This window comes from Lampris incognitus, chromosome 13 (genome assembly GCF_029633865.1).
Source record: "Lampris incognitus isolate fLamInc1 chromosome 13, fLamInc1.hap2, whole genome shotgun sequence".
Classification (NCBI taxonomy): Eukaryota; Metazoa; Chordata; class Actinopteri; order Lampriformes; family Lampridae; genus Lampris; species Lampris incognitus.
The window spans coordinates 44,102,585-44,174,225 of record NC_079223.1 but is presented as its reverse complement, the minus strand read 5'-3'; the positions used below and the strand labels follow the sequence as shown (position 1 = coordinate 44,174,225).

The 71,641-nt window shown below is 44.9% G+C and overlaps 4 protein-coding genes across 5 annotated transcripts in view; 1 reads left to right on the top strand and 3 right to left on the bottom strand.

The window, feature by feature from the left end:
- Positions 1–2,540: 2,540 nt before the first annotated feature.
- LOC130122546 (oocyte zinc finger protein XlCOF6-like) lies at positions 2,541–4,388 on the bottom strand. The gene has a single exon (XM_056291478.1). The coding sequence runs from the start codon at positions 4,386–4,388 to the stop codon at positions 2,541–2,543; it is 1,848 nt and encodes a 615-aa protein (XP_056147453.1).
- An 18,741-nt stretch (positions 4,389–23,129) lies between these two features.
- On the bottom strand, positions 23,130–49,334 carry slf2 (SMC5-SMC6 complex localization factor 2). Of its 2 annotated transcripts, XR_008811274.1 has the most exons (20): positions 48,674–49,334; positions 45,142–45,633; positions 37,914–37,965; positions 31,428–32,662; positions 30,604–30,698; positions 30,404–30,496; positions 30,135–30,302; positions 29,756–29,861; positions 29,583–29,670; positions 29,334–29,475; positions 29,087–29,174; positions 28,771–28,947; positions 28,467–28,561; positions 28,221–28,308; positions 27,892–28,017; positions 27,620–27,697; positions 27,396–27,482; positions 24,791–24,859; positions 24,146–24,692; positions 23,130–24,067 (listed from the first exon to the last, which is right to left on the bottom strand). XR_008811274.1 is itself a non-coding variant. In XM_056291997.1 (19 exons), exons 2-19 carry the CDS (start codon positions 45,352–45,354, stop codon positions 24,261–24,263), a joined length of 3,432 nt encoding a protein of 1,143 aa, XP_056147972.1. In that variant the 5' UTR covers positions 45,355–45,633; positions 48,674–49,334; the 3' UTR covers positions 23,130–24,260. The 2 variants fall into 2 exon arrangements, 1 of the variants encoding a protein (XP_056147972.1); XM_056291997.1 differs by having other exon boundaries at positions 23,130–24,692.
- Positions 49,335–50,629: 1,295 nt separating this feature from the next.
- Positions 50,630–61,600, bottom strand: LOC130122620 (phosphoglycerate mutase 1-like). The gene is made up of 4 exons (XM_056291563.1): positions 61,328–61,600; positions 58,326–58,600; positions 56,104–56,284; positions 50,630–51,941 (listed from the first exon to the last, which is right to left on the bottom strand). Exons 1-4 carry the CDS (start codon positions 61,464–61,466, stop codon positions 51,772–51,774), a joined length of 765 nt encoding a protein of 254 aa, XP_056147538.1. The 5' UTR covers positions 61,467–61,600; the 3' UTR covers positions 50,630–51,771.
- A 9,739-nt stretch (positions 61,601–71,339) lies between these two features.
- The window catches only part of LOC130122838 (phosphatidylinositol 4-kinase type 2-alpha-like), a 14,028-nt gene continuing 13,726 nt past the window's right edge, over positions 71,340–71,641 (top strand). Inside the window, exon 1 of the mRNA XM_056291877.1 lies at positions 71,340–71,641. This exon is cut by the window's right edge and continues 212 nt beyond it. Coding sequence (XP_056147852.1) covers positions 71,500–71,641 — 142 coding nt within the window. The 5' untranslated portion in view covers positions 71,340–71,499.

Below are 71,641 nucleotides of genomic sequence, written 5' to 3'. Positions count from 1 at the left end.
TTTTCCTGTATAAGTGTTCTGAAATAGGCATCTATATGCTTACATTTGGGTATTGCAGTCCTTATGCCCTTGCACGCCTTCTGCCCTAATCTCCCACATGCGGTCTTGTGAACACCGAGTGACCCACGGCCCTAAATCCTTCCACTGAATGTAACATGTTTTTGCTAGACAAATGTGGTGTTGAGCTTTACTCCCGATGGAGCTGGGCTATGGCCAGGGTTGGCACAAGCATCAGTGTACACATATCATCATCCCAATACATCCAATCACTAGCCATAAGATCACTGTCTTTCCCTTACCTGAACCAAACTTTCTCAGACTCATCAACTCCTTCACTTACATTGGCAGTGACACGCAAATCAGATTCTTGCATGAACATGTGCTGTGGTGACATGTGAGTGTGTGCTATTTTTAGCAAATAGCAGGTTATTGATCTTGGCCCTGAAGGCAGAAGATCCCATCGATATATGTAAAGTGATTTGCCACGCTCTAATTGTACATACTGACCTGGGATGTTTGATACTCTAGTGACTTGAATTCCTTCCTCTGTAACAAGGCAAACACACACATAACATTTCTGGCTAGCAGAATTAACAGGGCAACATTGGGAAAAGAAGAAAGGGAGTTTTGTCCCCCCTGCCACCGTCTTACGTGACAACTGGCAATGGTGTGGTATATAATTCTCTTACTGCAATACCTGATGCTCCTACAGTGTTAATAGATCTACCACTCAAGGGGGTGGGGATTACCAAAATATGGAGGGACAATGATTTCCATTTCCATTGTATTTTTGTTTTGTTTTGTCCACCCAATGTTCCTTTCAATAAAATATTATTGAAAAAAAAATTCAGATACATGTTTTTCACCCAACAGCTTCTTTACATACATATATTTGATATATATCTAATATAATATAATCCTATACTTATTCTTTGTCACCTGTGCTGTGCTGGTGTCTTTTTGTATTCATTGGCAATCAGCTTTATCTTGGGGTAGAATGGAACAGAATAGATCAGAGTTGTGATATATGGTCATTCTAATAAGTTCTCTCAATCTTCCTTACCTGTAGAGGGCACTCTCTCGGCTCCGGGGATGTGACCTAGAAGATAAGTAAAAAACAGGAGTTCAGTAAAAACGTTATAGTCACTTTAACCTAGCTTCTCCATGAGTTATTCAATTATCACAAGAATGACATAAATTAACATTATAATTATTTAGGTCTAAAGATTTTTCACATCCGAGTGACGCAACCACTGAGACACCAAAACGGAAAAAAGACACTGAAAACTTGACGCATCTTGACGGTTTTGGTTTGATTACTCAACAAAAAAACAGCGCAAATAAATTATTATATCCAGCTAAGATCCTTTTTAGTAGTCAGGCTATACAAAAACCTCCTGCTTGCATTTACAGCATATAGGCTATTACTGCAGGTTTGAGTACGTTAAGTTTACAGTGAGGGCTGATTCAATAATCCGACCCTTAAATTTAGTTTCTCTAAAAAGCCATTCGGTTAAGATGAATGAAAAAATGATTCAATGAATTGAATTTGTTTTTCTTAGAATCACCTTAACACTCCAAATAAATTTCAGCTTTAAACATGGAAATGTGATTGTCCAATGAGAACTGGAGATCCTATCTGAGTCCTTGCAGAGCAAACCCAAACCCTGAGTTCTCTACTACATTTGCAGCCCCACAAGACTGATGATGGAAGGAGAAAAAAGGCGAGACCATCGTGCAAGTCAACACAATTAGAATTTAGATTAGACCTCCTTGGGAGAGAGCATTTCATAATGAGGCTGAACTTGGCTTCTTATTCAAAAGCTTCTTACTCTTATGTTCCTTTCCACCTTAAAGGTGACATCATGCAGCCTACAGGGAGCTCTGTTTAGTCATTTTTCAAAAGACTATTCTGTAAGGAATACAGTAAACATCTTCAGTCAAAAGAAAAAATGAAATAGAATGACTGTCCAGTTTGCATTTTTGTATGGAACGTAAATGTGGAAAATCTATATTTAGAAACTGAGATTAACAAAACATGGCATGTTAGACTATACATAATTAAATGATCAAATAACGTGATTGCACTTTCTGCTGACTTACCATGGTTCTACCTAATACCAAAATCCTGAATCCTGTAGCATTTCTTTATTAGTGCCCTCTGATCATAGCATGTGTGATTATATGGTCATAATGCAATGTGAATACACTTTTTGCTTGATTACTACGGTTCTTTCTCCTTAAAATCAAAAGTATCAACAATCTGACACTATGGTGTCACACACTGTATAAGTCTGTATCACCATAACTCCAGTGAAATGGAGCTGTGAGGCATGGCTACAGTCCGTTTGTTGGTAAAAAAAAAAAATCCCTTCACTATAAAAGCGTTGATCGTATTATTGCAGAGTCGTTTTGAACCATATTGACAAAATTATCATAAAGGGCACCATGTCTTCTTTGTGGAGTTGCATGCTTATAATCGTTCAATTTAAACCCCTGACATATGTTGCGAAAAAAACATGATCGTGAATAATCAATAGTCAGTTAACTTCTTTTTGCAGAAACATGTGAGTCCTCTCACCTGTGTGGATCATGACATGCTGTTTCAGACGCCATTTTGAGGTGAACCCATTTCCACAGTTGCACCTGAATGGCTTCTCCCCTGTATGAATCCTTACGTGCCTTTGTAAATTTGCCTTCCGAGTAAACATTTTCTTGCACACGGTGCATCTGAATGGCTTCTCCCCTGTATGAATCATTGCATGCATTTGAAAATTTGACTTCAGTGTAAACATTTTCCCGCACGTGCTGCATCTGAATGGCTTCTCCCCTGTATGAGTCCTTAGGTGAATTTGCAATTTTGACTTATGGGTAAACATTTTTCCGCACGTGGTACATCTGAATGGCTGCTCCCCTGTATGAGTCCTTACATGCATTTGTAAATTTGACTTCTGGGTAAACATTTTCCCGCACGTGGTGCATCTGAATGGCTTCTCCCCTGTATGAGTCCTCATGTGCATTTGCAAATATGACTTGTGGGAAAACATTTTCTCGCACCTGATGCATCTGAATGGCTTCTCCCCTGTATGAGTCCTTACATGCCTTTGTAAACTTGAATTCTGGGTAAACATTTTTCCACACGTGCTGCATCTGAATGGCTTCTCTCCTGTATGAGTCCTTATGTGCATTTGCAAATATGAGTTCTGGGTAAACGTTTTCCCACAAGTGGTGCATCTGAATGGCTTCTCCCCAGTATGAGTCCTTAAATGCCTTTGTGAATTTGACTTGAGGGTAAACATTTTCCCACACGTGGTGCATCTGAATGGCTTCTCCCCTGTATGAGTCCTTGCGTGCATTTGTAAATTTGTCTTGTAGGTAAACATTTTCCCGCACGTGGTGCATCTGAATGGCTTCTCCCCTGTATGAGTCCTTGCGTGCATTTGTAAGCTCGACTTCTGGGTAAACATTTTCCCGCATGTGGTGCATCTGAATGGTTTCTCCCCTGTATGAATCCTCACATGCATTCGCAAATATGACTTCTGGGTAAACACTTTTCCGCACGTGGTGCATCTGAATGAGTTCAGCCATGTATGAGTCCTTATGTGCCTTTGAAAACTTGACTTGTGGGGAAACATTTTCCCGCAAGTGGTGCATCTGAATGGCTCCTCTGCTGTATGAGTCCTTATGTGCCTTTGAAAACTTGACTCATAGGTAAACATTTTCCCGCACATGGTGCATCTGAATGGCTTTTCCCCTACATGTGTCTTTGTATGCCTCTCCATGTTATACTTCCAGGTAAAATCTCTCCCACAAGTGGTACATTTGAAAGGCTTTTCCCCTGTGTGAAATGTCAAGTGAATTTTGAAAATTTCAAAATTATAAAGCACTTTCCCACAAATCTTGCACTCGTACGGTTTTTTTTTAGGTTTCAGCTTTGCTTTACGAGTTGAACCTGCTTCCTCACAGTTCTGGCGACTGCAATTAGGGTCAGCTTCACTATCAGTGACATGACAGCAGTTAGAGGGGGTATGGTGATCACTTGTTGGTTCTGATATTAAAAAGTTGTCTTCTTTGGCATCCAGTTGTATCAGTTCAAATGAGGTGACAGCTGGGGGATTTGTGTTTTCCTCTTTCTGGGTTTGGTAGAGTTGCAAGGGCAGAGGATGATCTGTATCATCGTCATTTCCATCACAAAGAGGGGTAAATATAGACTCAGAGGTATCAGCTACCTCCTGCAATGTAAGTTGGTCTTCATGTGGAGTGATCCAGAGTTCCTGTTGTTCTTCCTTGGCTAGACTGGGGCTCTTCTCCTGCTCACGATGCTGCTGATCAGATAACTGTACAAAGTCTGGATAGAGGGAAAACAAAATAAATGCTGTTATTTGCATCTACAAGGGTAGGTTAAATTTGATTCAGGATACCTATTCAAGTTTGGCCATAGTGGCACATCCTGTTTATATATCTTAGGTAAACCTAGACTAGGTGTAGCTTCCCCCTATTGACAGAATTTTTTCCACAGATTATACCCAGAGGAAGCTACACCTAATCTGTATCGTTTACCTAAGATACATAAACAGGGTTTATCATTACGGCCAATTGTTTGTATGATTAACTCCGTGACCTATAAAATCTCTTAAGTTTATTGCTTCTACTCTTAACTCGTTGGCAGGCAGTAATGAAGATCACATTCAGAACACGATGGATTTTGTGGCTAAAGTGAGAGACATCATTATTGACAGGGATGAAACAATGCTCTCTTATGATGCTAAGTCTCTCTTCACGTGTGTTCCTGTTGGTTATTGTTAGTCCATATGAAATTATAAAATGACCCCACCCTTAGCAATAGGACCACCTTTAACACTGACCACGTGTGTTTGCTCCTGAAGCTGTCTTTAGTCCATGTACTTCACATACAGGGGGCAGTACTATAGGTACAGGCATGGGTGTGCTATGGTCTCACCTTAGTGGCCAACTTGTACATGGATTAAATGGAAAGGACGGCTCTGATGTCCTATCCAGGAACACCACATAGCCATTGGTTCAGGTTTATGGATGACACATGGGTTAAAGTTAAATCTCAGGATGTGCCACATTTCATCAACCACATTAACTCTGTGGATAACCACACCAAGTTAATCAGGGAGGATGTGAAAAACAACAGGTTAGCCTTCTTAGACTGTGAAATTGCAATTGGTGATGGCCGACATTTGATTGTTGATTTTTACCATAAACCAGCATATACTGATCAGTCAATCAAATCAATTTTATTTGTATAGCCCAATATCACAAATAACAAATTTGCCTCAGTGGGCTTAACAGCAACACAACATCCTGTCCTTAGACCCTCTCATCGGATAAGGAACAACTCCCTAAAAAAACAACCCCTTTAACAGGGAGAAAAAATAGGAAGAAACCTCAGGGAGAGCAACAGAGGAGGGATCTCTCTCCCAAGACGGACAGCGTGCAATGGATGTTGTGTTCACGCAATTTACATAATACAACATTGAAAGAGGATAACAGAATTATAATGAACATAAAATGTATGAAGAACGTGATGCACAGGATGCCAAGCAGTGTCCACATGTCAACGGAGCAGTCCAGGACCCAAGCCACGCGACCAGCATCATCATGTAATAAAAGAAAAAACTTATGTGAGGAGTGGAAGGGCAGGCAGCATCCAAATGGCGACCACCATCACCACAGAGACCTGGGAGGAGAACCGACTGCACATGCATGCAAGAGAGACTCACATGACACCATTCAAACACAGAAAAAGAGAAAGGAGAAGACATCATTCAGAGAGAGAGAGAAAAGACATGTTAGAGAAGAGAACAGTTTGCAATAGTCATTAGCCATAATCAATTAAGTCATCAATTCGTCATAATCTATACTCTGTAATCTATACTCGATAATCTCGTTGGCAGAACAGTGGTTGGTAAATTCATTGAGACAGAAAACCAACCCGCCATCCAGTACAGGTTGTGAAGCACTCAAATTAAAGGCAACTAATTGTAAACTAAGGCAAAAAGATGAGTTTTAAGTTTGGATTTAAAGGACCCAACAGACTCTGATTGTCTGATGGCAGCAGGCAGGTTATTCCACAGAAATTGAGCCTGATAGGAAAAGGCCCTGCCACCAGCTGACTTCTTTTTAACTTTGGGTACACACAGGAGCCCTGTATTTTGAGAACGAAGTGCTCGAGATGGCATGTAAGGTTTAAGGAGATCAGACAGGTAAGATGGGGCAAGCCCATTTAGGATTTTATAAGTCAGCAGAAGCACCTTGTATTCTGATCTAACATGGATAGGAAGCCAATGAAGGGAGGCAAGAATTGGTGTAATATGGTCAAATTTCCTAGTTTTAGTTAGGATTCTAGCAGCAGCATTCTGAACCATCTGAAGACTTTTAGTACTAGAATGTGGCAGACCTGAGAACAGAACATTACAGTAATCAAGTCTGGATGAAACAAATGCATCTATTAGAGTCTCTGCGTCAGCCATGGAGAGAAAAGACCGAAATTTACCCATGTTACGTAAGTGAAAAAAGGCAGTCTTGGTGATTTCTTTAATGTGCTTATCAAAGGAAAGGCTGGCATCAAACGTAACACCAAGATTTTTGGCTGCCACACTTTGTGAAACCACAGAGTTGTTGATTGTTAGCGTTACTTGATCAAATTGGTGTCTGTGTCTAGCAGGGCCAATGACTAGCATCTCGGTTTTATCTGAATTTAAAAGCAGAAAGTTAAGTGACATCCAGTTTTTCACAGTAGCCAAGCAGGCCTCTAAGTTAGTGATTTGATTATGATCATCAGCCATTATAGGCACATACAACTGAGTATCATCAGCATAGCAATGGAAATGTATTCCATAACTGCCTATAATTTGGCCAAGAGGTGTAATGTAAAGAGAGAAAAGTAGAGGGCCAAGTACTGAGCCCTGAGGCAAACCATATTTAATGTCAGAAAATGTTGATATAATATTTTATAGCAGACACAATGTGTTCTTCCAGATAAGTAGGACTTAAGCCAAGAGAGAGCTAAGACAGAGACACCAAAATTACTATTTAATCTATCTAAAAGTATACAGTGATCAATGGTGTCAAAGGCTGCACTGAGGTCCTGTAGTAGAAGCACAGAAGTGGAATCAGAGTCGATAGCCAGTAGAAGATCATTTACCACTCTGGCCAGAGCAGTTTCACTGGAGTGACAGGGCCTGAAAGCCGACTGAAAAGGTTCATATAGATCGTTTTCTTTTATGTGGGTCAAAAGTTGTTGATACACAACTCTCTCTAGTACTTTAGAGAAGAATGGAAGATTAGAGACTGGCCGATAGTTATTAAGAGACCCTGGATCAAGGTGCGGGTTTTTAAGTAGAGGTTTAACCACAGCTGTCTTAAAACTGCTGGGAACAATGCCAGTAGTAAGAGATAAATTAATGATGTCTAGCATTGTAGGTCCAAGAAAAGGCCAGAGGTCTTTAAAAAGTTTTGCTGGTAAGGGATCAAGTAGGCAAGCAGTTGGTTTAGAAGCTGACACAAACTTAGTCAAAGTATCAAGTGAGATAGTCTCAAAAGCTGTAATAACTGGAACTGTCAGTGACTCATTGTGTAGATATGAATTTAGTATGACAGGATCTGCAGTAGTAGATGGAGTTGATGAACTAATTTTGTTTAAGCTCTCATCAACCTTATTGCAGAAAAAATCTAGAAATTCATGGGCTGTGAATGGTGAGCAGCTAATAGATGACTGCTTTTTAGTAAGTTTAGATACAGTGTCAAAGAGAAATCTGGGGTTATGTTTATTAATATTTATTAAGTGAGAGAGATACGATGTTTTTGCAGTAGATAAAGCACGCTTGTATTTCAATAAACACTCGTGCCACGATAGGTAAAAAGCTTCCAATGTTGATTTTTGCCATTTACGTTCCAGTCTCCTGCAGGTCCGCTTAAGAGCACATGTTTCATCATTAAACCAGGGTGTAGGCCTCTTTAGTCGCCTAGCTCTGGTAGTGAGAGGTGCAACTGAATCGAGGAGACTAGAGAGGGCCACATTTAAGTCACTAGTGAAATTTTCAACAGAGTCATTTACCACAGTGAAAGGAGCCAAGACTCCAGGCAGCTGCTGGCACAATGCAGCTACAGTGGAGGGACCGATATGGCGAGTGGCAATTACATCTGTGCTGACATTAACTGGACAGGCCAATAATGCTTCAAATTTGATGAGAAAATGATCAGACACAGCAGATGTGATTAGTAAGACATTCAGATCAGAAACAGCTATTCCTTTAGATAAAACCAAATCAAGGGTGTTACCACTGCAATGAGTCGACTCTTGAACAAACTGAGTGAACCCAAAAGTATCAACTAGTGCTAGAAAGGCTTTACTTAGAGGATCAGCAGCCTTATTCAGATGAATATTGAAGTCACCTAGAATTAGAATCTCATCAGAGTGAGTAACAAGGCCTGAGACAAATTCTTCAAATTCTTCAAGAAATAACGAGTAACAGCCAGGAGGCCGGTAGAGTATCACAATTTGGACTGAGCTGAGTCTATTCATGGCTGAGGGAGATGGACCAAAAATAAGAGACTCAAAAGACTGGAATTTAGATTCAAGTCTAGAAGTTAGATTGAAAATAGATTTATATATTAAGGCAACACCCCCGCCTTGTTTATTTGCCCGAGCTACATGGGCATAAGTAAAGTCAGGTGGGGAAGCTTCATTTAAGGGAAGGAAAACATTTGGTTTCAGCCATGTTTCACATAACCCAATCATATCAAAACTATATTCAAGAATCAAATCATTTATTAGTAAGGCTTTGGTAGACAGTGATCTGATATTTATGAAACCAAATGTAAGCGTCTTGTGGAAGTGATCAGTGGTAGGCAGAGCCTTAGCGCTACCAATAGGTGAAAGATTAATTGGAATTAGACACCTTGTTGAGAGTTTTGGCCACCAACGCTTTCGACAATATGTGGTCACATTCTTGATAACATTAGCTGTTTGGTTTTGTAGATTATTAGGTACTTTGTCGCACATCTCACCACTACCAGTGGTAGGAATAATTACTAGTTTATTGTGATTCACACATTTAGGAGAGGAGAGCTTGGGAGCAACACAGCAGGGTAGGGAGACAGTCTCAATGTTATAGACCAAGCTATCAGGCTGATAATCTACACTATGAGAAATTCCCCGACTAACATTAATTAAACTATTTGACTCCACATCTGCACTAGATTTAAACCTAGCAGGCTCTCTAATCACCTGCAACCTGCTGAATGATAAGTCCCTAGTGTATAACTAAACGTAAACAACTATCTATATTGCTAGACAAAAGAGCGGTGCCGTCCCCAGTAGGGTGAATGCCGTCCGCTTTCAGCAGGTAAGGGCGGCCCCAGAAAGAAGGCCAGTTATCAATGAAGCCGAGTCCCTGCTCATTACAGTAATGCGCCAGCCAGCGGTTCATTGAGGTGAGCCTACAGTACATCTCATCATTACCCCTCACAGGTAAGGGACCAGAGACAATTAATCGATGCCGACACATCTTTCTGGCAAACTCAAGCATTCTGACTAGGCTGGCTTTTGTGATCTCTGATTGCTTCATCCTTGCATTATTGGTGCCGACATGAATAACAATGAAGCTGAAAGTAGTGGTGCTGTGTGCCTGGGTTCCCTGACTCTCCCTCCGTGATGCCAGCTAGGGAAGGGTCTAGTCAGAAAGGCACGAACTGAGGAAGCCTCTTGGATGAGAGGCAAAATGTCTTCACGGATATATACCAAGTCCAGTTGCACTTGATTCAACTCCTTTGGATAACCATGACCTGGATGAATGAGAACATTCACAGACATATCCAGATGAACTGATTCAACTTTCTTTGATAAGGGCTAGTTGTTCTGCAGAGTGGATGAGCATTCAACTACCAATATTATCAGGACCAGTTCTGGTTTTACAATGCTTTAAAGTATTCATGGCAGTGTGGACATTAAAAGGAGTGGCCCGATGACTGGGTTTCAATAAGAGTTGTTTTTTTTTAAAACAGCTGTTTCATTGCTAAAGTCATGCATGTCAAATCTGGAGGAAAAACTGTTAAGCTCTTGTGCCAGAACTTGATCTGAAGTGAACCCTTCTAGTGTCTCTCTTCTTATTGTCAGTTCGCCCAACCATAGTTGACCATGGTTGAGGAAAAAAAAACATATAATGGCCTCTTTTTGTTAAAAAGTGGTTTACTGAACAAACTAGGATTTGGTCTGTCAATACTGCTACAACTGGCTGCAACCTACTAATAAAAGAGTAAAATTTACTTAAAAGTAAATCAAAATAAATGTTCTCTCAAATAAATAATATAATATAAAAAATAAATATACATTAAGGTGCAGCATTTAGAAAATTAACTGTGCTTGAACTTCAATATACTTGTATTTGCGTTACCAGCTTTCAGCTTCACATTAGGACTGTGCAACATAAATATTCCCTCAAAAAAACAAGCACGGGTCCGCGGTGGTGTAGCGGTCTAAGCATCAGCTTTGTGTCGATGCAGTTGCCCACTGGGGACCGGGGTTCGCGCCTCGGTCTCGTCAGATCCGACTATGGCCGGACTCGATGAAGCAGCAATAATTGGCAACGCTGTCTTCGGGAGGGGGGCGGAGTCGGCTTGTGTTCGTCACATGAACGCGTCTCTGTCTGTGTGTGTGGGAAAAAGCAGTGGTTCTGCCTGGATTCGGCTTGTCACGGAGGTGGCGAGGCGTCTCCTTCAAGACTGCCGGCCGGAGAGATGCAGTTGGCGAAAGCATACAGTATGAGGGTGGGTGTTTGAACTAAAATAGGGAGCGATTGGCCACTAAATTGGGAGAAAAAGGGAAAAATCAGAAATAAATTTAAAATAAATAAATAAACAAGCACGAAACCAACCTCACCCACGGCGCACCTGATGGAGATAGTGACTGAAGTTTCTGCACAGACTGAAAAAGTAGCTCAGAGGCGCTATTCTCGTTAGCCTTTTGGTAGGTGCGACCCTCTAAAAAAAAGAAGAATGTTGATCCAGAGACATGTGCAGCACTTGGTTCTCTCCTATTTAACTTTATATGGGAAAACAAAACTGAGTATGTTAAAAGAAAAACATGTATTAGAGCTACTCTGAGTGGCCTTTAATGCATTAGACTTTCAAACAATCGATCAGATTTTCAAGGTCATTTGGATTAAGCAATGTTTACCTAAAAATAATTGTCATTGGTTTTATATTCCCAATTGATGTGTGGTGGCCTAAGATTTCTGTTATCTTGTAATTACAAGTTTTAATGGAAAAATACAAGCTTATACAGGTTCTGCTGTAACCTTTATACTGAGACAAACAGAGCTACTTGTTTCTAGTTAGACGTCACATACTCTAGTTAGATGTCACGTAGTGGTTCCTTTAAGAAACACAGGAAGTTAGCCTCCCACATGACTTTAGTCAGGAAATGATGATGCATTCCAAAAGGTTGATGCTAGATCCAACGGGTGCAGGCACGGAAGTAGCTGTGATTGGCTGTTGCATCTGCCAATAGACAGCATGGAACCTCGAAGCGCACTGACTAGAAACAAACTGTGCGCACTGAAACATTTAGCTAGCTAGCTTACAACTGACCTTAACATAGCCAGATCGTACTGTAATGATAGCTAATGTTAACGCTAGCTAACAATGGAAATTCAGAAAGAGTTTAAACCCTAACCAACAACCAATCATGTCTATTTCCGTGCCTACACCCCGTTGGATCTATCGTCAACCATTGCAAAAGTACGGCTATTTTTTTTAGGTTAACTTTTTCCATCAGCAAACGTCTGCACACGTCTTATGCCATTCCTAGCATCGTGGTATTTAATTCGATCTTTTATCATTATCTACAATTGTAATGCATTATTTGGTATAAAATAAATGTTTTGTGTATTTTGATGTAAAAAGGCTACCAAGCTATTTTCGGTCGAGTCCATGTACAACAAATGCTTTGTTTATAGTCACAAGGAGTTATAGTAAAACACATTGATTGACACTGTATTAAAATAAGACTGTTACAGGTCGTTTGATTGATAATTTATTAAATATGCAACGTAAACATGTAAGTGTTGAAAGGGGTAATTTAACTCATAATAGAAGTGTGTTTGCAATGTATTTAGGGGGTATTTACAGTAAGCATAGTTTTGTTTTGTTTTGTTTTTATCTGCTGTTCTCAGTTTCACCCTTTTGCAAATTAATAAACCTGCGGAAAACGGATTCTGTCTCCAGAGTTGAGATGAACGGAAGGTGTTTAACTTACTGCCAAATTGTCAGTATACAACAAGGGTGGCATAGAGACAATGGCTGCTTTCTCCGTGTTTATGGCAGAGGAGGGAGTAGCTTGCACCTGCAGATGGGGCGCTGCTCCCTTTGTCTGGTGTCAGCAGAAAACCACATTCCATCCTGAAATGCAAGCTGTTTGTCTGACCCTATAAAAAATCATGTATCTAATGCTCTGGGCTCTTTCTTGCCTTGGCGAGACTGAGACCACGTACATGCAATTTTCTGTGAATTAAACTTACTCAGAGAGACAAGACTGACTATTTTCTTTTTATCACAAAGTTTGCCACCACAAAGTGTAATAAATTGCCTCTCAAGCTCGCCAATTTTCCCAAACAAGCTCTTGAAGCTGGGATGACTGCTTTCAAGCACAGTTGTTCTCCACATTCATGCATAATATGGAACAATTACCATGTATTGTCTAGAAATAAGTCCAGATATATAAAAGAGTGGATGGCTAAGGGTGTAGTCTTTGTATTAGATGTACTCACTGAGAGAGGCAACCTCTACAGATATGGAGAGTTTGTTCAGATGAAGAATATGAACATTTCTTGAAAAGGATATAACGACGTTATAAAAAGTATATCAAAAAAGTTACTGTTTCTCATCAAAAGTGCATTATTATATGACCCTTCGAATGAAGAAATTCCCAAACTCTTAATTGGTGGGAAAGACCTGTCAGATCATAACGTAATAATCGCCACATCAGAAAAATACTGACCTCAGATCAGTTATTTTCCCAAATCGACTCCTTTATGGAAACTTAATTTTTCCAGAAATCTTAGCAGAGAAAGTTTGGTCAGACCCTAATAAATTCCTCATTCCAAATAAAATAAAAAGTTCACACGAAGACATTACATAGATACTACCCTTGCAATAAATTATTGCATAGAAGATATTTCTCCAGTATGCTGTTTCTGCAAAACAGAAACTGAATCTATTTCCCACTTGTTTTATGAATGGACTTCCTCTCAAGAGTTCTCGGTTGAAGTTGCTCTGTTGATTTTTGTAAGTTTTAACAGATTGACACCATTTTAGAAGACATTAAGTCTTGTTTCTGGACTGTAATACAGACGCACAGTCCACTAACAATGCTCTCAAGCTTATCTGTCTTGTCGGCAAATATCACATACATAATATCACATACATAATGCTAAAGTGCTTCAGAACACACCTAATATCCGGCTGTTTTGTGTTGAACTACAACCTCTCCTTGACTCGGTTTCTAAGGTAACGACGAACGAAAAAAAAGCTATTAAGACGTCTCAAGTAATAGGGAAAACACTTGGTAATAAAAATATATAAATTGCATAGTAGCTTCATCTCCCTGGTTAATCTAGTGTTGTCAGTGTTGGTTTGTGTTTTCCTTTTTCTTAATATATAATATATATTAATATATAATATTAATATATAATATCTGTTTTCTGTTGAACTGCAACATCTCTTTGACTCTGATAACAGTGAACAAAAAAGCTATTAAGTCCTCTCTCAAATAATACCGAAAAATACTTGGTGATAAAAATATATACATTAAGTAATACATAGTTCAGCTTGCATCTCCCTCGTACATTCTGATGTTGTCAGTACTGCTTTTTGTTTGACGTTTTTTGTTGTAATATATTGGATGTTGATGTCTTATGCATGAGTACAAGATGTTAAAGTTGACCAGTTCTCAACGTGTTAACTTCTCTGTATAACGTTTTGTAATTCTTGTAACGTGTTAAATAGAAGAAGCAGAAGAAGAAGCAGAAGAAGCAGAAGAAGAAGCAGAAACAGTCACAGAGATCTGTGTTAATTCCTGTAACTAATAAACAATTAAAACAATTTGAAAGAAGGTATGCAAGAATGTTTTGATAATGTATGGCACACACGGAAACTTGATTTTACCAACCTATTCTGTGTAACGTAATACTGGGCTTCAAGACCATGTCCAGCAGTCTCCTCTGACGAGCTCTCTCCTCCTCCTGCTCCACCATCGTCCTCTCGAAAGCTCCTAATATCTCCTCGGCTGCTGCCGTTAGTCGCTCGATGACGAACGATCTGAAAAGGTTTATTCCAGACATCGCAAACTCAACGGGAAAATAAAACCATTTGAACTCCAGCGGCACGGACTACTTCTTCTTCTGCTGCTTCTTCTTCTTCGTCTGCTTTTGCTTCCTCTTGGCGTTTATTGGCGGTTGGCAAACAACGAATCGGTGCATTACCGCCACCAGCTGGTATGGAGTGTGGATCACAATGTCTTATTTACTCTACCCCCCCCCCAAAAAAACCCCTCAAATCTTCTTAATCGAATTACTTACTCGAAGAAACTGAAACAAGATTTTATAACACTATTCTGTAGAATATCTACTAAATCAAATTGTGCTTGTATTTTCCTGAGATTTTGAGTCAGACACCTTCTTTCTGCCTCATATTTGACAATGGATCATAACATGCTCTTGTAGAGCCGAAGGAACGGAGAAGACCGTAGGTTCACACTTTAGCCGTGTAGGCAACTTTCTTTAATCCACGGTAAATCAGAGAGACAACAAAACCACAGCTCGACTGAGCGGAGGCGGCAAGAATAATCAGAAAACTGGCTGGACAACCATAACTTAACCCTGCGTTAACTTGCCAGGGCAACCCTGACTTAACCCTTAGTTCCTGGGGTGAAATCTAGCCCCAATACGTGTCCACCACACGAGCCCCCCCCCAGAATTCGCCCTAGTAATCGAAGTCAGGCAGGCGCGGGGGGACGACAGGCCGTCCGCGGCGGCTCCGGGTAACAGGGGCCGGAGTGTCTCTGGGAGGCATTGACGCGGGCCTGTGGAGGTCGGCCTGAGGAGCTGCTGTGGTTTTGTTGTCTCTCTGATTTACCGTGGATTAAAGAAAGTTGCCTACACGGCTAAAGTGTGAACCTACGGTCTTCTCCGTTCCTTCGGCTCTACACTGGTGACCCCGACGTCGGTTTTCAGATAAGTTTTCTGAAACCACACACATTATGGCTACGAACGCCGTTGCGATTAAACTGCCGGAGTTTGGGGAGTCTTCCGCGGCTACATGGTTCGCGCAGGCTGAGGCACAGTTGGCGCTCAGAGACATAACAGCAGACGAGACCAGGTGCTACTACGTAGTGGCAGCGCTGGGGGGCGCTACGGCTTCCAGGATAAGCGGTTTCATAACCAACCCACCGGCCGATGGTCAATACGCCGCACTTAAACATCTCCTCCTTGAAACTTTTGAACTGTCAACAACGGAGAGAGCACGTCGCCTCTTCGCAATTCAGGGCTTGGGAGATGGCAAACCATCGGAGCTAATGAGCAGGATGTTAAACCTACTGGGTCAAGAAAAGCCATATTTCCTGTTTATGGAGCTGTTTCTGCGCAACATGCCGCCCCACGTCCAGACTGCGCTCGCTAACTCCACCATCACTGATCCCCGTGAGCTGGCAAAGGAGGCTGACCGATTCTTCGTCGCTACGCAACGTGCCTCCCATGCCGGGGTGCTGGCTCCTACCTTCACTGGCCCGACGGTGGCGCCACAGCGTCAGACCGCTACAAGCCCTCTGGACTCTGTATGTACCACGCTCGATTTGGTGCGAAAGCTAAACGGTGCCGTTCCCCCTGCAACTACAGGCCGACGGGAAACGAGAGGGCCAACACTCCGTAGTGGCCATGAGTGTTGGCGATACGAGCAGGCAACTCTTCATCCTTGACACCATCTCCGCTCGGCGATTTCTCTGTGACACGGGCGCACAGAGAAGCGTGCTCCCTGCTACTGACGTCGACATCATGGGCGGGGAGCGGGGCCCCCAGTTGGCGACGGCTGACGGCAGCCCTATCCACACCTACGGCGTGCGGTCTGTAGAACTGTGTTTTGGTGGACAACGTTTCACGTGGGAGTTCGTCATGGCCAATGTAACGCTTCCCCTCCTCGGAGCTGATTTTTTGTGCGCTTACGGTTTGCTAGTGGACATTCAGAACAGCCGTCTGGTCGACGCCTTAACCTTCTCCTCCTTCGCATGTACGCGGGGGGAAGCGGCCTATGCAGGTCTAGCCATCTCTCTCTCAGAGGCAGACAAGTTAAACTGCCTCCTCGCTGAGTTCCCTGACCTCACCCAGCCTACCTTCTCTGCACCCACCGCTAAGCATGGGGTGGAGCATCACATTGCTATGAAGGGGCCCCCGGTCTACGCCAGAGCCAGGCGTCTCGACCCCGCCAAACTCGCCATTGCCAAGTCTGAGTTCGAGCACCTGGAACGCATGGGGATCATCCGCCGCTCTGACAGCCCGTGGGCATCCCCACTCCACATCGTCGCTAAGCCTGATGGAGGTTGGCGCCCATGCGGGGACTACCGCCGACTAAATGACGCCACCACGCCCGACCGCTATCCTGTCCCGGCATATCCAGGACTTTTCTGCAAACCTGTCTGGCAAACGCGTCTTCTCAAAACTCGACCTGGTCCGTGGTTATCATCAAGTTCCCGTGCACCCCTCGGACATCCCCAAGACAGCGGTGACTACCCCATTCGGCCTATTTGAATTCCTACGAATGCCATTTGGACTCAAAAACGCGGCCCAGTCCTTTCAGCGGCTGATGGATTCAGTGCTCCGTGGCCTTCCTTTCATCTTCGTCTATTTGGACGACATACTCATCGCCAGCGCCTCCGAGGAAGAACACCTGTCCCATCTTCACGCCCTCTTCACACGCCTCAGCCAGCATGGGCTGATCGTCAATCCGGCGAAGTGCCGGTTCGGGCTGACGGCCATTGATTTCCTCGGGCACCGCATCACTGGGGACGGGGCGGTCCCCCTGCCCTCAAAGGTGGAAGCGGTGGCGGCCTTTCCGCGCCCCCAAACAGCTCGTGCGCTCAGGGAGTTCATCAGGATGGTGACATTCTACCACCGCTTCATTCCCCGAGCCGCCTTTATCATCCGGCCACTGTACGAGGCGCTGAAAGGCATGTCCCCCAACCAGGCGGTCGTCTGGACAGCAGAGCGGGACCGTGCGTTCACCGAGACTAAAGCTGCGCTCTCCCTGGCTACCCTGCTTGCGCATCCTTCACCTACAGCGCCTATTTCCGTAACCACGGATGCATCGGACTATGCTGTTGGTGCAGTTCACGAGCAGTGGGTGGGGGGGGGGGGTATGGCGGCCTTTGGCCTTTTTCAGTCGCCAGCTTACACCCCGAGAGCGCACGTATAGTAATTTGACAGGGAACTCCTCGGTCTCTGGCTCGCCGTCCGGCATTTCCGGTTCCTGCTAGAGGGCCGCGAGTTTACTGCGTACGTGGACCACAAGCCCCTCACGTTTGCCATGTCCAAGACGGCCGAGCCATGGTCCGCTCGCCAGCAGCGACAACTCTCCTACATTTCGGAATTCACTACCGACATCCAGCACGTCGCTGGTAAGTCTAACCAGGTAGCTGACTGCCTCTCTAGGGCAGTGATTGGAGCGGTCCACCTAGGCCTGGACTATGCACAGATGGCCGCTGACCAGGCCACGGACCCGAGCATCCTCCGTCTCCGGACCTCCGACACGGGGCTCCGCCTGCAGGACGTTCCTTTCAGCAACACAGGTGCCACCCTCCTGTGAGACGTCTCCACAGGACAGCCCAGGCCCATCGTCCCGGACAGCTGGAGACGCCCCGTGTTTGAAGCTGTGCACGGCCTCTCTCATCCAGGCGGTAAGCCATCCGTGCGCCTGACCTCTGCTAAGTTTGTGTGGGAGGGACTTAAGAGAGACGTGAAAGCGTGGGCCGACTCGTGTGTTGCCTGTCAGCGGGCTAAGATACACCGCCGCATTAAGGCGCCCCTGGAACGCTTCGCAGTGCCGGAGAGACGATTTGACCATGTCCACGTCGACCTGGTTGGTCCCCTACCCCCCTCCCATGGGTTCACCTACCTCTTCACTGTGGTGGACATGACTACGCACTGGCCTGAAGCTGTTCCCCTGGCATCCACGACGTCTGCTGATGTGGCCCGGGCTTTTATTGGGTCGTGGGTCTCACGTTTCGGTACGCCTTCCGACCTTTCATCTGACCGCGGGCCACAGTTTACCTCAGAGCTATGGAATGCTGTGGGTGAGGCTCTGGGCGTCAAGCTTCACCGCACTACCGCCTACCACCCTCAGGCGAACGGCCTATGTGAGCGCTTCCACCGGTCCATGAAGGCTGCGCTTTGGGCTACTCTCAAGGACTGCAACTGGGTCAACAAGCTCCCATGGGTCATGCTGGGCCTGCGGACCGCCCCGAAGGAAGACCTACAAGCCTCCTCTGCGGAGCTGGTGTACGGCACGCCGCTGCGAGTCCCAGGCGATTTCATGCCCAACACAACGCGTCCCTGGTCAGCTGTGGACCAATGAGCCTCCTTGCTGGACGGGGTCAGAGCTTTCACACCCGTCCCTACCGCCCAACACAGCGCTCCGGTGTCCCAGGTGCCCCCAGGTCTGCAGTCAGCGGACTACGTGTTCGTTCGTCACGACGCACACCGCCCCCCTCTGCAACCCCCTTATGACGGCCCCTTCCGCGTCCTGGAACGGGGAACTAAGCACCTGGTGGTGGATTTTGGGGGCACGGCCGAGCATGTTTCAGTGGACCGAGTTAAACCCGCACACCTGGACTTGACGCAGCCGTTGGAGTTAGCCCAACCTCTTCGTCGCGGTCGTCCCCCGGCTCTCAGCTCCCCCCACAATCCCTTGTTGACTGCCTCCACCAAATAAAAATCTGGATGTCATCAAATCTACTCAAATTATATACCTATACGACTGAGCTCATGGTTGTGGCTTCCAAGGTGCTGCTCTGGAAGGTTGGAGCTCTCCTTGACATGGATGACTGCTCCATCTGCCCAACCCCAAAAGTCTGCAACCTTGGTGTCATTGTGGGCTCCACCCTCTCGTTCCAGTCACACATCAAATCTGTCACCAAATCTGCTTTCTTTGACCTCAAAAACATCTCCAGACTCTGGCCATTACTCTCATGCAAATGAGACCATCATCCAGGCCTTCATCACCTCCCGTCTGGATTATTGCAATGGGGACCTGTCTGGGGTACCTAGCAAAGTCTTGAAGAGGCTTCAGTTTGTGCAGAATTTAGCTGCCATGGTGCTCACCAAGCCCTGGCAAACACATCACTCCCACCCTTGTCCACCTTCACTGGCTCCCGGTCAAATCCTGCATTTCTTATAAAAGCCTCCTCCTCACCTATAAATCCCCCCATGCCCATAACCCCCAGTACCTATCAGACCTCCTCAACCCCTGTATTCCGTCTGTCCTGGAATCTGCGGTCTGCAGACACGGGCCTGCTTTCCATCCCCCACACCAGCCAATGGAGTTTTGGGATAGAGCCTTTAGTGTGGCAGCCCCCACCCTTTTGAACTCTATTCCAGTAGAGATCAACAACGCTGCTTCTTTGGACAATTTTAAAAGACTACTGAAAACCTATCTTTTTACTAAGGCCTATGGTCTGTAGTCTTTTGATCTTGGTTTTAATCTTTTTTTGTAATCCAGTCTAAAGCATCCTTGGGTTCCTTGAAAGGCGATATACAAAACTACAAACCCCAATTCCAATGAAGTTGGGACGTTGTGTAAAACGTAAATAAAAACAGAATACAATGATTTGCAAATCCTTTTCCACCTATACTCAATTGAATACACTATGAAGACAAGATATTTAACGTTCAAACTGATAAACTTTGTTTTCTTTGCAAATATTCACTCATTTTGAGTTTGATGCCTGCAACACGTTCCAAAGAAACTGGGACAGGGGCAACACAAAAGCTGGGACAGGGGCATGTTCACCAGTGTGTTACATCACCTTTCCTTTAACAACACTCAATAAGCGTTTGGGAACTGAGGATACTAATTGTTGAAGCTTTGCAGGTGGAATTCTTTCCCATTCTTGCTTGATGTACGACTTCAGTTGCTCAACAGTCCGGGGTCTCCGCTGTTTTATTTTGCGCTTCATAATGCGCCACACATTTTCAATGGGGGACAGGTCTGGACTGCAGGCAGGCCAGTCCAGTACCCACACTCTTTTACTACGAAGCCACGCTGTTGTAACACGTGCAGAATGTGGCTTGGCATTGTCTTGCTGAAATAAGTAGGGACGTTCCTGAAAAAGACGTCGCTTGGATGGCAGCATATGTTGCTCCAAAACCTGTATGGACCTTTCAGCATTAACGGTGCCTTCACAGATGTGCAAGCTACCTATGATGCCATGGGCACTAACACCCCCCCATACCATCACAGATGCTGGCTTTTGGACTTTGCGCTGATAACAATCTGGATGGTCCTCTTCCTCTTTAGCCCGGAGGACATGACGTCCATGATTTCCAATAACAATTTGAAATGTGGACTCGTCAGACCACAGCACACTTTCCCACTTTGTGTCAGTCCATCTCAGATGAGCTCGGGCCCAGAGAAGCCGGTGGCGTTTCTGGGTGTTGTTGATATATGGCTTTCGCTTTGCATGGTAGAGTTTTAACTTGCACTTGTAGATGTAGCGACGAACTGTGTTAACTGACGATGGTTTTCCCAAGTGTTCCTGAGCCCACGTGGTAATATCCTTTACACAATGATGTCGGTTTTTAATGCAGTGCCGCCTGAGGGGTCGAAGGTCACGGGCATTCAGTGTTGGTTTTCGGCCTTGCCGCTTACGTGCAGAGATGAATATTTGCAAAAAACAATCAAGTTTATCAGTTTGAACATTAAATATCTTGTCTTTGTAGTGTATTCGGTTGAATATAGGTGGAAGAGGATTTGCAAATCATGTATTCTGTTTTTACACAACATCCCAACTTCATTGGAATTGGGGTTTGTAAGTTGTTGTTGTTAATGTTATAAAGTTTTAATAAAAGTGTACATTATGTAGCCAGGTGGTAAATAAAATATGTTCCGCACAGGGTACGCTAACAAAGCAAGGGTTGTTTTAGTTCAGAAAACATGTTCAACATTTGTTGGCAACATCAAATAAATAAATATGTAAACAAATAGCAAGGTTAACAGGGACAGGCTAGGCCGGTTTAGGAAACCCTTGTAATATGGAAGATGACAACGTAGGTCCAATATGTTATAAGTAAGGGTCCATCCATCTATCCATTATCTGAACTGCTTATCCTGCTCTCAGGGTCGTGGGGATGCTGGAGCCTATCCCAGCAGTCATTGGGTGGCAGGTGGGGAGACACCCTGGACAGGCTGCCAGGTCATCACAGGGCAAGCGAGTACACATAATACTGAAGGAATTAACTGGCCTGGTTAAAGACCGGAGGTGATTGTGTTCAAGTTTTTAAACAAACCCTCTGACCGTTTGCCTTGTGTGGTAGCTGGATTTGCAAGATCACGTAAATCCATCTTGTCAGGCTTCAAGTTATGCACTCGTGGCTGAACCACAGTGGTTCGGACCAATCAGCATCCTATGAGGAACTAAGGGCGTGGTTTAGGTGGGGCGACAACCAGGTCCCAAACGTTACAGAAGGCGTCCAGTGAGGAGTGACGCATACATGAGATGTACTCGTAGGGAAAACACTCCATTATCAGATTGTGCCACGACCTTATTGTTGGAGCGACGTCCTTGATCCAAAAGAGCAAAATATTCTTCCTAGCGGCAAAAGTCAATAAAGTGAATAGCCTCTTGTGTTTGATATTTATAATCTAACCACCTGGAAGACCAAGAAGGAGGCACATAGGATGTAACTCTATTGGAACACCAAAAATAACACAGTTCATCCACAATACCAGACCAGTAGTTTCGTAGCTTCACACATGACCAGAAACAGTATTTTTTTTAACTTATCTACATTTTTTTTTCTTTCGTTTCCTTTTTCGTGTTTATATTTAACCTACTGTAATGTGGTTTAATTCTGTTCCGACAAGGGGCCTGCGGGACGGGGTAGGAGCAGAAAGAGGGGAGCAGGATGTGGATAAATGGGATTTGGGGATGTTAAAATGTTAAACAATATCATAGTCTTTCAACTGAAATTCTTCAGTTCGATTTGTTTTCCTTGGGGGAGAAGAAAAAAAGAAACAAGTGACTGTAATTGCGCCAGCTACAACTTCTGGCCACTAGATGGCACTGTCTGTAAAATTGTAAGGTTAGCGAGCGGGGTGCGTCTCAACCTTGTTTTTTCCCCCCGTGGAGTGAATGTGATGGGGTATCGTGGAAAACAATCGGTAAATACGGCGTGGATTATTAACATCCTTCTGAAACAAGTTTTTGTAAATAACAATATCAATGCACGGAGCTGTATTTTAACTCGATGGTTTGTCAACAAGTAGACTTTCACGCGGATTCTAACTAAATACACATTTGCAGATTCCTGCCCACGTTCACAAATCTCAGTACGCCTTCAGAGACGCTTTTCCACGTTTACAGATCTGATCAACACACACGGATTGAGATACCGTTACACAACCCCCCCCCCACACACACACACACACACATGTGCAGATGGTTCTGCTGCAATAACGGCCCCCACATGTCAGATTTGTCGGTCAAACGCACGGAGGAATTCATCGCTTCAGCTGACCTACACGTGCCATCACCCTGTCCGGACATCCGCCTGAAAACTGGTGAAATGTCCCTTTAACTGGTTTGGAAATGCCCGCAGTTCTGTCAGCTGCTTGCACAAGTAGGAATATTTTGCAATTGAAGACATTTTCAAAGTTTCACACTGTGCCTAAACACAGAAAAATCGACGCACGAGGGCATGACGTGGGCATCGAGGAGGACCACCAACCAGCTTCTCTGCAGGACTTGATGTGCAATATCTCATAATGACGCGCAAGGGCAGCTTTTAGAGCAAGCGTGGCTGTGCCCCTTTCAATTCACTACAGCAAGTTCACAGAAGTTAACCATTTTAATCAAATTATCAGTTATGGCACAAAACGCATCCATCGTCCGCAGGTGAGACTGCTGACAAGAACAAAAAGCAGGAGGGACCTCCTTTAAAACATGGTCACAGTTACAACTTAACTGCAACACACAATGAGTTTGTTTAAACACCTGCATCCAACACAGCTCACGAGAGCATAACACAAAGCAGCACAACGGACGGCAATAACTGAGAACATACACAAACGTTATCACTGAATCCACCTTGTTTTTAGTCCACAAACCCGGACTAAACATTCAACAAGTCTCAAATAGTGCAAATGAAAAAGCATCTAAATATCCAGGCGCTTACTTGCTAATAGGAGGAGACTTTAATGTAGCTGTTGACAGGTGGCCCCCGTGTCAAAGGTCAAATCAAATCAAAACTCCTCTTTAAAGCTGCTCATGGATAGACAGTTTTTGTTTTTTTTATGTTTATGTAAAGCGCTACATAAAACACAGATTGATTGATTGATTAAGGTAGGCTTAATCTTAAGGCAGCCCTAGGCACCCGGGTAGGATAGCGGTCTATTCCGTTGCCTACCAACACGGGGATCGGCGGTTCGAATCCCCATATTACCTCCGGCTTGGTAGGGCGTCCCTACAGACACAATTGGCTGTGTCGGCGGGTGGGAAGCCGGGTGTGGGTATGTGTCCTGGTCGCTGCACTAGCGCCTCCTCTGGTTGGTCGGGGTGCCTGTTCGGGGGGGAGGGGGAACTGGGGGAATAGCGTGATCCTCCCACGCACTACGTCCCCCTGGTGAAACTCCTCACTGTCGGGTGAAAAGTAGCGGCTGGCGATTCCACATGTATCGGTGGAGGCATGTGGTAGTCTGCAGCCCTCCCAGGATCGGCAGAGGGGGTGCAGCAGCGACCGGGGCGCCTCGGAAGAGTGGGGTAATTGGCCGGATACAACTGGGGAGAAAAAGGGGGAAAAATAAATAAAATTCAAAATAACAAAAGGCAGCCCTGATGATAAAGAACATTCCTTACACTGAAAGACAGGTAGCCTGGCCGAGGTAGGAGGCTCTCTTTTGTCACTCAGTCTCCACATCAGTCTGATCCAGTTCACTCCTGGTATTGCAGGGGTCACACCTTTGGTGTCTCTTTAGTTCCACTCCTGAAATGCTGGTTCCATTTCCTTCTCTTGCTCAAGCCAGGCAACCGCCTGAGCCGTTTCCTTGTCTACCTCAGCTTCCCTCTCTGCAGGCTCTTCTCTCAGTTTTACTTCCAGTTTACCCGACTCTTGTTCACCCTTCACCACCTCAACCTCCATTAAGTGTTGTACAGTGAGTAAAGCCTCCTCCAGCTCTTCCTCATCTACTATCTTCTCCTTCTCACCACCACCATCATCTTCCTTGGCAATGTCATTTACTTCTGTCCCTTCCCTCTCCTCCCCTTCTTCATCCCCCGTTACAACCTCTTGCCACTCTGCGGTAGCTTCATCATCATCATTATCACCACCTTCCTCCATCTCATCTCTCTGCCTGTCAGTCATCATATCGCCAGGTGGCGGCTGCCAGTAGTCGTACAGCTTACCCTGCAGAAACAAAACACAACAAGACAAATCAGGATTACTGAACCTCCGCTCTCTAAACAACATATGAGAATGAGGAGGGGGGGTTCAAACTGCCATACATGGAGGGGCCTGGTCCTCTGGAGGAGAACCTGCCACTTGGTGTGGATCCTGGCAACTAGATCCTTCACCTGGATAGAGGGGCAGAGAGGAAACTCAAGTTACACAAGAACCCAATTACCACACTGACTGCACAGAGGGAAAGTTTCCAAATCTACCTGATCAGCTCTACAGGCCAGCCATGGCTGACTATAACACTGCAAGAACCAATCAACTTTAATAATCATCACAATCATGCAAATTTATCTAGTTTGCAAATTCATAGTATATGCATTGTTTGGGCTTTTTTTTTTTTTAAACAAAAACAACACACAAAAAAAAAAAACACTGCTGCAGCAGACCCACATTCTTAGTGTACAGTGGATATAGAAAGTCTACACACCCTTGTTAAAATGGCAGGTTTTTGTGATGGGGAAAAAAAGAAACCAGGATAAATCATCTCAGAACTTTATTCACCTTTAATGTGAAAATGCCACCTATAAAGTCAAAGTGAAAACAATCAGAAAAATGTTAGGGGAAAAAAAAAAGAAAATACAAAACTTACAATAACCCGGTTGCATAATTGTGCTCACCCTTTTATAATTGGGGATGTGGCTGTGCTCAGAATCTCAGAATTAATTCATCACATTCAAAGTCATGTCAAATAGTAGTTAGGGGCGTCCGGGTGGTGTGGCAGCCTATTCCGTTGCCTACCAACACGGGGATTGCTAGTTCAAATCCCCATGTTACCTCCGTCTTGCTCAGGCGTCCCTACAGACACAATTGGCCGTGTCTACAGGTGGGAAGCCGGATGTGGGCATGTGTCCTGGTCGCTGCACTAGCGCCTCCTCTGGTCAGTTGGGGCGCCTGTTCGAGGGGGAGGGGGAACTGGGGGTAATAGCGTGGTCCTCCCACGCACTACATCTCCCAGGTGAAACTCCTCACTGGTGAACAGACGCGGCTGGCGACTCCACATGTATCGGAGGAGGCATGTGGTAGTCTGTAGCCCTCCCTGGATCAGCAGAGGGGGTGGAGCAGTGACCAGGACGGCTCAGAAGAGTGGGGTAATTGGCCAAGTACAACTGGGGAGAAAAAGGGAAAAATCCCTACCAAAAAAAAAAAATAGTAGTTAGTATACAGCTGCCACCAATTCAAGTCGCTCTAAGTAACCCCAGATAAAGTTCAGCTGCTCTTGTTGGGTTTTCCTGACTTCTTGGTTGCATCCCACCGCAAAAGCCCTGGTCCACAAAGAGCTTACAAAGCACGAACAGGACCTCATCGTTGAAAGGTGTCAACCAGAGAGGTACAAAAGCTTTTCCAAGGCATCAGATATACAAAGGAACACAGTGAAGACAATCATCAAGTGGAGAAAATACCGCACAACAGCTAGATTACCAAGAACAGGACCTCCCTCCAAAATCGATGAGAAGACAAGGAGAAAACTGGTCAGGGAGGCTGCCAAGAGGCCTACGGCAACATTAAAGGAGCTGCAGGAATTTCTGGTAAGTACTGGTTGTTCCCTACACGTGACAACAATCTCCCATATTCTTCATAAGTCTGAGCTATGGCGCAGGGTGGCAAATTTTGCAAAAAGATGCATCCAGTCTTCCAAAACCATGTGGAAAATGTTTTATGTCTGATGAGACCATGGTCCAACTTTTTAGCTGTGATTCCAAAAGGTATGTTTGATGCAAAAACCACACAGCACATCACCAAAGAATACCATATCCATGGTGAAGCATGATGGTGGCAGCATCAGGCTTTGGGGCTGCTTTTCTTCAGCCGGAACTGAGGCTTTAGTCAAGGTGGAGGGAATCATGAATAGCTCTAAATACCAGTCAATTTTTGGCACTAAACCTCCAGGCGTCTACTAGAAAGCTGAAGATGGAGAGGAATTTCACCTTTCAGCACAACAACGACCCAAAGCATACATCCGAATCAACAAAGGGATGGCGTCACCAAAAGAGGATCAATGTTTTGGAATGGCCCAGCCAGAGTCCAGACCTGAATCCAATTGAAAATCTGTGGGGTGACCTGAAGAGGGCTGGGCACAGGAGAGGCCCTCGCTATCTGACAGATCTACAATGTTTTTGCAAGGAAGAGTGGGAAAATATTGCCAAGTCAAGATGTGCCAAGTTGATAGACTCCTACCCAAAAAGACTGAGTGCTGTAATAAAATCAAAAGCTAAATCAACAAAGTATCACTTTAGGGGTGTGCACACTTGTGCAACCAGATTATTGTAGGTTTTATTTTTTCCTTAAAAGGTTTGTTTGTATTTCACTTGCATGTTATAGGACACAATTTCACATTAAAAGTGGAAAAACTTCCGACATGATTTATTTTGGTTTCATTTTTTTACACCACAAAAACCTCCCATCTTAACAAGGGTGTAGACTTTTTCTATCCACTGTATATGAATGTAATCTGTAGTAATTTGGTTATGATGAGTTAAGGCTTCTTTTAGAACCCCCGAAATTTTCTACTGCTATTTTTGAAACTGTAGACTAGTTGTACAGATTCACTAATAAGAACTGCCAGGTTAATTTCTAATATAATAATGTAATATAGTGTAACAGTTACAGTCCCACTTGGGGGGGAAAAAAACAACCGATAAACCTTCTACTAACCTTGGTGCGGTACAGATGCTTCTCGCTTTCTCTGATGTCACTTGTAATGTACCTTTCCAGTTGTGAACACAGTAACAGCAGTTGCTCCTGAGGGCGACAGAAGCGTGATGAGTGAAAATGAGGACACAATTTACATGGCACCAAGAATATCACAGTTCCCGGGGCAGCAGACAGTAGCCTCTGTTCACAAACTACAGCATACAAAATCCTTCGGTGCACTGTACCTTCTGATGAGGTGAATCGAAGTAAAAATTGGACACCTCATTTGCCAAGGTCAGAAGGCTGTAGCAGAGGTAGTAGCTCTGAAACACAGGGCAAACAGCAAACATTAAATCACAAGAAAGTTAGAGAGTCAAAACTAATAATTTCACAACACAGACTACCTCAAATATTATAAAAGACTCATCACCCCCACAACCCTCTCGAGAACATTATTTCATACAAAAATATAGATAAATGTCTAGATTGGACCATTTCATGTATCCCCTGTTCTGACCTGTTCATCTAAAACGACCATGTCCTCCTCCTCTTGTTCTTTATTGCTCTTTCTGGAGGAGCTCAGGACCCCTCTGAGGAGTGTGGAGGGTTGCATACGGGGCAGATATCTCCCAAGGTCAGACAGCTAAACCAGGATAGAGACCACCGCAGAGTGCAGGCCAGGAAAAGAGTCAGAGGTTACTTGTTCGGTATTACACACAAAGGGAGGTCATTTCTAAGTGACACGACAAAAGCTGACATTACTGCTGCTCCAGGGTAACTGCACAAACTGTCATCGCCAAAACTGTGAGAAACAGCCTAAATCATACTTTCTTGCAAATACATCACCTTGAAATCTTTGCAATTTGGCCTGTAAGTGCAACTTCCATCCAAGAGTTTAGATATCATGCATAAACCAAGGTGTCTCCGCAGTTCCCTGCACAAAAAAAGAGACAAATCAATGATAGTCAAAGAATCAAATTAATTCCATCTTGATTTAAGACTATCATTCATAATGAGCGGGTTAAAGGCAGATGAATGTTAGAGAAAAAAACTGGGTTGAGAGGGAAAAAAAGAAACATAGGTGGGCCTTACTTTCCACGTATGTTTACAGGCAGCAAGTGAACCAGCTGACACATGTTGTGATGGTCATCTGTCAGATCAGTGAGGGCCAGACAGATTTTGGGTAGCTAGAGGCAGACAGCCAGCAAAACGACATTGACAACATGCGCGGCAACAACACCACATTCCTATTGGATACAGCATTTTGAGTTTATGACAGCTAAAGCAACTTTAGAACCCCGCCCTCTGAATGGAATAAAACCCTGTAAGCTCATACAACATGTTCTAGCTCTCCTAACGTGCAACATTTTACTGAAGATTCAGAAGCTGAACTGACCATGTTCTCCCAGTCCCTGATGTTGTTGATGACGTGCCACTGTAAGACGTTTAAGTCCACGGAGGGCTGAAGAGCAAGTTCCACCTCCAAGCCCACCTTGCTCACCACAGTCAGCAGAAGAAGCAGCTCATAGTCACTGTAAGCCTGCGGACACAGGGATGTGCAGTAGGCCAGGTACTGCAGACAAATAGGCAGACGAAGAAAGGAGTGAATAACGTAGGGGATCGACAGACAATGGTGTGCACACAGGCACTCATTTTGTTTATCACTGTTAAAATATCCAACACATGCATAAAGCTGTTACCATTTGTCTCACCTTGAGGATGTTGGTACAGTTGTGTGTGGGGAAATGGCAAAGTTCAGCGTGTCTGGAGGGACTTTCGCTGCTGATGTGGATGTCTTCCCTTGACAAAAACGAACACGCACAGAATCAACTGGGAGAAATCCAAACTCCTAAGAAAACACTACAATATCGGTTCACATCTTAAGCTTTCATATCAACAAAAAAGAAAAGGGGGGGGGGTGAGTAATGAGAAAGCCCAGAAAATAAGGACACCGCTTACAGCAGGTCTCCCTCAGTGAACGGAGGCTGAAGGTTTTCAAGAGGGAACAACGTGATGAAAGGAACTCCCATATTCATCAGGACCAGTACCACATCTGCCACAGTGGGGACCCACACTTCAAAACACTGACTTTGATTTTTCACTGAGGAAAACAACCACACAGGAAAATAATATGTACCACATCTCCACACTAATGTGATAAACAAAAACCTAAAAGAATTTGCCAAACAACACAGACCAGACACCAACCTATCTCGCATGCAGCTTTACAGGCAATGTCAAAGAGAGCTTCTAGCATTTGCTCTGAGATTAACCTTTCAGTGTGGACTGACATCATCTGAAGGGGCAAGAGACAAAGAATTACACATTATAGCTTTTGGTATTGGACAGACACAACCACCTGCAGATTTCCAGGTGCATACCTTGAAGAGGAAACGGGTGACCTGGGGTGGGCAAGGGGACGACAAGTTGTAGGCTTCCTGAAACAAGCCAATGTTGATGTTCAGCCTTAGCTGAGCAGGACTGGACCTAAAGCAGGGTGGGGGAACAAAAGTTAACCAAGAGCCATAAGTCATCATACCCATTTTTGCATTGCTGTGACTGTCTGATACACACAATTTGTAAACTGCTCACAAATTCCCTTCACAAAGAAAAAACAGCATGAAGAGTTGGAAGGACCAAACCCTGCTTTGTTTCCTCCCAATGGAAACCTTTCCAATGAAACGTGCTTTGAACGCCTCCATTTGCCATACTTTAACAAACGCACATACAGCCAGAAGCTAATGTGTTTCAACGGCTCACCAAAGAAGTGTTTTCTGTGCAGTCTCCAGTGGACTGACATTGCACTGTCGGAGCTGCAGCGTGTGCTGGTTAAAGAGTCGGCCAAAATTCTCCAGGTTGAAAACCACTTCACCCGGATGCACATCCCTGTTGGCACTGGACACCACCGAGTACCGCTGCAGGAACTCCCTGGGGAAACAAAAGTTATTAGGTCATAAAATGCAAAGACAATGGATGTATAAGAACCATATCCAAAAGATGAGGTGTAGTGTGAGTGTCTTTTTCTTTACTGCTGTCCTGTTGAGATGCTCTCCTCTGCCTCAGCTATTACCAAAAGACCCTCTTTACAGGCACTTAGCAGTTTCATTTCAACCTCTTTAGACCTGTGGCACCATCAGAAGATGCAGCAGAAGTTAGGTCCATTGTGTGCAGTTAAGAAGCACTTTCAAAAGGTACTTACAAAGTGAATGGCATCCCCTGAATAATGTACCTCTTACTGCTGTTCATCTCCTTCAGAATCTGATCCAGACTGTTCCTGTAGATGCCTACTTTTGTTGTATGGGACTCTGGCTGTTGGGGAACACACTGGACCACAGGATGTAATATTAGTAGAGATAAAAAGACTTGGCTGGCAATGTTTCCTTTCTGTTTCTCAGTGAGCCTGGCACAGCAACAGTACCATCACGGGGTTTGGGGCTTGAGTCCCCAATCATGCTAAAATGTACAGTCTCATAATATTTAAGATGCAATCACATAAGACATGCCATGGCGGATTTTGTTATGATTGCCTTCGGGTGACAAAGGACCCAAAACATTGCTCTATTTTGCAGGGTCACATGTTCAACAATCCCATTACAACTATTAAAGCCTCTGAAAACATATTTAAGCTTCTTAGTTCTTAAGCTATAGGGGTCCTGTGTGAACATACTATTGACTGCAAAAGGAAGAACAATTATTTTGGTTATACCAAATGACAGCTTTCTGCGTAATGTTTTTCTCTGCTCTCCTCTCACTGGTCTGAGTTTAGTGGGACTGTGTTGGAGGTTGCTGACGTAACTCCACATCCTCTATTGTACCAGTCAGTCAGGGAGATACTTACATCAGCTATGCCTTTACCACATTCCAGCAAGACAATTAGTTACCGATATTTGCATCTTTAATATGCCAAGACAGTTGTTATATCTGTCAGGTAAACATGCAAATGTTATAGAGCGTATGAACCATTACAAGCACAAAGTTATGTTTCTATATCCAATTTGAATGAGAGCCAACATGCAGCTTGGCGTTGGGTTCACCCATGGGGGCACAACTTACAGGTTTGGAGTGACTACTGGAGGCTCCTTCTTCTAGTGCGACTGGGGGCTTGGCTATGCGCCCCATCATTTCCTCCAAGGACAGGAGCTGCTCATCCTCACTGCTGCAAGAGTTCTGGGTTGTATCCAAATCTACATCAAAAGTCAGGTCTAAGCCTAGCTCCACATCCAGGGGGTCATCTGGGTCCACATGCTTTGCATCTCTCTCCCCCCCCTGACTCGCCGGGGGTGTCGAGGGAGAACAATGAGATAAGGTAGTGCCTTTGGAGGGAGCGGCTTCTGCCTCGAGAGCAAAGTCCTTCTGTGTTCCTAAATTTTGGGGGGTGAGAGAAAATGTGGGCCACTTGTCGGTTTGAACCATGTCCTCTTTGCTCTGTCCAACTGAGAACACAGCCTCGCTGTTCTTGAGTCCAATGTCTTTAGAAGGAAGGTAATTTTCTAATTCCAATCGCTCTAGTCGTACAATGGGTAAAAAGACTTTTGGGAGAGGTAATGAAGAGGAGGAGATTTTGGTATCAAGCACAGGTGAGGACAGACTTAGTCTGGAGTTCTGGGTTTTAGGAGTGCTGAGTGTACCTGTTGTGGACGAGGAAGGAGAACTGTTAACTTCCCTTTCAGTACCGGACTTTGTTTGATTGTGTATAGACGTCACCACATAAGACACAGGTTCAGGGGTGAAGAGATCATCATTGTCCCTCGATATTACCAAACGTCTCCGTGGGCAAGCTATTTTTTTTCGCGTTGGTCTGTGACCACTCAGAGGACCAGAGTTTCGTTTTATGGCCAGCATGGGAGTCCTGCTGCTACAGTCTGAGCTGCTGTTTTCTCCAACTTTCGGCCATCTATGTTTATCATCTGTAGGCAATGTTAACTCCTTCACTGCCACAGAGGGGCTCTGACTGAAGGCTGGCTTCACCCCCAATGATCGATGTCTGGCTGAAATGGACCTTGGTCTCAATGATAAGCATAATTTGTTGGATGTAGGTATGGGCAATGATATCACACTTGTCAACTGACCAGATGACAGTTCTGTATATCGATGGTGATCTGTAGGCTTTGGTGAAACTTCCAAGTTGGATGACTGCATCAACAAAGGTTTAGACACCAGTGATTTGCCAGAAGAAGAGTGTGATTTACATGGAGGGACAGAATTTTTCTTCTGGGAACAAAGTCTCTTGGCATCGTCACTTTTTGCAGAGTCTCTTCGCATTTTCAGTGATGTGCTATTGTCGGTCCCTGATGGAAAGAGAGGGAAGTACATTCAGAGGCACTCAAACATTCAAGTATTGTTGTGGGATGCTCAATACTTTATCAGATAATGAAAGAAGGTTGAATCAGTTAATCTGGACCCGTTTATTGACAGATACGTTTCATCACCCATCTAAGTGACCTCGTCAGTCGAAACCGACTGCAGGTATCCCCACCCTTTAAACAATACAGTTGCCTAACGGCCAAAACCAATGACCAGTTTCATATGCAAATATGGGTGTGACCATTAACTAGAGTGTCAATGGCCATGTGTACTATTCAGAGGATTTGGGAATGTTTGCAATCACAGCATTGTAACATGGCGACAGATGTACTCTTACAATTTACAATGTTGTGATAGAGATTGAGATAATCTCTCAAATAGTCAAATCTTTGGCCAAGAGCCGAATGCAGTATGCCATGAGCTCAAAGGCAGAGTTACTATTTTCTTTTTGTGACATCTGAGAAAATAAAGTGTATCAATGTAATTTTTAGCTAATGATTCCAAACACAAGGTCTAACTAACACAATTTAATATCGTTATCTGTGCAGTCGCAGATAACTTTTTTTTAATGTAAAAAGAACATTCAACGTTTTCAGTCAGACATAACTTGCTCTAACATTACAAGCAGAATGGCGACCAGGCATAAGAGTGATATTTGGAAGTATTTCGACAAAATAAACGAAATTAATGTGCAGTGAAAGCTATGTAAAGTTAAACTTGCATATCATAGAACAGCTAGTTCGATGAGCAACCATTTGGGCAGCAAGCACAAGGATAAAACAGCGGCGACAGATAACAGGCAATCTCACATCACCTCATTTGCTAGCAGTGTTAGCACCTGCCGTTGTGATGCCACCAGGGAAGGGAAGATTAGCCAGCTCATCACGAAAATTGTGACTGGAGATGTTCTCCCGTTAAGCTTTGTGGAAGGAAAAGGCTTCTGCAAGCTGATGGAGTTTGTTGAGCCGGAGTACAACCACAGTACAGCCGGAGTACAACAAGTATCAGACACAGTTCTGATAGCATCACGGCCTACCTCAAAGCAGCCACTGAGGAGTGGGGCAGGTTGGAGAAAGTTAGTATGTGTGTCAATGACAATGCCAGTAAATGTGATTCACACATTTAGCAGAGGAGAGAGCTTGGGAGCAATACAGCAGGGTAGGGAGTAAGGAGATGGTCTCAATGTTATAGACCAAGCTGTCAGTCTAATAATCTACACTATGAGAAATTCCCTGACTAAACATATTAATTAAACTAGTTGAAACCTAGCAGACTCTCTAAACACCTGCAACCTGCTGAATGATAAGTCCCCAGTGTCAAACTAAACGAGCCCAAAGAAGCTCTGATCTTGAACATATGAGATTGCAGTCGTTTGGTAAGTGATTTAAAACTTGTTTTGAGTTTTGATTCGGATTTAGGTCGTTATCAGGTTTTTTTGGGCTGAGTACTTGCTGGTTCCACTTTCAACTTCAATAGCTGGGTCAGTGGACGCGGGTTGCGCCCTCTATTGCTTCCTTTGTTGTGAAAATCAGACGGGGGCGGGATTTTCACTAACAGTTTGTAAGAGAAACCAAAAATTACTTTCACAGGTGCCATTTCTCTGTAGAAAAGTTCTTGAACATATTAAGTTTACTCACATAACCATGAGGGGCAGATTCTTCTTTAGGAACATAAGCTTTTCAACCGCCGTCAACCTGCTCCTTTTTTTTTTGTTGGGTTTTTCCCCCCTTTATCTGCCCAATTGTATCTGGCCAATCACCCAACTCTTCCGAGCCGTCCTGGTCGCTGCTCCACCCCCTCTGCCGATCTGGAGAGGGCTGCAGACTACTACGTCTCCACCGATACATGTGGAGTCGCCAGCGCCACCCGTTTCTTTTCACCTGACAGTGAGGAGTTTCACCAGGGGGATGTATAACGTGGAAGGATCACGCTATTCCCCCCCAGTTCCCCCTCCCCCCTGAACAGGCGCCCTGGCTGACCAGGGGAGGCGCTAGTGCAGCGACCAGGACACATACCCACATCTGGCATCCCACCCCCAGATACAGTCAATTGTGTCTGCAGGGACGCCCGACTAAGCCGGAGGTAACACGGGGATTCGAACTGCCGATCCCCGTGTTGGTAGGCAACGGAATAAACCACGACATTACCCGGATGCCTAGGGCCGCCTTAAGATTAAGCCTACCTTAATCAATCAATCTAATTTTATATAGCACTTTTCTACCATTTCTACTGCAAAACCAGTTTTCCTGTAACCTTGCTATTTGTTTACATATTTATTTGACGTTGCCTTTTTTCTGTTGTAGGAGGTGGTGAGGGTTGGGGATGGAGATAATGCCCACTATTTTTTTATATTTACTTACTCATTTTTTCATGTCGTGTATGAGCTGTTGTGTTCTGTGTTGTATACGAAAATGTAATTAGATATTCTATAAAAATAAAAATAAAAAGTTGTAACTGGCAGTTACAGACTTTTTTTTTTTTTGAGTGTCTGAATAAAGGGTGTGGCACGATGGCGCAGTGGTTAGAGCGGTCGCCTCACAACAAGACGGTCCTGGGTTCGAGCCCCGGGGTAGCCCAACGTTGGGGATCCTCCCAGGTCGTCCTCTGTGTGGAGTTTGCATGTTCTCCCCGTGTCTGCGTGGGTTTCCTCCGGGTGCTACGGTTTCCTCCCACAGTCCAAAGACATGCAGGTCAGGTGAATCGGCCGTACTAAATTGTCCCTAGGTGTGAATATGTGTGTGTGTGTGTGTGTGTGTGGGGGGGGGGCTGGGGCTGTGATGGACTGTTGGCCTGTACAGGGTTTCTCCCCACCTGTCGCCCAATGACTGCTGGGATAGGCTCCAGCTTCCCGCAACCCTGATTGGGATAAGTGGCTTGGATAACGGATGGATGGATGAATAAAGGGTGGCAGTCTTTCATAACCAACTGTTGTTGTGGACTATATACTGGGGAAGTATTTGTTTGTTCTCCATTTGAGTGAGATGGTTTTAGGTGGGTAATTGGCTATCATAAGCAAAGTGCTTCCATGTATTTTATTAGTAGTAGTAGTAGTAGTAGTACATGCAGGTGGCTGGCGTGACAGAGGAAGATGCAGAGGACAAGAAGAGATGGAAACAGATGATCTGCTGTGGCGACCCCTAACAGAAGCAGCTCAAAGTCGTAATAGTAGTAGTACAAGAGTGAAACAAGATATCAGATTGATATCGGTATCGGCAGGTAGCCAAAGCTGCAGTATTGGAAGTGAAAAAGTGGTATTGGGACATCTCTATTCTTAAAGTTAATTTTAATTTTTCTTGCGAGTACTCAAGTACTCTATAATGCGAGTACTTGAATATGGAAATTATTCAAAATACCCATCCCTAGTTCCTAGATAACAAAAATTACAAACTACCAAGATGAAGGAGACCAAAGGTCAGGGCTTTGGTATTCTCATTACACTCCTATAACCACAGAGTGATTGTAAAAGAAGAAAAAGACTGCTAACAGCAATGAATTAGCACCAAAACAAACAGGAGGGGTTTGCTGAGCAACTGAGTTGTTAGCAGAAAGGGTTTTGGGACAAGGTTTAGATTCAGAATCTGTGAAGCAGTAAGCTTAAAAAACAAATTCAGTGTTGGTGAATCACTCAAGTATAGGACTTTTTTTATACCAGGTATTGTATCGGTGGCAGCTGGTGCTAAAAATTTTGGGGGGCACAATTTACCTTGGCGCAGCACACCTGACAGCTGCTTTAACGTCCACACAGTCACAGAGTTATTGAGAAGGACAATGTAGCCTATAGATTTTATCAGGATCTGTAGACAGTGGATGATTGACAGTCGAGAAGAGGCACTGTGGTGGGTGTGAACATGATTGACAGCCATGAGAATCGTCCAATCACATTAGATCGATCATTCATTCATTCATTCATTCATTCATCATCAGCCGCTTCTCCAGGGCCGGGTCGCGGTGGTAGCAAGTTAAGAAGGGCACTGCAGACGTCCCTCTCCCCAGCAACGCCCTCGAGCTCCTCCTGGTGGATCCCAAGGCGTTCCCAGGCCAGATTGGACATGTAGTCCCTCCAGCAAGTTCTGGGTCTACCCCGGGGTCTTCTCCCAGTTGGCTGTGCCAGGTAAACCTCCAAAGGAAGGCGCCCAGGAGGCATCCTAATCAGATGCCCGAACCACCTCAACTGGCTCCTTTCGATGCGAAGGAGCAGCGGCTCTACTCTGAGCTCCCTCCAGATGTCCGAGCTCCTCACCCTATCTCTAAGGCTGAGCCCAGACATCCTACGGAGGAAACTAATTCCAGCCGCTTGTATCCGTGATCTCACCCTTTTGGTCACTACCCAAAGCTCATGACCATAGGTGAGGGTTGGAACGAAGATTGACTGGTAAATTGAGAGCTTTGCCTTCCAGCTCAGCTCCTTCTTCACCACAACGGTCCGGTACGAGGTTCGCATTACTGCTGATGCTGCACCAATCCGCCTGTCAATCTCCCGCTTCATCCTCCCCTCACAAAAAACATTAAAACAATACCAATTCGCTGCCAATAAAAGTGAGAGTGTCTGAGGCGCACTGCACCCCATGGAAAATCTGAAGAAACCAATTAGACAGCAGCTTCAGGTCACCTGCTCGCCAAAAGTTTGAGGGCTTATATAAGGTATAATTTGGCCAGTGCCCCTTTAGCCAGGAAATATATGTATTCAGACAGAAATCAGCCAACTACCATTTGGAACCGATATTTAATGGCTGCTGACAGATGCTCACAGAATGAAAAACACTTTTATTTCATAATTATTTGCATTATACAACTAAACTATATTTAACATGTTTAAGTAGATTTTCATCTCTTGATATTTGAAGGGGGCAGCACCCCAGCGCCCTGTACTGGCCAGCCGCCACTGGCCTATAGATTTTATCAGGGTTCGTACCCCTGATAAAATCTATAGGCTACATTGTCCTTCTTAATAACTCTGTGACTGTGTGGACATTAAAGCAACTGTCAGGTGTGCTGAGCCAAGGTAAATTGCACCCCCCCAAAAAATTGTTAGCACCAGTTGCCACTGTATTGTATATATCAATAAAATGTTCCTTAACTGATTCTTGCATTCATATTTTTCAGTGGCATCAGAACAACAAAATGAACTTTTATAGATTTAGCCTAGGTGTTATCATCAAACATGGAAGAGTAACCTACCATGCTTCCATCGTTTAAGTTTAACACATTATAATATAAAATCTTCCACAATATTACCTGGAATAGACTTTTTAATTGAAGAAGTTCCTTTGCACTGAAGAGCACAGTCCTGACAAAACAGAAAAAGGGACTCAATGAGAAGACAGGTCTTTTTCTACTACTGTATGATAGCAAATCCCTGTATCCTTTCACTAGCTGTACAGAACTACCTATGGGTTACATAAAAAAAATAAACAGTACAACTGGGTGTGAGCAAGTTTCACCAAGTTAAATGAGTGACTTTTTAAGACCTTTTATAAGACAAAATGTTTGAAAAACAAAAGACGTAAATTTAACATAATGAAGTCACTTTCTCAGGGGTACATACAGCAGATCAAGAAACAATATTTTACAGACTTATAAAACACGATTTACAATTTAAGGCTTAAAATTAATATTTCAGGAACTGTGAAAATCATGGCTAATTATCATTACACCTGATATTATGAGACAATCCTTGCACCACACTCTTCGGCAAGCACTGCAGTATCTTGAAACTATCCTGCTTTACCTCCACTGTACCCCTGCACAGTGCACACTCAACTGATCTGTACCACTGTTAATTAGCTTAACTGATCTGTACCACTGTTAACGATGGCTTCATGATTAACATTTCTCAAATATTCATTTAACATCACAAGGAGATCCTTCTCCCCATGCCCATTGCCTAATGAGTCCCTCCACAGCCACAATGAGCCGGAAGGAAATTTGCACTCTGACATCTATATATTTTTATCTTATATATGTAAAGCGAGAGTTTATGCTTGTTTAAAACTCCAGAAACATTCATTGTAGAAGAAAAAGAAAGGTATCTTTACAATCAGCACTTTCCAAGGATTGCACAGTTTGAAAAAATATTTCAAAAACCAAGTAAAAAAATCAGATTTATTTGCGAAATTGGGTTTATTTTGTGGCAAGCGCTAGCTCCTTCTTTCCGGTCATCTAAGCCTCTCTATTCTTCTCTCGCGATTACCCAGGGGTACTATAACTCACGATCCACAGCGACACCTACAGGTCGATGATGTATATATATCTTTGTTATTTATATTATCTTTCTATATATAGAAAGCAAGAGTGTATGTTTGTATGTTCGCTTAAAACTCCAGAAATACTCATTGTAGAACAAAAACAAAGGTATTTATATATATATAAAGCAACCCAGCCACTGAGGATGCACAAGCCAGTGTATTTTTAGTGCCGGTCCCAAGTCCGGACAAATGGGGAGGGTTGCGTCAGGAAGGGCATCAGGCGTAAAATCTTTGCCAAATCAAATATGCGGATCATAAATAAGATTTCCATACAGGATCGGTCGAGGCCCGGGTTACCAACGACCGCCACCGGTAATGTTAACCAGCAGGGTGCCGGTGGAAACTATGCTACTGTTGGGCGAAGGAGAAAGAGAGGGGGAAGGCATGTCCAGAGGCAGCTAGAGAGGAGGAAGGGTAGGCGTGTGGAGGTAAGAGTTGGAACATTGAATGTTGGCACTATGACTGGTAAAGGGAGAGAGCTGGCTGACATGATGGAAACAAGAAAGGTAGGCATACTGTGTGTGCAAGAGACCAGGTGGAAGGGGAGTAAGGCCAGGAGTATGGGAGGTGGGTTCAAACTCTTCTACCACGGTGCGAATGGGAGGAGAAATAGGGTAGGGGTAATTCTGAAGGAAGAGTATGTCAAGAGTGTGCTGGAGGTATAGAGAGTGTCAGAAAGAGTGATGAGTATGAAGCTGGAAATTGAAGGTCTATTGCTGAATGTTATCAGCGCATATGCCCCACAAGTTGGGTGTGAGATGGACAAAAAAGAAGAATTCTGGAGTGAGTTGGACAACGTGGTGGAGAGGGTACCCAAGGAGGAGAGAGTGGTGATTGGAGCGGACTTCAATGGACATGTTGGTGAAGGGAACAGAGGTGATGAGGAGGTGATGGGAAGTATGGAGTCAAGGAGAGAAATATGAAAGGTGGATTTGGATGGAAATGGCTGTGGTGAATACATATTTCAAGAAGAGGGAGGAACACAGGGTGACGTACAAGAGTGGAGGAAAGTGCACACAGGTGGACTATATCTTATGTAGAAGGCGCAATCTAAAAGGGATTGGAGACCGCAAGGTGGTGACAGGGGAGAACGTAGCTAGGCAGCATCGGATGGTGGTCTGTAGGACGTTTTGGAGACCAAGAAGAGGAAGCGAGTGAAGACACAGCCGAAGATCAAATGGTGGAAGTTGAAGAAGGAAGACTGTTGTGTGGAGTTCAGGCAGGAGTTAAGACAGGCACTGGGTGGTAGTGAAGAGTTGCCAGATGGCTGGGCAACGACTGCAGAAGTAGTGAAGGAGACAGCTAGGAAGGTACTTGGTGTGTCATCAGGACAGAGGAAGGAAGACAAGGAGACTTGGTGGTGGAATGAGGAAGTACAGCAAAATATACAGAGGAAAAGGTTGGCAAAGAAGAAGTGGGATAGTCAGAGAGATGAAGAAAGTAGACAGGGGTACAAGGAGATGCAGCGTAAAGCAAAGAGAGAGGTGGCAAAGGCAAAGGAAAAGGCATATGGTGAGTTGTATGACAGGTTAGACATTAAGGAAGGAGAAAAGGACTTGTACCGATTGGCTAGACAGAGGGACCAAGCTGCAAAGGATGTGCAGCAAGTTAGGGCGATCAAGGATAGAGATGGAAATGTGCTGACAAGTGAGGAGAGTGTGCTAAGAAGGTGGAAGGAATACTTTGAGGGGCTGATGAATGAAGAAAATGAGAGAGAGAAGGTTGGATGATGTAGGGATAGCGAATCAGGAAGTTCCGTGGATTAACAAGGGGGAAGTGAGGGCAGCTATGAAGAGGATGAAGAGTGGAAAGGCAGTTGGTCCTGATGACATACCTGTGGAGGCATGGAGATGTTTAGGAGAGAAGGCAGTGGAGTTTTTAACTAGATTGTTTAACACAATCTTGGAAAGTGAGAGGATGCCTGAGGAGTGGAGAAGAAGCATACTGGTACCGATTTACAAGAACAAGGGCGATGTGCAGGACTGTAGCAACTACAGAGGTATAAAGTTGATCAGCCACAGCATGAAGATTTGGGAAAGAGTAATAGAAGCTAGGTTAAGAGGAAAGGTGATGATCAGCGATCAACAGTATGGTTTCATGCCACGAAAGAGTAGCACAGATGCGATGTTTGCTTTGAGAATGTTGATTGAGAAGTATAGAGGGGGCCAGAAAGAGTTGCATTGTGTCTTTGTAGATTTAGAGAACGCATATGACAGGGTGCTGAGAGAGGAGGTGTGGTACTGTATGAGGAAGTCAGGAGTTGCAGAGAAGTATGTAGGAGTGGTGCAGGATATGTATGAGGGAAGTGTGACAATGGTGAGGTGTGTGGTTGTAATTACAGATGGGTTCAAGGTGGAGGTGGGATTACATCAAGGATCGGCTCTGAGCCCTCTCTTGTTTGCAATGGTGATGGACAGGTTGACGGACAAGATCAGGCAGGAGTCTCCATGGACGATGATGTTCACGGATGACATTGTGATCTGTAGCGAGAGTAGGGTGCAGGTTGAGGAGAGCCCTGAGAGGTGGAGGTATGCACTGGAGAGAAGAGGAATGAAAGTCAGTAGGAGCAAGATGGAATACCTATGCGTGAATGAGAGGGAGGACAGTGGAATGGTCAGGATGCAAGGAGTAGAGGTGACAAAGGCATTTGAGTTTAAATACTTGGGGTCAACTGTCCAAAGTAAAGGGGAGTGCAGAAGAGAGGTGAAGAAGAGAGTGCAGGCAGGGTGGAGTGGGTGGAGAAGAGTGTCAGGAGTGATTTGCGACAGAAGGGTACCAGGAAGAGTTAAAGGGAAGGTTTACAAGATGGTTGTGAGACCAGCTGTGTTATATGGTTTGGAGACCTTGGCACTGAATAAAAGACAGGAGGCGGAGCTGGAGGTGGCAGAGCTGAAGATGCTAATATTTTCACTGGGAGTAACGAAGAAGGACAGGATTAGGAACGATTATATTAGAGGGACTGCTCAGGTTGGACGGTTTAGAGACAAAGCAAGAGAGGCAAGATTGAGATGGCTTGGACATGTGTGGAGGAGAGATGCTGGGTATATTGAGAGAAGGATACTGAATATGGAGCTGCCAGGGCAGAGGAAAAGAGGAAGGCCAAAGAGGAGGTTTATGGATGTGGTGAGGGAAGACATGCAGGTGGCTGGTGTGACAGAGGAAGACGCAGAAGACAGGAAGAAATAGTAACGGATGATCCGCTGCGGTGACCCCTAACGGGAGCAGCCAAAAGTAGTAGTAGTAGATTATATATATATATATATATATATATATATATATATTAGTATAAAGCAAGAGTGTATGTGTGTTGTTTTGGTGAGAACATTTTCCCCAGGCAACGCCGGGTGCCTCTGCTAGTGTTTCATATTTGTAGTGTGATGCGCTTCCTCCTTCTTGTGTTTTTCTCCCTCTTTTTTTTTTTTGGCACTTTCCACCTTTATTTGATCGCAATTGTTGAGAGAGACAGGAAAAGCAGGGGCAAGAGAGGGGATGACATAGAGCAAAGGGCCCGGGCCGGATTCGAACGCAGGCCGCTGCAGTAAGGCTTCAGCCTTATGTGGTACACACTCTACCAGGTGAGCCACCGATGTGCCCCGTTTTTCTCCCATCTATCTCTCTTTCCCTCACAGGTGCTCCTGATCCGGTGATTAGTGGGTGGCTCCGCCTCATATTTAAGGAAGGCTGGTGAAGGAGTCCCTTGCTCTCTAACAGACTTAATGTGGTCGGTGAAACGTAGTCACAATGTCACATTTCACCGACCACATTAACTCTGTGGACAACCGCATCAAGTTCTCAAGGGAGGATGTGAAAAATGAAATGTGAAAATGAAATTAAAAAGAGAAAATGTGTGCTCAGTTGGGTAATTAGATGCTAGGCATCTGCATTGCAACGATGCCTCTGCTTTAATCTTCCTCTTCTTCTGTATCTTAATTTTTACTTTTATTTTGTTTGTCTTTTTTTTTCTTATCTTTTATTTATTTATTCTGTATTTTCTTTTCATGATTAAAATTTACTGATATGGTGAGGCTTCATTATAAGCCCTCCATGGGTTTCTTACCTCAGCAGCACATACTTTTTTTCCCTCACTTTCCTTGTGAAAGATGCATTTATGTACTTGGTTATTGTATTTTCGTGCAAACCAATAAAATCAAAATCAAAAAACAGGTTAGCCTTCTTAAACTGTGAAATTGCAATAGGTGATGGGGGACATTTGATTGTTGATGTTTACCGCAAACCAACACGTACCTATCAGTAGTTAAGGTTTGACTCTCATCACCCACTGGAGCACAAACAAGGAGTCATCAGGACACCGTACCACCGAGCTGACAACGTCCCCACCGACACAGCAGCCGGGGAAGGGGAGAAATCCCACATTAAACATGTCACGGTTAAGTGTGGTTATCCTAACTGGGCATTTGTCAAAGCCAGGAAGAGGCCCAAACAGTGCACCAGCCAATCAAATTGAGGAGAAGGATGACAGCTGTCTAAGCGTAAACCAGTGGTGATTCTGTATGTGCTGGGAGTGTCGGAAAAGCTGAGATGTGTATTTTCAAATACCACATCTCAGTTGCTTTCAAACCCCAAAACACGCTGCGCCAGAAGTTGGTCCACCCCAAGGATCGGGTCCCCCAGCAAAAACAGAGCAATATAGTGTACGCTGTAAAGTGCCAGGAGGATTGCCATGACTTGTACATCGGGGAAACCAAACAGATTATGGCCAAGAGAATGGCACAACACAGGGGAGCCAACACGTCAGACCAGGACTCTGCAGTCTACACCCATCTCCAGGCCAGTGGCCACTCTTTCAGGGATGAGGATGTGCACATCCTTGATAGGGAGGAATGATGGTTTGAACGGGGAGTCAAAGAGGCTATCCATGTTAAGAGGGAACGACCATCCCTGAACCGTTGGGGGGGGGGGGCTAAGCGTACATCTGTCGCCATCTTACAATGCTGTGATTGCAACTATTCCCAAATCCTCTGTGAATAGTACACATGATAATCTAGTTAAGGGTCACACCCATATTTGCACATGAAACTGGTGGTTGGTTGTGGTTGTTAGGCACTGTACTATTTATAAGGGTGGGGATACCTGCAGTCAGTTTAGACTGAAGATATCACTTAGTTGAGTGATGAAAGGTATCTGTCAGTAACAAGAACTAGACAGTCGAAAACTGTGCATTTCTCCGCCTGTATTTGATGCACTTTCATTAGATGTTTCGAAATATTGCTTGTTTCTGCCTTTACATGCAGAAGACTTGTTGCACTTGTGGCAACGAGCATTGTCAGCATCGACTCCGGTGAAGGGGAACCAGACTTTTGACCGTTTAGTTCTCTCTCTGCCATTGTCACTAAGAGCAGGCTTTGTGGGCCCGTGTGTGTGTGTGTGTACACTCCACCCATGATCTGAACCGCTTATCCTGCTCTCAGAGTCATGGGGATGCTGGAGCCTGTCCCAGCAGTCATTGGGCGGCAGGTGGTGAGACACCCTGGACAGGCTGCCAGGCCATCACACAGGGCCGACACACACACATTTATACCCAAGGACAATTTAGTGATGCCAATTCACCTGACCTACATGTCTTTGGACTGTGGGAGGAAACCGGAGCACCCGGAGGAAACCCACACAGATATGGGGAGAACATGCAAACACCACACAGAGGATGACCCAGGATGACCCCCAAGTTTGGATTAACCCGGGGCTCGAACACAGGACCTTCTTGCTGTGAGGCGACCACGCGAACCACTGCGCCACCGTGCCACCAGTGCTGGAAAGTAACTCCTTCATGACAAATCTGGTCACCACTCAGTCTCATGCTCATGTACAGTGGTGAATGGGGTTTCCATGGCAGAGGCTCTCTGAACTTGAAAATTGAGGAGGGGAGATATTGCTCTGTGAACTCATATCTAACAAACGTTACGCACGCGCACGCACGCACACACCAGTCCCTATCCTGTCAGATAAAAGTTGGATGTCTGCTGTTTGTGTGGTGTTGTACGCAAGTATGGGGCTCTTGGTACTAGCGCTAGCTAAATCTGGGATTATATAATATTAACAATAAACTTTTAACATAAAAGTAAAAACTATAAACAGTTGCTAAAAATACCTGCTTTCTAACATTGACTTGGAGATGCACTGGCCCAACACATGGTAAACCAAAACAACAAATAAAAAAAACTCAAATCATGATAAACAAAATGAGGCGGAGAAAAACATACCGTGTTTGATTCCTGCCTTTGGGTTTTTCCAAACTCCTGCGATTCCCCTGTCTCTTCGCCTTTTTCCAGATTCCCTTTTCTGTGTCTTTCTTTGCTGGGTAAGGTGACCTTGGGTTTAGCCAGCTGATCACACTCAGAGGAGGAGAACGGGCTATTCTCACTTGCATCCAGGTTTGAACTTGGAGTCATTGACTTGAAGGCTTTGGAAGCCATAGGGGTGTGTTGGGCTCGCTTATGTGGGGAGCAGAAACTATCTGGACTGCTTGGAACAATGCCTGAGGACAGAAATGGCTTCGGTTGTTGAGAAGGTGTTGCTGAGGATCCAGTTTTATCCTTGTGGCACCACTAAGGGCTCAGCAGGGGTAACATTCTCCTGGCTGATGGGTGTCAGTGCAGGTCAGGAATCTCAGAAGGCTTGTGTCTCACAGAGGAAGGAGGCTTGCTGAGAGACAGAGCACTGCTGGTGAGAGCAACTAAAAGAAGAGTCCTTCACTGAAACACACAAGAATATCATGCATATAAATGTGATCCAACGCCTCATGAAAATGATTATGGTATCAATTCCACTTTTCTTCTATTATTATTTCCGTTCTTTTTAGTACATGTAGAGCAAATTCTTAATACTGAGCAGCTGGAAGGCTGCAGTTAACTACGGTTTATCTGAACATACAGTTAGGTCCATGAGTATTTGGACAGTGACACAATATTTGTAATTTTCCCCCTGTACACCATCACAGTGGATTTGAAATTAAGTAACCAATATGTAATTTAAGTGTGGACTTTCAACTTTAATTTAAGGGGTTGGACAAACATATTGCATTAACCGTTCAGGAATTACAGCCAGTTTTATATATATGGCCACCCCATTTTCAGAGGATCAAAAGTAATTGGACACTTGACTAACAAGTGGTTTCATGGGCAAGTAAGACCTTTTCCGTCATTATTCCATGACAAATTAAGCAGATAAAAGGTTTGGAGTTCATTCCAAGTATTTACATTTGCATTTGGTAGCTATTCATTGGAACTCTCAACATGAAGTCCATAGAGGTGTCAATACAAGTGATGGAAGCCATCATTGGGCTGAAAAAGCAAAGGAAATCTATCAGATGGATAGTAAACACTTCAGGAGTGGCCAAATCAACATTTTGGTACATTCTTAAAGAGAAAGAATGAACTGGCAAGCTCAGCAACACCAAAAGGCTTGGAAGACCACGGAGCACATCTACAGTGGATGATCGCAGAATTCTTTCCCTAGTGAAGGGAAAGAATTCTGATTCACAACATCTAGTGAAGTCAAACACTCTTGAGCGGTAGGGGTATCATTGTCCAAGTCTACAATCAAGAGACGCCTGCATGAAAATAAATACAGAGGGTTTACGACAAGTGAAACCCACTGGTGTCACTTAAGAACGGGAAGGCCAGATTAGACTGTGTTTAAAAACATCTAAAAACCTACCCAGTTCTGGAACAAGGTTCTCTGGACAGGTGAAGCAATGATTAACTGGTAAAAGAAGGATGGGAAGAAGAAAGGTGTGGAGAACAAAAGGAACAGCTCATGATTCTCAGCATGCCATATCATCTGTCAAACATGGTGGAGGTAGTGTTATGAAATGGGCATGTATGGTTGCCAGTGGAACTTGGTCATTGGTGTTTATTGATGATGTGACTACTGACAGAAGCAGCAGGATGGATTGTGATGTTTATAAGGATATACCATTTGCTCAGATTTAGCCAAATATCACAACACTGAGAGGATGCCGCTTCACACTACAGATGGATAATGACACAAAACAAGCTGAGAAAGCAACCCAAGAGTCTCTCAAGGCAGAAAAGTGGAATATTCATCAGTGACCAAGTCAGTCACCTGACCTCAACCCAAGTGAGCAGGCTTTTCACTTGCTGAAGAGCAAACTAATGGCCAAAAGACCCACAAATAACCAGCAACTGAAGGCAGCTGCTGTTAAGTCTTAGCAGAGCATTTCAAAGCAGGAAACTCAGAATTTGAAGATGTCGATGGGTTCCAGACTTCAGACAGTCATTGACTGCAAAGGATTTTCCTCCAAACATTAAATATAATTGTTATAATCACAGTTATGTTTGTTTGTCCAATTACTTTTGAGCCTCTGAAAATAGGGTGACCCTGTATGTCCATGGCTGTAATTCCTGAACTGTTAACGCCATATTTTTATCTAACCCCTTAAATTAAAGCTGAAAGTCTACTCCTCAATCACATGTCAAATATTTCATATCAAATCCACTGTCGTGGTGTACAGAGGCAAAATTACAAATATTGTGTAACTGTCCAAATACTTATGGCCCTAACTGTAGTGCACTTGAACATATGCAAACCAAACTAAATATGATCATTTCCAAACTCATCATACAGTGAATATAAAAAGTCTACACACCACTGTTAATATCGCTGATTTTTGTGATGTAAAAAAAAAGAAGAAACAAAGATAACCACCTTCAATGTGAAATGGCAACCTATAACATTCAAGTGAAAAACAAAAACCTTCTGAGGAAAAATATATAAATAAAAACTTAAGATTAATCCAAACCATCTCAATCTTGCCTCTCTTGCTTTGTCTCCAAACTGTCCAACCTGAGCTGTCCCTAATATAATCGTTCCAAATCCTGTCCTTCTTCGTCACTCCCAACAAAAATCTTAGCATCTCCAACTCTGTCACCTCCAGCTTCACCTCCTGTCTTTTTGTCAGTGCCACCGTCTCCAAACCATACAACATAGCTGGTCTCACAACCATCTTGTAAACCTTCCCTTTAACTCTTGCTGGTACCCTTCTGCCGCAAATCACTCCTGACACTCTTCTCCACCCACTCCACCCTCTTCTTCACTCCCCATTACTTTGAACAAGTTGACCCCAAGTATTTACTCATCCACCTGTCACTTCTTCCCATTGCATCCTCACCATTTCACTGTCCTCCCTCTCGTTCACGCATAGGTATTCCATCTTGCTCCTACTGACTTTCATTCCTCTTCTCTCCAGTGTATACCTCCACCTCTCCAGGCTCTCCTCCACCTGCACCCTACTCTCACTACAGATCCCAATGTCATTTGCCAACACCATAGTCCACGGAGACTCCCGGCTGATCTTGTATATCAACTTGTAAACAAAGGCTCAGAGCCTAATTTGAATATGAAACCGATCTGTCAGTTGCGGTTGGTATGCAGCTACGCTTGTTTATAAGGGTGGGGATATCTGTGGTCACCTGAGACTGGAGGCGTCACTTAGATGAGTGATGAAACATTTCTCCCAATAAACTTTTTGTGCCCAGATTGACCGGTTCAACTTTCTGTGATTTCCTCACCTGGATTACTGAGCATGCGTCAAGACAAACCTACAGTTTACAAGCACATGTGGGAGAAACACTAGCTTTTAGCACTGTACCCCTTCCGCTAGCAGGGAACGGATGAATAATGTGCAGAGTTGCATGTTGATAAAAGCAACATCATCAGCATTTGGGGACATATTTAATGTGTTGTTCCCCGAAGGTACACTTGTTCACCTACCTTTACTCTTTCTTCTATTTTGGGGGGGGGGGTACTCCAACAGTGTCCTGTGAAACAGCAGGGGGGGGTTGTCTTAAAACAAAGGTAAATTCGGTCGCCATACAAGTGTGCTAACAGTCTAACTCTGGCCGCTTTGTAGGGCTAGGGAAGAGAAGGCAACGGTGTCCATTGACGATGGACAGATAATGTCGAGCTTAATTGGGCGCCAGGGGCAGGCTCCGCTACCGCCTTTGTTGTAGATTGGGCGGTCAGCGTTGCGCAGCGTCGTTCGGAGCGCTGCCCCGACCATAACTCGTTGGTCCCAAACCGTCACAACAACCAAAAAACACGGAGGCTGACGTTAGCTAGCATGGTCTACCTCGGCTGATCCGGCACCGGTGGCGCAACTTCGTGAACGGCAGCGTTCTAGCCTTCGCACGTCCAGCGCGGCTCAGTCTCTCGGGGGGCACGCCGGACAGGTTAACTGACAAGCTACGGCCGTTAGCTAACAGGTGAAGAGAACCGGGGAGTTGGGGGAAGTTAGCATGCTAGCTGCCGTGCGCCCTCGGTCGGCTGGATTTCCGGCGGGCGAACGAGCGGATCGCGTGCGCCTATCTCTCACTTCGCGTTCCCTCGGCTTCCAGAGGCGTTTCGAAAATGAAACGGACGGCCGCGGAATAACTCCCGGTTCGTCGACCCCGACCCCCCCCCTCCCGTTCGTAAAACGCAAACGTCACATTACTACGAACTTCTCCCGCCCGCAGCTGCGTCACGTGCGACCGGTTGCATTGTGGGACATGGAGTCCCGTTTTTCATTCGTGTCAAGTTTGGTCTGTATAGCCCAGTATCACAAGAGGTGTGTCAAGGGCATATGCGTCGCAGTGGGCGATATTAGTGTAACCGGTTATTTTCTTGCCCAGTGCGGGATTCGATACGGGTGTACTGCACCACAAGGCGACGCCGCTAACCGCTCAGCTTAAGGGTCAGACCCGTTAGCTAGGCGCTAACGTGTCTTATTAGTAGTTTACAGTCGTCACCCTCTCCCGGAAGCGCGCCCCCGCGCTTTGTTCTTCCCGCGCTTCAAAGAGACTTCGGAGGATCCGCACACTTCCGGATCCCACCCTTGCCACTAATGTAACCGGTTATTTTCTTGCCCGGTGCGGGATTCGATACGGGATGTACTGCACCACAAGGCGACATCACTAACCGCTCGGCTAAAGGGTCAGACGGGCTAACGGGTCTTATTAGTAGTTTACATTAACAATTAATAATTTACAATATGGAACAATTGTAAGTCAAATTAATTGAATTCATTGTTCAACGGTGTGACATTATCTGGCCACCATGCGGCCCTCAGGGAGGCTCATTTGAAATGACTCATTTTGGTATAAAATCATTTCAAAATTACAATTCCTGGACAAAGGGTGGTGGTTAGTGCGGTCTCTTCACAGCAAGAAGGTCCTGGGTTCGAAACCCCGGGGGGGGGGGGGGGGCGTCCTCTGTTCTCCCTGTGTCTGCGTGGGTTTCCTCCCTCAGTCCAAGGACATGTAGGTCAGGTGAATCAGCTGTACTAAATTGTCCCAAGGTGTGTGTGTGTGGGCCCTGTGATGGGCTGGCAGGATGACTCCCCGTCTGCCGCCCAGTGACTGCTGGGATAGGCTCCAGCATCCCGCGAACCGAATTCGGATATGCGGCTTGGATCATGGAATGGCATGGAATTCCTGGACAACAGGAACGGAACCCTATAATGGCAAGCTGCAAAATGTGTCCGTAAAACATTTCCACTTTATGCTTACTGTGACATCACTTCTTCGCATGCATTTATGTCATTTCGTAAAAGAAATAGGCCCATCTTCTGAAAGCATGAGGGACATTTTAGGTCTGGCTACCACAGTTCTAAAACCAGTCACATCGAGAAAGTGGTGCACTGAATTATCAAGGAAAAAAAAAAAAGTTAAACCACTTATCAAATCAAAATGCCACATCATTGTACGTTTATTTCACAACTGGTTTCGCAATACATTAGAATTAACACTAATTGGCAACAATTTTAGACATGAGGACATAGTCCACACGTAACTCCACTCCTACACCACAGCAGCTGGTCTTTCTGAATACTGAATAGATGCTGGACATACTACATACACACTTACCATACACACTTACAAGGCCAACAAACCGGGGCGGGGTTGTGCGGGAATAGAGAGTGCAGGTAAAGAGGAGTAAAGTTTAAATCTTTAATAACCATGTTTTGCTAGGATAACGTGTAATTCGCAGATGCCAGTTGAGTTCTGTACGGGTTTGTCACCAACACGATACAATAATAACAGCAATGTAGGATGTCTGACACCTTTTAAAAAGGAGACTCGTTTGGCAAGACAACAGAGGAAAACGAGACGACGAGACATACCACAGAAAGTCGTGCAAAACAAGCACACGCCACAAGGGAGGACATAAGGGAAAGTGACTGTGCTGCTCTTTGTCTCAAAAGATTGTAATATTATGTTAATTTATAAAGAGATACATTATTCATGTAACGTCTTGGGGAGTGACATGGAAAACGACAGCAACTTGTACAATGTTTTTAGATGTCCCATAAGCGGCAAACCGCTAAAACATTTCTCAAACAAAACTTAAAGCTATTCTTTCCTGGTCTAGAAAATATATATACGTATATATATATATATATATATATATATATATATATATTTTAGGGTTAGTTAGTAAATTAGATTACAATTATTCCATTACGCTTGTCCAAAAAACAAAAATATATATATATATTTGCATGGTTAGCCATTGGAGGAGTGAGGCCCTTCAATTACATGGTGCTAAAAAATACCTTTAGCAGTATTCGTTTTGAATTTAATTAACCAGTAAGGAAATCATTTACAATCTCTTGAAATCTGTAGTTGGTCCGGCCTTGTTCTTGATCCCTGTTACTCGGCGGTCCCCGCACTGTCAGTAGAGTGACGTTGCCATGGCGACCCATCTATATCACATCACCGTATTTCTTACCCTTTCTCGTTACGGTTTAGAAATACAGTAATTCTGGGCTAGTTGTTTAGGACAACCTGCACCCTAGTACACAAGAGTGGGGGCGCTGCCTTTCCGTCGCTCTATTTCTTAGCCTTCCCCTGGGCGGCCACTGCCTCCATGGCTTTACGTACAGTCTCCTCGTCTCCCAGGAACTGCATGGGCTTCACAGGCTTCAGGTTCTTGTCCAGTTCGTAGAGGATGGGGATGCCCGTGGGCAGGTTCAGCTCCATGATCGCCTCCTCGGACATACCTGCAGGAGGCAGCACATGAACATAAAGCAGCTGATAGGATTGCATAATTTTAGTTGCATTTCAGGTCTGTGTAAATACACTATATAGGACAGGGGTCTCAAACTGCCCGCAAGGCAGATTTGTGCGGCCCGCGCTAAGTTTTAGATTCATTAAGAGCTCTGGACCGCATATCCATTTTGCATACCACTTTCGTGTTTTTATTTATTTATTTATTTATTTTTGTTAAACGTTACTGTGTACTAGTACTAAGTGCTTAGTTAAGATTAGTTGTGAGGCCAGCTGCAGATAATGTAGCCTAAAGTCAGTGTGATAGCCTATCTGAAACAGCCAAAGTAAACTCAATCTGTTTACTGAACAACACAACACAACACAACACAACACAACACAGGTCTTAACACAGGGCATTACACGTTCATAGGGACACACTTCTTCACTGCTTAACAACAGATATCTACGCTTGATTAACTAGGCCTCTATCACCTTCTACAGGCATTTATGCCATAACACTCCATTTACTACATTCCTTCCCCCCTGAGGCAGATGTGTAATTTGTGATATTGGGCTATGCAAATAAAACTGACTTGACTTGATCAATACACAAGTACATAATATTGCACACAAGTCATCTAATAGATAAATACATTTTATTTACTTTTAGCAGAAGTGTTTAAACTAGCTAACTGAGCAGTTTGGATAATGGAATGGAAAAACTATACAAGATAATATAAAATAATGTAGCATGTACTAATGTAATAATACAAAATAATAAAATTTAGTAATGTAATGTACTAATGTAATAATATAAAATAATAAAATTTAGTAATGTAATTTACTAATGTAATAATATAAGCTAATAAAATGTAGTAATGTAATGTACTAATATAATAATATAAAATAATAAAATTTAGTAATGTAATTTACTAATGTAATAATATAAGCTAATAAAATGTAGTAATATAATGGACTAATGTAATAATATAAAATAATAAAATGTAGTAATGTAATTTACTAATGTAATAACATATAATAATAAAATGTAGTGCTGTAATGGACTAATGTACATGTACTAATGTAACAATGTACATGTACACTACCGTTCAAAAGTTTGGGATCACCCAAACAATTTTGTGTTTTCCATGAAAAGTCACACTTATTCACCACCATATGTTGTGAAATGAATAGAAAATAGAGTCAAGACATTGACAAGGTTAGAAATAATGATTTGTATTTGAAATAAGATTTTTTTTACATCAAACTTTGCTTTCGTCAAAGAATCCTCCATTTGCAGCAATTACAGCATTGCAGACCTTTGGCATTCTAGCTGTTAATTTGTTGAGGTAATCTGGAGAAATTGCACCCCACGCTTCCAGAAGCAGCTCCCACAAGTTGGATTGGTTGGATGGGCACTTCTTTGAGCAGATTGAGTTTCTGGAGCATCACATTTGTGGGGTCAATTAAACGCTCAAAATGGCCAGAAAAAGAGAACTTTCATCTGAAACTCGACAGTCTATTCTTGTTCTTAGAAATGAAGGCTATTCCATGCGAGAAATTGCTAAGAAATTGAAGATTTCCTACACCGGTGTGTACTACTCCCTTCAGAGGACAGCACAAACAGGCTCTAACAGGTACTATTTAATGAAGATGCCAGTTGGGGACCTGTGAGGCGTCTGTTTCTCAAACTAGAGACTCTAATGTACTTATCTTCTTGCTCAGTTGTGCAACGCGGCCTCCCACTTCTTTTTCTACTCTGGTTAGAGCCTGTTTGTGCTGTCCTCTGAAGGGAGTAGTACACACCGGTGTAGGAAATCTTCAATTTCTTAGCAATTTCTCGCATGGAATAGCCTTCATTTCTAAGAACAAGAATAGACTGTCGAGTTTCAGATGAAAGTTCTCTTTTTCTGGCCATTTTGAGCGTTTAATTGACCCCACAAATGTGATGCTCCAGAAACTCAATCTGCTCAAAGAAGTGCCCATCCAACCAATCCAACTTGTGGGAGCTGCTTCTGGAAGCGTGGGGTGCAATTTCTCCAGATTACCTCAACAAATTAACAGCTAGAATGCCAAAGGTCTGCAATGCTGTAATTGCTGCAAATGGAGGATTCTTTGACGAAAGCAAAGTTTGATGTAAAAAAAATCTTATTTCAAATACAAATCATTATTTCTAACCTTGTCAATGTCTTGACTCTATTTTCTATTCATTTCACAACATATGGTGGTGAATAAGTGTGACTTTTCATGGAAAACACAAAATTGTTTGGGTGATCCCAAACTTTTGAACGGTAGTGTACTTATGTAAGGAACTGCAGAGAAACGGGGGCAAATTCCGACATTAACATTGGATGGCTGAAATGGGGGGGGGGTTGGACATTAGACCATTGACCTCGTCAACAAAGACAAGACATTTTCCGTCATTAGCAGAAGAGGAACTTGTCCCTAGGTGTGAATGTGTGGGCCCTGTGATCTGCAGCAGGAGGTTGAGCATCGCTTTTCTGATGTTAAGCCTCACGGCACCACTTTCCAGTTATTTGCAGACCCCGTGTCCTCTGACGTGGACAGTGCTCCAAGCACATTTCAAATGGAGCGCATAGACTTGCAGTGCAACACAGCTTAAGGCAAAGTTCAGAGGGGCATAAGGGAAGCAGGAGATGCTTGGACAGTTTCTCAGAGTGCTTCCCAAAACATTCCCACAGTTGTCCAAACTGTTCAGGCAGGTCATGTGTCTTTTCGGCAGCACTCATTTCTGTGAGAAACTTCTCAACTATGAACTTTAATAAATCAAAGCATAGGTCCAGACTGACCAATGCACATCTCCATGCTGTCCTCATGGTGTCCACTGCCCAGTCCCTGAAAGCAAATGTGCCTCGTGTGTTTCAGCAGAAGAAGTGCCAGGTTTCTGGCAAGAAGTAGGCTAAATGTGTAGGCCTAAGCCAGACTACAATTTTTTTTCATCCCTATTGCACCAGCCCTCCTCCGTAAGACCACCTGTCAAGTGGCCCCCAGGTAATTTGGGTTTGAGACCCCTGATATAGGGGATGAGCATTGTTCGTTCTCTTGTTCATGGGCCACACCAAACACACCAGGTCAAGGCAAACAGGCTTATTCTTTAACTCGTGTCAAATTCCCGAGTGAGCGTTTATATATTAACTTACATTCCTGTCCATTTTGAATCTCTTACTTTGTTGCTATTAAGAATTTAACTTATAAACCAGAGCTACACTTCCCACAGAGGTTCGAAGAAAAGGCCTCCTCCTCTTCTAGCCAAAAAAATGCATCTTCAATTGGTAAATTTTACTCATATTTTTTCTGCAAAACTGGAAAAAAAAAGTTTAATATGCAGCACTCAAGCTAAAAAAAAATCTACCCCGTGTTACCTCCGGCTTGGCCGGGCATCCCTACAGACACAATTGGCCGTGTCTGCAAGTGGGAAGCCGGATGTAGGTATGTGACCTGGTCGCTGCACTAGCGCCTCCTCTGGTCAGTCGGGCCGCCTGTTCTGGGGGAGGGGGGGATAGCGTGATCCTCCAACACGCTAAAGCCCAATTTATGCTCCAAATGTCGGCTAGCAGTAGACGACATAAGAAAATGTGTCGTGTACACAACAGCCCTGGGAGACACAAAAAGTGTCCCTCATGACGTCAATATTGTCGAGACTGCTGTCTGCTAGCCGACATTTGGAGTATAAATTGGGCCTAAGTCCCCCTGGTGAAACTCCTCATTGTCAGGTGAAGAGAAGCGGCTGGCGACTCCACATGTATGGGAGGAGGCATGTGTGCAGCCCTCCCCGGATCGGCAGAGGGGGCGGAGCAGCGACCGGGACGGCTCGGAAAAAATAGGGTAATTGGCCAAGTAGTGGGGGAAAAAAATCAAAAGCAAAAGAAAAAAACTCTTTCACACGCTACCAAACTCTCTCACAGTGTGTGAGAGGGTGTAGCCGAGAATTATAGCCTAGACAGCCTTTCTCACACACACACACACACACACACACGCACACACACACACACAACCTAATGCAATATCCGCTCTCAGGCTACCGCCTTGCGGGGGATAAAAACTTGCTTCACACATACACGCCCAACTTTTTGAGATTCTATGTGAATACATAAATTAGTTCTAGGTATGGTTTTTATTTAGAAAAAAAGAAAAAGCCAAAGCACCACTTACCCTCTAGGTGCTTAACAATGCCCCTTAAACTGTTGCCATGAGCAGCGATGAGCACCCTCTTCCCCTGTTTGATCTGCGGGGCAATTTCCTCATTCCAGAAGGGCAGCGCTCGTGCAATGGTGTCTTTCAGACTCTCGCAGGCAGGAAGCTGCGCCTCAGTTAGTTCTGCATAGCGGCGGTCCTGCGGGGTGGACGGTCACAGTGTGTATCATAAATAACAGAACAGAGGTTGAGAAACAAAAAAAAAAGCCGCAGAACTTCCTTTTCAACATCTTCTTCCAACAAACGGCTGTGTGACAAACTGAGGAAGGGCACAGCGTACGTGTGAGACGGGAGCTTGTGTCCAAATGTGTGATTCTTATGGGGACTAATACAGGATGTCCAAATACAGGATTAAGTTTGAGTGAACCCAAGTCTCTGAGCAAGTATGGTGGCAGCTCTGCCCAAGATGACGCACACACATGTCAGAGAGGCAGCAGCCCTTTTGTTACTCATGGGTACCATTTTAAATAACGTTTTAAAGCTCGTCGTCACTCGCCAGGCAAGGTTCACTATGGCTCGGCTCTTGCACGGCCTTGTCAACGCAGCGGGACCTCTGCTCAGTCCTTCGCCAGCTTGAACTTCGAACTGTAAACCAAGCTCTAGGCAGTCATACATTAACTTACCTTAAAAACAGAAAAATAAGGGTAATTAAACACGGTAAGAGGACTGAGGGTTTATTTGTAGCATGTCTACGGCAAACGCAGGTTCTTACAGAGTCTGCTGCAGACATGGAAGTCAAAAAACGGAAAACCTTAACTAAAGCCCCTTTCCCGCCAAAATTAGCGGGTATACCCGGGTTTTTTAAACGCGGGTGAACCCGCTAAAAATTGCCGATTGACACCTTTCCCACTGCCAGTAGCTGAGCACGCCTTTCAGTTTTTTGGTTTTTTTTCTGGTGTGTCACGTTCGACGTCTGGAAAAGGTTTTCAGTGTGATTGGGAAGTAAACAGTAGAGACAAAAGTAAAGACAAAAATAATTGAGACAAAGATCATTTTCTCTTCAGCGCCTTTCATTTGTTTATAACTTGCCTTGGGTTGCGAACAGTGCCTCTTTCACTCAGGATTTTCGATATATTGCTGTATATCGCACCGTCGCTCACAGTGCCAGAAACCTGTCTCCTTACCCCCCCCCCTCCTCCCCGAACCAGGAGAAGCTGTCTCACCTCGCTGTCTTGCCAGTGTTGCGTCTTGCACGATATGAAGAGCAAAATGGCCGTAGCACGTTACCTGTTTATTTACGCGCCCACATCTGGAACTTCAACGCGCGTCATAGCATCGTGCCGGAAGAGGAGCGAAAATTAGGGGGTCTACTCGGGTGTGCTGTTCCCATCAATGCCGACCGGGGCCGAGAAAAACCCGTGTCTATTGCAGAGTCATTTGACCCGCGACTGAATGCCGATTGTAACCTTTCCCACTGGCCAAAAAAGCCGGATGTTAGCGGGTGTTAGCGGGTTTTTTTGGCCAGTGGGAAAAGGAGTATAACATAACTTATAACATCAAAGCCCCTTTATCTTTTTCTATTGTTCTGTAATCGGCTCTGTGCGTAACTGTAGTCCACTGACTTCCGGTTTCTACTGCAGCGGTCATACCAGATTCCTGTATGTTGGCGTGGCCTATTAACAATGGAATATTCTTCACGATTCCTGCAAGATTCACCATGGATAAATGTCAACGACGTGCACAGAATTGTCGACAAATTTCACCTGCACCTACCAGCAAACGGGTGAAAAGTTCAAGTTATACATGTCAAGTAACGTCCACAATTCCATCCGTCTGTCCGTCTGCTCATCCTCATAATTGTGGACGTAACTTGATACTATGTACAACTTGAACTTTTCACCCGTTTGCTGGTAGGTGCAGGCGAAATTTGTCGACAATTCTGTGCATGTCGTTGACATTTAGCCGTGGTAAATCTTGCAGGCATCGCGCAATAGCACATGCCAACAAACAGGAAACTAGTATGCCCACTGCAGTAGAAACCGGAAGTCAGTGGACTACAGTTATGCACAGAGCCGATTACTACCTTGTGCTAATACCCAGTTGGAGATTTGAGTTATAATCCCACATTCTGTTTCCACCAGAAATCCTGAGAGGCAACTGTTGCGCCAAATATGCAGTAAATATGCAGTAGTAAAGAATTGATATGTAGTGATCCTCCCAAAGTAGCTCGAATGTCTTACTTTACTGATGATGGTGTAGTAGTCATGGTCTGGATCCATGGTGGGAGGAGGGACATCAAAGGAACGCCTCCATATCTTGACCTGCGCCTCTCCATGCTTGGCTGCTGTCTCAGCCTTGTTTAGCCCCGTTAGGCCACCGTAATGACGCTCGTTGAGCCGCCAGGTCCGATGCACTGGCACCCACATCTGGTCAATGCCATCCAGAACCAGCCACAGGGTCCGGATTGCACGCTTCAGCACAGAGGTGTAGCATATGTCAAATTCATAGCCAGCATCTGAAAGATATAAAGATGAAAAGGTCATTTATACAATTTAAGACTGTACAAAGTCTGGTGTAAAAAAAAACAAGATGAGTGGAGAGATCCAAAAACCTTCTCGCAGAAATGTTTTTAAAACTTGAGCATTCTTCTTTTATGCATTTTGCACAACAATACTTCCTATTCCTTATATTCTACTACCATGCAACAAAGTGCCTGTTGATGGGACCACCATTATTTTGACAATCAATCAATCAAATCTTACTTTATTCAGACACAAAGGTCCATTTTTAAAAATACAACACAGGACAACAACACAAAAATATAGCTAAAACAGCTATTCACAAGTCCACAATGATTAAAACTTATACAGGCATTTGTTCCAGTGTTTCCAGAAACAAGAGTAGTACCTTGTGTAGGCTGAGTTAAGAAAATTATAATTACATTCTTAGAATCAATTAATCGACACTTAAATTCTTACATAAAATTCGTCAACACAACATGAAAAGTGGGAACATTACTAGTCACAAACACATGACTTGCACTTGCCCATCTTGGAAGCTTGAGCACGATTCTGAATGCATCGTTACATGCTACCTGCAGCTTTTTCATTTCTGCTTTGCTATAATTGCACCACAAGTGGGCAGTATAGCGTGGCGTACAGTAGGCCCTAAAATTAGCAGTTTTAACATCGTCTGTACACATATGACATTTGTGTGCCAGCATACTGGCTTGTGTATACAGTCTGCAACACTGGCGCTGCTCACCATCATCCACACATATAGATCATTCCTGATGATGTGACCCAGATATCTCATTTTGTTCACCACATTTAGTGCTTGTTCTGCCATGAAGAATGAGGGAAAATTTTGCTTCTGATCCTGCTTGGTTTTAGCAATCATGGCAACATTCTTCTTAAGAGTTAAATGTAATGTCATGCTGCACACCGTAACTTTAGCAGACTCTGAGCAGTTGGTGTAAGCCAGCACTACAAGGGGACAGGACGCTGATGACTTGTACATCAGATGGTTAATAAGACTATCCCCCACCATACAGCCAGTCTTACACTCTTTTAACTTTTTGGAAAGCTCATCCATATACACACCGAAGAGAACAGGTGACAGTATTCCACCTTGTCGGACCCCATTGGTCACTAGGAAGGGTGCAGATATACTCTTGCCCCATCTAACTTGCATGGTTTGATATGAATGCCAAAAATGCAAGATCCTTATCAAATAAGAGGGGACCCCTCGCTCTTGTAGTTTAACAAACAATTTACCATGATTAACTCGGTCAGAAGCTTTTGATGCATCCAGTAAACATAAATACTGTAGTGTTGTATCTTCTACACTTACTAACTTCCTTCAGTGCATATATGCACAAATCTGTGCCGTGTTTATTTTTAAAACCAAATTGATTGTCGGCAGTTGATATTTGTTCTTGAAGCCCATCCAAGAGAATTTGTTCTAATACTTTGCTAGCCAGATCGCTAGCAAAGATTTTTGTGTGACAGCAATTGGCCTATAATTTTCTATGCTGGACATTTTACTGGTTTTGTCTTTGATTACTGGCACTAGTAAGACAGACAACAGAGTCAGGTGGTATGCCATGGATTAACAATCCAGAAAAACACACAGCAAGTAACGCTGAGATTCTCTGGCTAGCACAGTTCAGATGTTCTGCTGTTATTTGGTCAAGGCCACATGCTTTGTTCACTGACAATTTCTCAATGGCATAGCACACTTCATCAGGTCTAATAACCGCATCATCATTGTTACAGACATCACCAACACAGATTTTCTTTCTTTCTTTGCATTTTTGCAGATTTTTCAATGTTCCTATTGCCATATCATTTGGAGCTGCCAGGGAAGAGGAGAAGAGGAAGGCCAAAGAGAAGGTTTATGGATGTGGCGAGAGAGAACATGCGGGTACAGGTGGATGGTGTGACAGAGGAGGCTGCAGACAGGAACAGATGGAAGCGGATGGTCCGCTGTGGCGACCCCTAGCGGGAGCAGCCGAAAGTAGTGGTAGTAGTATTCCCATATCTTTTATGTATATTGTGCTCTTGTCCCATTACTGTGTATTGTCCTGCTGTGATGGAAAACAATTCCCCCCGGGGATCAAGTAAGTAAGTAAGTATGTAGCACTCTAGTACACGTGTAGGTTACTTCACTACCCTACATCAAGCTACTATGTGACGATCCGCACGTTCGCACCATCCTCCAGAACCGAATGACGTTCAATATGTCCACCGCCTGGCCCACGAGGGACATGAGGAGTCCTCTGATGACGGAGGGGTGCAGAGGAGAAATCGAGACATGGGTGACCTCTCTTTCTCTCTCAATTATTTTGTACATTTATGTACAGTGACAGTGAAGAGGCAGACAGGAAATGAGAGGTGGGGAGGGTGACATGTAACGAAGGTCGCCGGCTGGAATCGAACCGGCGACGGTTAAAGACCACGTGGTCGTGCGGTGTGCGCTGTAACCATTCGACTGGGGAGGCACAGAAAGACCCCCCCCTCCCTTAAAATTCACCGAGAACCGCTACTGGGGTCGGCGAAACGTGATTACGCAAACCTGACAAGAGATAGCGCGTCTCGGTTCTCAGATCCCGAATCACGTCCACATGAACATTACAGCGATCTGAGACTCCGGTCAGCCGCGTCATACATGCGCCCTTCTGGCGTTAAATTAGCTTTCCCCGCGGACTGGTGAACAAAAAACACCCCCAACACCTCCTCACCTTTCAAGGCTTGTCCGCCCTTCCTCGCCTCCCGTTCCCCCGTCTCGCTCAAGTCGGCGTCGAACCAGCCGCAGAAGCGATTTTCTTGGTTCCAGTTGCTCTCTCCGTGACGAATCAAGACCAGTTTATAGGCGGCCATTTCACCGACGGCGGTTCGCGTCCTTTGACGAAAGCGTCCGATATAAAAGGTGGAAACGACCGAAGGCAAGTTGAGAAACGAACGGACGACGCCCACCTCCCCGGAACAAACCGCTGCTGCGCACCTCCGTCCAACCACTGAGGGCTTTCAGTCCGCCCTGTTGATTGGTTGCGGCCTCGCTTCCTGCTTTTTCTCCGCCAATGGCGTTGCGCGTAGGTATATTGCGTCACGTGTTTCTCGTCCAATGACAGTGGTGGGCGTAAATTACAGTGCCGGTTCGTGACCTTCGCTTTATTGACTTCTTCTGGCGTTACTGGCGTAAGGGTTAAACCGAAAGATAAAGATATTTTATTCAAATTCTATCGATTTGAATAAGAAAGTTTCATATTTAAGAAACGCCCCCCCTTTATGGGTGGTTTACACACACGACTGTAAACGCAAGAAACCAACGTCTTTGATATTTGAAATCCAATGTGGTTATTATATAAATAGGCTTGATTGCGTAAAAAACTCATCAGTTTATGTTGGGACGTGGACGTCTTTGTCACGTTTACCCCGATGCTCATGTGCATTTTTTAAATAACTCTGTGGTTTTTCTTCTTCACTTGTATCGTGGTAATAAAAACACAACAGTAGTATTTTTACTAATAATGGCTTGTGTGGATGAGAGATGCTGGGTATATTGGGAGAAGGATGCTGACTTGCCAGGGAAGAGGAAGAGGAAGGCCAGAGGAACATGCGTGACCGAGGAAGATGCAGAGGACGGGAAGACATGGAAACGGATGATCCGCTGTGGCGACCCCTAACGGGAGCAGCCAAAAGTAGTAGTAGTAGTAGTAGTGGTAGTAGTAGTAGTGGTAGTATTGTAAACTACTAATAAGACACGTTAGTCCCTCACTAACTGGTCTGACCCTTTAGCCGAGCGGTTAGTGATGTCGCCTTGTGGTGTAAAACACTCCGTGTCGAATCCCGCACCGGGCAAGAAAATAACCGGTGGCAACGGTGGGATCCGGAAGTGTGCAGATCCTCAGAAGTCTCTTCGGAGCGCGGGAATAACAACGCGCGGGGTCGCGCTTCCGGGGAGGGTGACGACTGTAAACTAATAATAAGACACGTTAGTCCCTAGCTAACGGCTCTGACCCTTTTAGCCGAGCGGTTAGTGATGTCGCCTTATGGTGCAGTACACGTCGTATCGAATCCCGCACCGGGCAAGAAAATAACCGGTTACAGTATTTTTCCTAATAGTGAGCTATCTGTAGAGAAAGAATAGAACTGTACTATTTTGTATCATTGCGCAATTCATACTTCGGTTATTACAGAATTGATTAATGATCTCGGGGGGAAAAACTTGATTTTTCCACCATTATTTACTTTGCTTGGTGCTCCTAAACAGGGCTGTACTGGGAAAGAAACAGCCCTGGACGTATCCGCTGGGGGGTTGGGTCGGGTCGGTGATGATTGATCATATACGTGGTGTACCGTGCACGGATAATTGGACTCGCTTGCCCTTGGCTAACGAGTCGGACCCTTTGGTCGAGTGGTTAACGTTGTCTCCCATGGTGCTGGAGATCCGGGTTCGCGCCCCGGCTGTGGCTGTTCCTGGTTACCCCACCCCCCCGAATTCGTTGCATTTTGACCGCTGAAATCCTGACCGATAGGAGACAGTACAGCATGCAGTGACAGGTCCCCTGCTGTGCAGATCTCTTGCCAAGACCACAGCTGTCCCACAGGACTGTGTGCCCCCCCCCTCGCTCCTCCTCTCTGTGGCACATCGATCACAAAACACCTCCAGCGTCTTGGTAACGATCGCTTTCGTGTGCAAATATTTGATTTGAGAATGTTTGCAATCACAGCATTGTAAGATGGCGACAGATGTACTCTTCCCCCCCCCCCCGGGTTCAGAGGCGGTCGTTTCCTCTTAACATACATGGCCTCTGTAATGCCCCTTTTCCCACTACATGGTACCGACTCAACTCGAGTCGACTCGACTCGACTCGACTCGATTCGCAGTGTCGTTTCCCATTACCGTAACAGTACCCCCTCAGCATAGCTGGTCTGCATTGGTTTTGGTACCCGCTCCAGTTTTTTGTGGAACCTCGACAAAGGTGGTACCAGAAAAAAGTGGCAACAGTTACCAAAATGCCGGGACTTGATGAAAAAGTCGAAAAAGTCGAGTCAAGTCGAGTCGGTACCATGTAGTAGAAAAGGGGCATTAGACTCCCCATTCAAACCGGCGTTCCTCCCTCTCAAGGATGTGCACATCCCCATCCTTGAGAGAGCGGCCAATGGCCTGTAGATGGGTGTAGACTGTGGAGTCCTGGCCTGACATTCAATTCAACAATTCAGTTCAATTCAATTTATTGTCATTAAAAAAAAACAATGTGCAGGCACATGTGTAAAAATGAAATGAGGGCTGCGGCTTTGCCAAATGGTGCAAGACAGGCTTAGACAAACACAGCAAACACAGCATAAGATATACACAGAGGAAGACCAAAAGCTAGAGTAAAAAAAAGAAGAAGAAAGGAACGAGTGTAAACATATTTACAGACGTTCAGTGGGTGGCCAGGTTCAGGTGGGTAACAGCTTGGGGAAAGAAGCTGTTTTTGAGCCTGGTAGTGCGGGCTCTGAGGCTCCTGTAGCGCCTCCCAGAGTGCAGGGGGGAGAACAGTCCATGGTTGGGGCGGGTGGGATCTCTAGTGATGCCGAGACCCCTTCGAAGGCAGCGTTTGTGAAAAACGTCTTTTATGGCTGGGAGCCGGGTACCTACCGGTGGTGTGCTGGGCCTCCTTGACCACCCGCTGCAGAGCTTTCTGGTCTACTGAGGTGCAGCCGGCGTACCACACTGAGATGCAGTGTGACGTGTTGGCTCTCCTGTGTTGTGCCGTCCTCTTGGCCAGCGTCTCTTTGGTTTCCCCGATGTACAAGTCACAGCAATCCTCCCGGCACTTAACAGCGGACACTCGTTGCCCTGTTTCTGCCGGGGGACCTGATCCTTGGGGTGGACCAGTTTCTGGCACAGCATGTTTTGGGGTTTGAAAACAACTGAGATGCGGTATTTGGAAAACATGAGTCTGATTTATACCGAGGCAGTTGTCCTTCTCCTCGCTTGACCTCCAGCGATCCTTCAATCAACATGGTCCACATGGCATTATCAGAAACACCAATGGGTACATCTTCCAAAAGAGCGGCACCCAGGCTGGTGCTTTGGTGTGGGTTTGGATTTTGACCAAGCTGTTACCTCAAACACCATACGGGACGTCAGAGTTGTGTCTGCTGTGTGTTGCGAAAGCAGCCATTTTCCTCCTTGGCAACTACACATACCACCCACCAGCGCTTCAAACGAGCCATGTCCCATCTCCTTCCTGTTTTATCAGGCGCAGCAAGTCCAAGTTACCATCAGGACTTATATCTTCATACGGATGATTTTGTAGCACCGCCGTTGTGCAGATGTGCTGTTGAAGTTATCAAGCGAGCACCTTCCTTAACTGAAGTTTCATGTGAGCTAGGCCTCGGCAAGGCTCGGTCGGGCGTATCGGTGTCAGATAGTTCCTGGGACTCTCAGGGACAAATGCCATTCATTCACCGAATCCCACGTGGTGCGTAACAAAATTCATTAGCAAGACTCAAAAACAGTACAGGAGATCCCCTTTCTAATGTTTGTTTATGAAAACTGACTCCGAATCCTGCTTGTGTGCTCTGGTTATGTGAAAGAGTCTCGTCTTCCTGTCCATGTTAAACTATCATTTCTGAGTAAGTCAAGTCAGGTCAATTTTGTTTTTATAGCCCAACATCACAAATTACAAGTTTGCCTCAGGGGGCTTTACAGCAACACAACATCCTGTCATTAGACCCTTGGATCGGATAAGGAACAACTCCCTAAAAAAAACCTTTAACAGGGAGAAAAAAAACTAGGAAGAAACTTCCGGGAGAGCAACAGAGGAGGGACCTCTCTCCCAAGACGGACAACGTGCAGTGGATGTTGTGTTTACACAATTTACACCATACAACATTGAAAGACGAAAACAGAATTATAACGGAATTATATATCTATAAAGAATATGATGAGGAGGAGGTGGCACGTTGGTGCAGTGGTTAGCGCAGTCGCCTCACAGCAAGAAGGTCCTGGGTTCGAGCCCCAAGGTAGTACAACCTTTGGGGCCGTCCCGGGTCGTCCTCTGTGTGGAGTTTGCATATTCTCCCCGTGTCTGTGTGGGTTCCCTTCTGGGGCTCCGGTTTCCTCCCGCAGTCCAAAGACTGCGGGAAAATTCAAACGGGAAAATTGGTCAGGTGAATCGGCCGTACTAAATTGCCCCAGGTATGAGGGTGTGTGTGTGTGTGGGCACACTGTACGATGGTCTGGTGGCCTATCCAGGGTGTCTCCCCGCCTGCCGCCCAATGACTGCTGGGATAGGCTCCAGCATCCCTGCGACCCTGAGAGCAGGATAAGCGGCTCGGATAATGGATGGATGGGGAGGAGGATGCCAAGCAGTGTCCAGGTGCCGCCGAAACAGCCCAGGACCCGAGCCACACCGCCACCACCAGAACAGCCCAGGACCCGAGCCACACCGCCACCACCAGAACAGCCCAGGACCCGAGCCACACCGCCACCATCACCATGTAAAATAAATAAATAAACCAGTCACGCATCTTAGTGAGAGAAGGGTGTAACACTGAAACAGGATAACAACATTATATGGATTTATAAGATATCTAAAAACAAAATGTGATGAGGGGAATGCCAAGCAGCGGTGACCACCATCACCATGGAGACCTGGAAGGAGGACAAACTGCACATGCACACAAGGGACTCACATCATGCCATTCACACACACAGAAGAAGAGACAGGGGAAGACATCATGCAGAGAGAGAGAAAAGACATGAGAGAGAAGAGAACAGTTTGCAATAGTCAATAATCGTAGTAAGTTGTCACGTAAGTAAGTTGAAAAAAGTTTATAAGCATTTGTGTGACTGCTGGGGAGGTACAACACTGCCTTCTACGTTAAGCTGCAAGTATAGCTGAATTAATAGCAAATATATATCAAACGTTTGTCATTTCCAGTGTTTGTCCTGGCCATGATTCTCATAACGTATTGGAAAAAAGTTTGTTCAAAGAAACTGTCTTACTTGACCTTTAGCCCAGTTTGGTTTTGCCACCCCTTTTCACACCTACTGCTCATGTTTTGCCCCTAATTCGCTATCCTATCAAGTTTTGGTAACACTCCGGCACGGTTTAGCTTCTTGCTCTATTGGTAACTGGTGGATTCTGACACCCACGCGCTGCATGCCACTGTGTAAGGCAGACGAGTAAGGCGGCTTTCTGGCAGGTTTTATGTTCTCACATGAGCACGTAATTTCCTGCTAAATGCACGTGATGAGCGATCACGACTGTGTTTAGATCTGTGGCCAGTCTGGGGATAGAAATCTCCCACCCCGTCACATCTGCCCCAGTCACAAGTCTTATCATGAGAGGGGGGGGGGATAGACGCGGCCCTGTGGTGCGGATTCTTCTTCAGCTGTGAGGAACAGCTGAGTGATCAGATCCAGCAGATACATGAGCATGCCTTTGCTGTGTGTAGGATGGACCAAGGACGTGTCACGATACTAACTAGGGGTATCGGGTAATAACCGCCAAGGTCAAAGTATCATCGAGATAGAAAAGCCAGTAGCAGCTGACGTGATTTAAACCGTACCGTTCTGATCAGCTTGGAACAGGAACAGTATGTGAGCTCTTCACCCCGAGCTGGCTCCTCCGTGTTTCTCAGGGATTCTGTGCTGTGCGTGTTATCAGCAGATTTAAGTCACAGGGATAAAAACAGGATGGGGAGTTTTCCCTGTGTCAGTCACAGACCTCATTTGATGTAGGTCAGGTGAATCGGCCATACTAAATTGTGCCTAGGTGTGAATCTGCCGGTCCTGTCTGTGATGGCCTACATGGCGGCCTGTCCAAGGGTGTCTCCACGCCTGCCACCAAATGACTGCTGGGATAGGCTCCGGCATCCCCGCCACCCCGATTGGGATAAGTGGCTTGGGTAATGGATGGGTACAGGTGGTCTTGTACCACCCAAGATGAGACCAAGTCCAGACCAACTCGTTAGAGGGGCGAGTCTGACGAGTCTGACGAGTCCAACTAAAGAACAAGAGGGTCGAAACTTGTGTAAAGATGGACACCAAGTCCAATTAAACACCATGACTGTGTCGGTAGTTGTCTTAACATCAGTCAAAATTTCAGTACACTGTAAAATTTATTTCATTTTTTTTCCCCCTCCAGCAAGAAAGTAATGTTTCAGATTCCTATTGTCCAATGCCCATCCATCCATTATCTGAACCATTTATCCTGCTCTCAGGGCCACAGGGATGCTGGAGCCTATCCCAGCAGTCATTGGGCAGCAGGCAGGGAGACACCCTGGACAGGCTGCAAGGCCATCACAGGGCACACACACACACACACACCTAGGGACAATTTAGTACGGCCGATTCACCTGACCTGCATGTTTTTGGACTGTGGGAGGAAACCGGAACCCCGGAGGAAACCCACGCAGACACAGGGAGAACATACAAACTCCACACAGAGGACGACCCGGGATGACCAACCAAGGTTGGACTACCCCGGGGCTCGAACCCAGGACCTTCTTGCTGTGAGGTGACCGGGTTAACCACTGCGCCACGTGCCGCCTATTTTCCAATGTCTCAGAGACAAATGAATCTTCTTCTTCTTTCGGCTTATCCCCTGTTTCTCAGTGGTCGCCGCAGTGGATTTTACAGTTTCCATAGGTACCCCGTGAGGGCACAGCACCAATGGCGGTCGTTGTTGATGGAGCTTCGACCGATCCGGTATGGACTTGTCAATCCGCATACTGATTTCGCAAAATTTTATGTTGGATGCCCTCCCTGACATGATGGATGCCCATCCATAGGGTGCTATAGGGTGCCCATCCATAGGGTCCATGATGCCCGTCCGATGGGGGCACAGGTAAAGCGCTGAATACCATCCCAGTATTCATGGACTTGCATCCATGCCTCCTCAGAGACAAATTAATAATAATTAAAAAAAGAAATCGTATTATATTGCACATTATTGATTTCCTCAGGGGAACTTTGATATGCATTCCAAAAAATAAAAGCAGGATAAGCGGTCAAGATAATGGATTGGGGGGGGGGGGGACTACAGCAACAAAAAAAAAAGATGACCTGCGCTGTCTTAAAGTCAAGTTCGGTTCATTGTCTGCTGTGAAGTCCAACACAAATGGGGAGCCCCAGACCCTGGCCTGCACCACCGCAGCCGGACTACCACGATGGCGGATCAGGAATACTTGGTCATTTCACCTCATGCACCTGCGTACATGAAACGAAACGAAATGCCGTACAACACAAGGACAAAAGCTAATCCAAAAACTACAAGCACACACATATATCCAAACTAACACACAAATCCAAACTTTAAGAAAAAAAAATCACTGCGCAAGGGAACAAACTTCCAGCCAGGATGACTGTCGGAACCGCCGTTCTGCGTCGGTTAGCAGTTAGCTTAGCCTGCCCCGCTTCCGCCTCCCGTCAGACCGCCCTCGGCGTTTCCTCCTCGGGCGCAGCTCCAGGCAGGGGCCGTGGTCCCCGGGCCTACACGACGCGGCAAACGTTTCACCGTGCACTGTCCATTCACTAATGGCGGGGCAAAACAAATAAAGTCGCCGCAAATAAGGTACGTGGTGGACAAAGCAATAGCCACTGACCCGTTTTTTTAATCCGTGAGTTGAAGGTGTTGTTTCGATAGCACGCATATGAACTGTGGAGCAGCGAGTTACGCACAAGGACGCCATTGCTAACGCGAGGCTAACCGTCGACAGTCTGCCAAGAGTTCCTCAGCCAGTCGACTTGTTTCATGAGCAACGCTGCTCTGGCGAGTAAATCCCCCCCCCCCCTCAAAGTCCACGAGGCTGCTTTGATAAGACGTCACTTGACTCGCGGAAGAAACCAGTAGGTACTTTTACCCAGGGGCGGATCTACAGGGTGGCAAGGGGTGGCAGCTGCCACCTCTGGGACACAGTCTTGCCACCCCTTTGCCACCCCAGGAAAAAATCTCTAGATCCACCACTGCTTTTACCCCGTCCGAAACACCGGTCTTATTTGGGCAAATTTCGTTTCTTCAAACGGGAAAATTGGGATTTTGGCGTGTGCACCATCCGCCACTTGGCAGCGCTGTCCTCCAAAAGTGACCACATGTATAGCGGGGCCACTCTAGTTCCTGCGGTTCCGCTGTGGTGGATGCTAACAGATGTAGGATCAAATGTGGAGCAGGATGAGTGTAGGGCAGGTTCTGGTCCGGTTCTGGTTGACGTCCCATTTTATGCTCAGGCTTGGACAAACTTGAGGGACCCCGACGATGAGGAATCCGAGATGTCTGAGTGCTGTCGTTTGAAGGCCGAGCATCATCAGATAGCAGAGACAGGCTGCTTGTCCTGTCCACCATGTCACAGGATTCTCTCATCCCAATCACCGCAGAGAGGGGGCCTGATTTTACCACAGAAAAGGCCCGCTTTGTGGACCAGTAAAATACACAAATTCTCTCAGGGATTTTACAGTGAAATTAAAACAAAAAAACAAGAACTAATTCTAAACCTTTCCTGTTTCACTCCAGGGACGAAATACCCTCTTACTTACATAGCACATCCTGGCTTGTGGGCGGATGGGGGGGGGGTTGCTTGGGGGTAAGATTATATGTCATGTTCCTCTATCATTTCTACATCATGTAAATCTGACATATATCATGCACTTGTTTTAAAATCTTTGTGCAAGTATTGATTTTTGTTTAAAATCCAATAAAAATATTTTTGAGAAAGAAAATAGAAACTCAAAAACAAAATCGGTAACACTTTAGTATGGGGAACATATACACCATTAAGTAGGTGCGTATTAGCATGCAAATTAGCAACATATTGGCTCTTCATTGGTCTTTATTAAGCACTTATTAATGCCGTATTCTGCATGGCCTTATTATACAACCAGTAAGCCATGAACTATGAGTTTTCCCTCTATAACCTCAGAAGTATTGCTTATTAGTAGTACCATCTCAATATGCTTTGCTTAGTATGGCCTTCATAAGGTGGTAGTACCACAAGAAGAGTTATTCTCCCTTACTAGCACTTAATGAATATAGTCTGTTCTTACATAACAACACACAAAACTACAAGTGTTCATAGTGTTAAATTACTCTAAATTAAGTCTTTGTTACTTAGAATATGTTCCCCATACTAAAGTGACATCTTGATCATTACTAATTCACTAGTAATTGAGTTTTTTTACTTACTATATGTTCCCCATACTAAAGTGTTACCACAAAATGAAGCTGTTGCTAAAGTGAAACTGTAATTCAAGGTGTAGAACTGGAAATAGGAAAAAAAATATGTCAAATATGTTTGGGGACAGCGACTCTTAAGAAGGGACAACTCGATAAGAAAGGATAACTCGTTGGTCAATTCCCCAGCATATCTTCATTTTTGGCATTTAGGCAATACCCCATTCCACTACATTAACATACACTGCACCCTCTACTTGATCATTATTTTACTCATTTTCATCCATTTTTGTTCCCATTCACCTCTCGGCTGTAATTGTTTTTGATTTTCAATTCTCTTTTTTTCTGATTTCTTTTAAAAAATGTGTTTATTTTACTTCATAAAATTTTTAAAAACAATTTTTTTTCAATTCTCTGCTGTCCCAAAGCATTTTGAAACGGCCTTGTTGCTGTATCGTCCTGTGTCGTCACGAGTATGTTTTTCCACCTCGCCTGCTTCTTCCTGGGGGCAGTTTGAGGGGCAGGTCCCGCATGGAAGGAAGGTGCTTTATAAGTGCGGGGCAAATTAGAGGGCGGTGGACGAGATGATCCAGTAAGTGCTGCGCGTTATTACGGGTGGGTGCGGTCTGCGCGAGGGAGATCGTCTTATCTTGCTGGGATGAGACCGAAGTCCCGCAGGTTTCTACTTTTCATCTCGCCTCCCCACCTGCCTTCGTTTCAGTTTTGACCCAACCGGTCCGGGCATGGCCCAAACGAGCCCGCTGGCTTCTCCCCCGCGGGCTTCGGCAGACTGCCGCTACTGCCAACGCGGAGGCTCCGGTCCCCGATTCGCGTGCCGCGCTGCTGCTGCTGCTGCGCCCGGTTCGGTCGTTCGGGAGTCGGCGG

Bases quoted from the DNA above. Each gene is read 5' to 3' on its own strand.
- LOC130122546 (XM_056291478.1), bottom strand. From the start codon at position 4,388: ATGCAAATAACAGCATTTATTTTGTTTTCCCTCTATCCAGACTTTGTA.
- slf2 (XM_056291997.1), bottom strand. From the start codon at position 45,354: ATGGCTTCCAAAGCCTTCAAGTCAATGACTCCAAGTTCAAACCTGGAT. The intron at 28,309-28,466 runs GTAAGGCCCACC...TTTTTTGTGCAG, and splicing joins CCTGTAAACATACGTGGAAA to GGAACTGCGGAGACACCTTG. The intron at 27,698-27,891 runs GTCAGAACAGGG...CCTGTGTTTCAG, and splicing joins TGGTCGTTTTAGATGAACAG to AGCTACTACCTCTGCTACAG.
- LOC130122620 (XM_056291563.1), bottom strand. From the start codon at position 61,466: ATGGCCGCCTATAAACTGGTCTTGATTCGTCACGGAGAGAGCAACTGG. The intron at 58,601-61,327 runs GTGAGGAGGTGT...TATATCTTTCAG, and splicing joins GGGCGGACAAGCCTTGAAAG to ATGCTGGCTATGAATTTGAC. The intron at 56,285-58,325 runs GTAAGACATTCG...TCCACCCCGCAG, and splicing joins ACTACACCATCATCAGTAAA to GACCGCCGCTATGCAGAACT.